Source organism: Ochotona curzoniae, unplaced genomic scaffold, assembly GCF_017591425.1.
Source record: "Ochotona curzoniae isolate NIBS_2020 unplaced genomic scaffold, NIBS_Ocur_1.0 contig_1328, whole genome shotgun sequence".
Classification (NCBI taxonomy): domain Eukaryota; kingdom Metazoa; phylum Chordata; class Mammalia; order Lagomorpha; family Ochotonidae; genus Ochotona; species Ochotona curzoniae.
In genome coordinates this window covers 287,539-351,346 of record NW_024465041.1, presented here as the reverse complement: position 1 = coordinate 351,346, position 63,808 = coordinate 287,539, and the positions used below count along the sequence as shown (strand labels likewise).

The 63,808-nt window shown below is 42.1% G+C and overlaps 3 protein-coding genes and 4 pseudogenes across 3 annotated transcripts in view; 4 read left to right on the top strand and 3 right to left on the bottom strand.

The window, feature by feature from the left end:
* Nucleotides 1-3,608: 3,608 nt before the first annotated feature.
* On the top strand, nt 3,609-6,749 carry LOC121146519 (annotated as a pseudogene).
* An 8,883-nt stretch (nt 6,750-15,632) lies between these two features.
* Nucleotides 15,633-16,556, top strand: LOC121146512 (putative gustatory receptor clone PTE01). Its single transcript, XM_040965975.1, has one exon. It carries the CDS (start codon nt 15,645-15,647, stop codon nt 16,554-16,556), a length of 912 nt encoding a protein of 303 aa, XP_040821909.1. The 5' UTR covers nt 15,633-15,644.
* Nucleotides 16,557-25,686: 9,130 nt separating this feature from the next.
* On the bottom strand, nt 25,687-28,745 carry LOC121146505 (annotated as a pseudogene).
* A 7,926-nt stretch (nt 28,746-36,671) lies between these two features.
* On the bottom strand, nt 36,672-37,607 carry LOC121146500 (olfactory receptor 7A10-like). Its single transcript, XM_040965950.1, has one exon. It carries the CDS (start codon nt 37,605-37,607, stop codon nt 36,672-36,674), a length of 936 nt encoding a protein of 311 aa, XP_040821884.1.
* A 422-nt stretch (nt 37,608-38,029) lies between these two features.
* Nucleotides 38,030-54,104, bottom strand: LOC121146493 (annotated as a pseudogene).
* A 326-nt stretch (nt 54,105-54,430) lies between these two features.
* LOC121146488 lies at nt 54,431-55,360 on the top strand (annotated as a pseudogene).
* Nucleotides 55,361-62,949: 7,589 nt separating this feature from the next.
* The window catches only part of LOC121146482 (olfactory receptor-like protein OLF4), a 1,053-nt gene continuing 194 nt past the window's right edge, over nt 62,950-63,808 (top strand). Inside the window, exon 1 of the mRNA XM_040965911.1 lies at nt 62,950-63,808. This exon is cut by the window's right edge and continues 194 nt beyond it. Coding sequence (XP_040821845.1) covers nt 62,950-63,808 — 859 coding nt within the window.

Genomic DNA, 63,808 nt, shown 5'->3' with positions numbered 1-63,808 from the left:
CACACTGGTCTTATGGGATCTGCTGCTTCGTCTCTGTTCTTGGTCATATCACAAGGACCAACAGGACAGACAGTTCTTTTTCTGGGTTCATCTTCCAAGCTCCCAGTGAAAGTTCCTTCCAACTTGGTTACTGGTGGAGTTCCAGCTACTGGTGGAGTTGAGATTGCCAATAGCTGAATGCCACTGGCATATCAGTCACTGTAACACCACACTGTGTCTACTACTTTCCTGTGTCTGTCGGTCTTCAGGTACAACCCTTGGTTGTTCTGTCCTCTCCTATTTCCTGGAATGTCTCCTCTCTGCTTCATCTTGATGAAATGTTTCTCAATCTGTGTCCTTACCCTATTTCACCATCTTGATTCTCCTCCATGTTGGAGTGCCTAGCTTTGACTTCTGACTCTGCAACTGGTTACTACCTCTTGCTAAGTTCCACCTGATATGAGGCAGTTAATGTCCGTTCTTGAGTTTATCCCTGTAATCTATATGAGCGTTCCTAGCTTTGGCTGGCTCAGCACTGGCTCCTGTGGCCAGCTGCAGAATGAGGTAGTGGACAGAAGACCACTCCCCTTGTCTTTCTGACCTTGTCTCTTCTGTGTTGAAATAAAAATACAAGACTCTATATAAAAATACTGATTCCATGACAGTGAACATTGTGTCTGCTTCTCTCAGTGTCTTCTTATTAGGAGTCCCAGGCTTGACTGTATTTCTAACAGTGCATCAGAGAGAAGCTCTGCTCTCATTGCTAAGTGGGCAGGAAGGGACAATGCTCCCTCACATTATCATCATGCTAGAAGCAAGGGATTCCATCTGGTGACACAGTGGGTTGATTTTCTCCTTTTCCTCCTCCATGAGTATTATCCAGTCCTTAGAGACTGATACAACATAGGTCTACTGGCTAATTAGGAGCACTGGGCCTTGAGGCCCTACAATCCTCTGAGGAAAATGAGTGAGCCAGTGAGTTCAGATCTTGACTTTCTGCAGAAGTACAGTGTTTCCATTCTAACATCCACTCCTTTGTGAACACCTGCATCAGGATGCCGCAGCCCAGTGCTGTCTTTTTCCCAGGGCTGAGTCCAGATTCTGATGCTACTTCACATACCAGGCAGCAGAAGAGACTTGGACGCCCATATATTTTGGCCATGCTTGAGCTGGGACTCAGAACTGCTGAGTAAGTGCTGAGGGTTTATTGGAAGAAGGTGGGAATGGCAGGGCCCTTATTTCTAAATCATTTGGACAAAGGTAGTAATTGGGGTAGACAGGTGTGAAAAAACCAGTAGGCAGAGCAACAGCTCAGGGGCCTTTGATGCTTTCCTATGCCCTTGACTTCCACAGGACTTAATTCACAAGTTTTCTTTCTCCGTGTGCAATGATTCTTCTTCTCACCAAAAACTCCTTCATGACGGGAGCAAATGAGTCTCTTAACTATCCTGAGCACTCACACGTGTCAGGCAGGTGGGGGTCAGAAGGAGAGGACAGTGACCATCACATCACATGTCTTTCCTGACGGCTTCCCCTGTGCCAGGGTCTGAAGTGCATGTTCTGTTCTGTTTGCTCTCCTGCATTTCCATCACCTCCCACATTACACTGCATTTATGGTTTTGATTTTCTGGAAGTGGAGAGGGAAAGGAGCCCAATACGTTTGTGGACCTTGCAGCAGGATGGGTGGTGGAGATGTGTGAAGCCACATCTGAATCAGGAGATCTACTGTGTCGACTCAAGTAGCATGCCCGTCTCCCTGGCTGACAGCCCAATCATTCATTTCATTCTCCTATCATTCCAGGCAGACACTCTGCCGATGGTTTGGCCTGCCCATCGCCACATGACCGATCACAGTGGGCAACAGTCAGTGTAGGTGTCTGAGTTCAAGGACATAGCTCACAGAATGATCCGGCACTGGGTGGATGCCAATCCAACATATCATCTCAGGCATTCCCTTTGTCTCCAGCCCCATGAAATCATTACACCCAGTCTGAAAAAGAGATGAAGCTGGGACACGGGGTCCAATTTCTAGTTTTGAAACTGAGAGAAATTTTAAAGGACCCTCAGGGTAAATGTGGTGCAGGTCTCTCATTCTGATGATTTAAAGAAACTGGAGCCCTTTGATAAATAAGATTCTGTCTGACAATGTCATTTTGCCTCCTGTCTGTTCTTCTGGCTCTTTCTATGATGCAGAGCAGTCAGTTCTCTGATAATCTGCATTGGCATCGGAGCTCATGCCTCACTGCTAGAATTGGACTGGGTACATTCTGAACTCCTAATGGATACGCCTAATTGGAATCTCCATGTGATAGATAAAACTAAGAATAACCAAATAAATTTTAGCTAGTATTCAGTATGATTTTCATAGTTAATCTTCATGGAATTCAAATGAAACACTCTATCCTTATTAATGTTTTCCTGTTGCTGTAACATGACTGTTGCTCTTGCCTTTTGACAAGTCTTGAAAAGGTACTTGGAAAAACAGAATTAAATGCATTTATTTTGGTTTAAACATTTTTGAAATCCATGCAGATTTTTTGCACATATTATGAGACCCATGCACATTTCCACAAATATTGAAAAAAAATGAAACCAAAAGCTCTTTTTGTACTAAAATAGACACATACTTTGAATTCCAATTTCCAGAAACATTTTAGAATATAAATACATCATCACAAATGTGTGTGATATGTTTGTGAAGATAAATGAGTGTTCTATTTCTGTTTTTCTACATTGAATGGTTTCTTTGCACAAAGAGGTATCAAGATCTTTTTTCTGTTAACCAACAAATAGTACTTTACTTGGCTGTGATCAGGGTGGCTTTGAGGCAACTTGGTGCTTTCATGTCTTGGGGATGTCCCACAAAACTAAAACAACGGAACAGCATTTGCTTGTGTTTTACGAAAGACACATGTGTCCTGCATTGTCATTAGTACCATCTACACAGCCACAATTATTTATAGTAACCAAGGCAGAGGTTCTTACACATGCAACTGAACACAAGTAAAGAAGGGGACAGGAAAACATCTTACCTAGAGAGAAGCACATTATCCAGTTGGACCTCAGTTTAGCCTCCAGTGATTTGACCATGGTATTCATGCACAAACTTGCTCTTCCATAATGATGGGCATGTATATTTGAAAACTTCACAATATCCAAACTGTTAGAATCTAGATTCTACTTAGTCACTATTCCTGCAATAGATACAGGTGTTGTCATCCTAAATCCTGTAGGCAACACATGCACAGAGAAGTACCAAGATGCACACACATTATATCTGCAGTGCACAAATTATAGGGGATTAAAACCCTGATTTCCACATTTCCTTCTCAGTGAAAGTGTCTGCTCAACTGGAGCCCAAAGGAAATATTCATCCCCCTTCAAGATGAGTTGTTATGAAAGAATTACTAATAGATGTAATTCAGGGATACATTCTCAATGTTACATCTTAAAAAGGAGAGGGTGTAATTGGTAATAACTGATGTCTTATTGGTCAGCCCACGTCAATAATAGTAAAACTGCACATGCACTAAATTACAGCCAGTTGTGTGTCTCTGCAATTTTCATTTTTAAGAGATGGAAGCAGAAGAGTTTAGATAGATTGTCAAGATGATAAATACACAAGTTCAATGATATTCTTCTTACGGGCACGAGGAGAATCAGATGTAGTGCTTGAAGAAGATGTATATACTTCACAGAGACACATAAAATCAAACATCAGTGTATGCCTGTGCATCTCAAGTGAAGTAGGTGTGGAATACCACTCCATAGAATACTATCTTGATGAGCTCCAAGCCCTCTGTAGGTAAGTTTTTACAGAAAGCTATTTACAGATGGAGAAATTAATAGGGACACAGAGGGGCAGGCATTGTGGTGGCTCCTGGTTTCTGGCTCTTGCTAGGTGCAGACCCCATTGTTATGGACATTTGGGGTGATGAATATGCCATCCCCTCCTAACTCACTTTTAATCCAAGTCTCTCTGTTTTTCAAGTAAAATGAAAAATGAATTAGTAGCTCTTGTATTTTGATTTTGTTGTTACAATATCCTTATAAGGTAAATAATGACATTGTTATTTTATAGTAAGTGTGCTTACATTATTTTCTGGAATTCTCTTTTTGCGTGTTTATTCACCATTGTAACACAGTATAACCTGGCAAAATTACAAACTAGCATGGCCTTTAGTCAGCTGAAGTTAGAAAATTGCAATCCATGTGCCAGGAAGTAGTGACGCAAAAATCCTTAAATTGTGTGCAGGAAGTTTGGACCTTCTGTGGTCATTGATTCAATATACTATGTGCACTTGAGAATGATTTTTATGAAAATGTAAAGTCCACCCGTGCTAACAATAGGAGTTATATATTTCTGCGAGATGACCCCTGGATCTCTGCCTATTTGGACTACATGGCAGGTCATAATGACGTAGCACACCACATCCCTGGTGGGAGCCCTTGGAAATGGTTTTGGCAAACCTAGACTTCAGCTTCACTTGATTGCTGGCCATACAGGCAAGAGCAGTGGGCTCTTGCACCCCGGTCTTCCATCTCTGTCCTTGTACAATCTATACTTAGACTTTCTTGACAAGAAACTCAGAGAAGTTGATGCAGCCCCATGTTACCTGCCAGCCATGCATGACCTGCAGAATACCTGCCAGTCATATGTGATGTATGCAACCTGTGGCCTGACTGGAGTTTCCAGAGAAACAGAGATGCCTTCTAGCCATACGCAGTGTCATTGTTGGGTAATAGGACTGTCAGAAGACGCCCTCTACCTTCCCTTTTTTTGGGCCATATATGAGTATGCTTGCTTTACAATAAATAGATATGTTCAACCTAACTGCCTCTGGTAGTTCTTGCAGAGGAACACCATCACCTCATCCCCTCAGTAGTCATGTGGGGATCTCCTGGTTAGGCCATCCAAGATACATTAAATGATTTCAAGAAGGAAAAAGGAGTTAGCATATATAGCATAGTGGTTAAGATGTTCAACTTACATGCAGGACCTCGTTTTGATTGTCCTGGCTCCTGACTCTTAACTTCCTTCCAAAGCAGATTCTGGCAGGCATTGGTCCTAGAGTTGAGTCCGTAACACCTAGGGAGAAATCTGCGGTAAGATCTCAACACAGTTACTGTGTTGTTTCAGTCACAGCCATTGCAGGAGTCCTCACCTCTGATTTTCTGCCCTCAAGAAAAGGAGCTAAATAATGTTTAGGTGAGCACACACATCTACAAAGAAAGGAAACAGAAAATCCAGGAATGTCCCAACCCCTCGTAGACCACTTGCATACTATGGTGTTTTCTGATTGGGAACTAGCAGCTTTAATGTAGATTTCAGGCAATACTTCAATGGCTTTTATAGAGCATAAGTATTTTGAATGAAGGGAACTTGAATCATTTTCTTGGCATACAATAAGGCCTTTTGTGTCTTAATTTCTTTTTGTATATTTTTCTTAAATGCTAGATTGTATTTTGATATGATCATGGGCTTGTTAAGTGTAGCTTTCACTGTCTTCTACCATTTTTTTATTTGAGGGGCTCTAAGGCAGGTGTATAGAGAGAGGCAAATGTAATATAGAAATTAATCATAAAAGAACTCTAAGAAAACTGAGAGTGTTCAAGCTGTGTGGTCATGAAGTGTGAATACAAGAGGCATTACCAAAATCTTCAGGGAGATTCAAAGCTGAAAAAATGTATGAAAACAATTTTCTTTAAATTGCATAAATCCTAACATTAGGGATATACTATTACTACATCCTTGTGTACTTGAATTGAAGATAGACAATTTAACAGGCATCTGTTTCATTTTCCTTTTACCTACTTTATTTTCCTCTTCTGAAGGAGTTCCGGTTATTGTGAGACACAAAACGTCACATGTGTCCTAGAATTTCATCTCACTGACTTCTCTGAGGATCCAGAGCTGCAGCCCCTCATCTTAGGGCTATTCCTCTCCATGTACCTGCTCTCAGTCCTCGGGAACCTGCTCACCATCCTGGCCATCCTCTCACACTCCCATCTGCACTCCCCCATGTACTTCTTCCTCTGCAACCTGTCCTTGACTGACATGGGTCTCACTTCCACCACAGTTCCCAAGATGATCGTGGACATCCTCAACCACAGGACAGACATCTCCTATGCCAGTTGCCTGACTCAGATGTCTGTGTTTGTCATCTTTGCCTGTATGGATGATTTGCTTCTGACAGTGATGGCCTATGACCGGTTTGTTGCCATCTGTCACCCTCTGTATTACCAGGTCATGATGAACTCTCACCGCTGTGGCTTCCTGGTTGCAGTCTCCTTTGTGGCCAGCCTGTTGGATTCCCTGGTGCACTGTCTGATGGTCTTACAAGCTTACTGCTTCAAAGATTTGGAGATTTCTAGCTTTTTCTGTGACCCTTCTCAACTTCTCAGACTCACCTGCCTTGACGCCTTCACACAGGACATGTTCATATATTTGGTTGGACTTGTTTATGTTTTTTTTCCCTATCTCAGGAATCCTGTACTCTTACTATAAAATAATTTCATCCATTCTGAGAGTCCCATCACCAAGCGGCAGATGTAAAGCCTTCTCCACCTGTGGCTCTCATCTGACAATGGTTTGCTTATTTTATGGAACAGCCCTTGGGATATATTTGACTTCTGTTTTCTCAGCATCTACCAGGAAGGGTGCAGTGGCCACTGCGGTGTATGCTGTGGTCACCCCTATGCTCAATCCCTTTATCTACAGCCTGAGGAACAGGGACATCAAGAGGGCCATGTGGAAAACTCTTGGCTAGCGATCTATTTGGAGTGTCGCTTGGAAAAGTCAGAAGAACTAAGCATCTAGTCCTGAAGATCTTACCTCTCATCAGAACCCACTTGAGGATCTCATGCATGGCTTTCATCTGTCTTCATTGATAACTGAGTATTTACTCTGTTGATCTTTCTTTGTGAGAAGAATCATAGATCCTTTGCATATGTTAACAGACACCTGACTCATGTTGTAGCTATGGTACTTACTCAAGTTCATTATTGATGATCTGGCTCTCCCAGAAAGGTGAAATGGGCTCTTTCGTTACTTATAATTCATATATTTCCCATTACTCATATGTACTCTCTATACACACACACACATACACATTCATCCAACTTGCTTGTCCTGGTTATCTGTAAGGATACAGAATCATTAGATCTTTATGTGAAATCCTCAAGGGAAATTGAAAACTCTGTCACCTGGTCTCCACCAACAGAGAGTCTAATGCCTTCCTTTGATGTATGGCCTGAGCAAGACAAGTCAAGACATCCTGGGCTTGAGAACTTTGCTGCCAGTTAATTAGCAGCTTAAGCGATGGGCATATGATGAGTCATGCTGCTCTTGCTGTTTTCATAAGTGGGTCTGTGACTTCTTACAGTCTAATCTGCATCTGTATTGGTGTGATCCCTTTGGACTTCATGGAGATTCTTAGATGTGTAGGTCCACACCCAACTTCAAATCTAGGACAATTGTCACTCATTATTCCTTCACATTCTCAATCTCCCTCATTTTTCCTTTCCCTCTCTCTTACCTTACTGGAATTTCCTCAAAATATCTGCTGTTGTGTTTATGGCATCCTGTTAGAACCTCTGGATCTCTTTGCTTCAGTCCCTGCTTTTTCGTTGGGTCATTTGACAAGATGGTCTCAAAAATTTTTTTAAAAAGATTTATTTATTTATTGGAAAGTCAGATATACAGAGAGGAGGAGAGACAGAGAGGAAGTTCTTCCGTTTGATGATTCACTCCCCAAGTGAGCGCAACGGCCGATGCTATGCCAATCCGAAGCCAGGATCCAGGAACTTCTTCTGGGTCTCCCACACAGGTGCAGGGTCCCAAGGCTTTGGGCTGTCCTCGACTGCTTTCCCAGGCCACAAGCAAGGAGCTGGATGGGAAGTGGAGATGCAGGGATTAGAACCAGCATCCATATGGGATCCAGGCGCATTCAAGGCAAGGACTTTAGCCGCTAGGCCATGTCACTGGGCCCAGATTGTTTCAAATTTAAAAAGAAAAGCTTGATTGGAAAGATGCTTTCGATTGCTAGACACTGGAAGGTATGAATGGGCCAAAAGCTTTTGCTTTGAAAATACGGAATGTGGCTGTTGCATAGCCAATAATATAAGAGGTGAGGGTATATGGGGACTCCTTGTATCTCTGCCTTACAATTTTTTTCAATGTAGACTTACTGAGAAAAATAAATACTAAGATATAAGTACAACAGTCAGTAAAAAACTGATTTGAAAAGTTAATGGAAAGTTGAATGATTCTCCAAAATTCATTCAATGGCATTTCTGTTGTTCATGATGTGTGTGTGTGTGTATGTTAAACAAAGGTATAATAAATTCAAGAGCACTTTGCTTTTCATCTCTTGGTAGTCTCCATTGCCCTTAGCAATGTTTTATCACTATACTGTTTCCATCATGACTGAATGCAGTATTATTTTAAAAATCACTATGACAAATATCTCATTTCTAAACCACACGTGGATGCTGCATTCATCTTAGATACAGGATTTGCTCATCCTCCCTACAAAACACAGTACAAGCAGAGAAGCAGAGACATTTACAAGTGTGGCATCTCCAGTGAGCAAATAATTCCAAAGAAAATGATGATATCCTAACTCCCTTCTTGTTACAGTGTCTTGTCTCCCAGAATAAAATGGAAATATTATCCTAAACACAAGTGGTATCCAGTCACATGATGGAAGAATGAATCTCAGGTATAATTCCAGGGGGCATATGAATTATTGAAGTTGGGACAGGAAATGGAAATGATGAATTGTCAAACCATGCAGATAGAAAATTTTGTAACCTAAAAACTACATTTGAAGCTCATATCATGCAGAAATGTAGGGAGTCAGAATGTTAAATGATTGTCACAAATAAACATGGGTAACTTGAATAATGTTTCTTTCTTAGGGTGTGATGTGCAATTCATGGAGAGGCTAAAATGAAACATCATTGTCCACAATTACATATCAGGGACATAGGTGCAGTACGTTGCTAATGTGAAAGTCAAGAACTTTGCAGTTACATTTCAACAAGACTATTCACTGGTACATAAAACCCTACTGACATGAATAGGGGCAAAACAGGTTCAGCCACAGCCTGAAATACAATAAATGGCACATTCATTGTTACAGAATGGTCAGGGATGTAACTTGATCGAATCACTAGAGATGGCAAACAGGAAATGGCCCAGGCCAACCTGGATTTGTTTTTGTCTTGAAGGAATTCCAGCGGAGTCTACAACTCAGAAATACACCAAACACATGACCAATATGGAGGCACTCGGTCACAAAATATGTCTACTGTCCTTATATCTGAGAATTCCAAGGTTCTGTCATTATTTACTTAGTGCAACCCTCTGTCACACATTCCAGAATAGATCTTGGTTGCTTTATGTCACTCACCAGATCCTTCAGCTTTCTGGACCTATCCATTTTCTCACTCTTTTTAAAATTATTCCTTTGATACGGTCAATTTAAATGAAAAAAAAAAACGAACAATCTTAAAGCAGAATTTAGATTATCAGAGGCTGGCTGAGATAAAATTGGTTTGTATAAAAGATAGGGGAAGCTGAGTGTGGTTCATTAATTGTGACAAAAATATTATTATGTGAATAGGAGATAGGGGATAATGAGTGTGTGTGAGAATTACTTGGTGATTTTTAAAAAGACTGAATTATTAATATTTTTGTTGTACAAATTTTAAAATAATATGGGAATAAAATATTAGAGTGTGAAATCCTAAATGATTTGAACAGTCAATAAAATATTAGATGACACCAGAGTTTGCCATTGAGCACTGCACTGAATATCTGACATAGTTATGGTATTCCTCATTTGCCATATGGGTATTTACTTCTTCTGATCTAATTCTTCTGATCTAATACACAAATGGATTATATCCATGCCCACACATGCCAGAGTCATGCTCTGGCTAACTTGAGAGCTTGCAAAGGATGCGTGGATCAGTGAGATGATATGAAGAAGAGATAAGACGTGGACCACTATGGCATAATGCTCATAATGAGCAACTCAGAAAAGTTGCCCCCTTTATTTATACAGAAATCTTCACAAGCTTTTGCACATCTAATTGTTTCATTTTGACTTCATTACAAAAGAATGATTACAAAATCAATCCTCAAATACATTATTATTATTTTACTTTAGAGAAAATATTTTCAGTGAGCTATTACTCATTGAAACCTGCAGTGACCTGGCAGAAACCAGAAACTCCACGGTTGTGAGCACATGAGGTTACATAGTGACAAGTGGTTTACTTTTACTCAAAATCAATTTTTACTAAATGCAAAATAATATTGCTTAAAATATTAAGAGTACAAAGTTAAAAGAAGATTATAAATGAAAGGAATTTATAAAATCATATAACATAGATTATTTGCTAAATCTTATGATCAAATCATGCATTAATTACCATCACCTTCACCTAATGCTGATTCAATTATTTTTGTTCTTAATGTTGATTTAATTTTTTTTTCTTTTGTTACAGGACAGTGAAAGGGACAAAGGCAACTCAGCCAATCTACAGAGGGCCAGTACAAGAAATTTCGTTTTATCTTTATAAACTGTTTTCTTTCCCTAAATACAAGTGCCAGTATAAGGTTGAGATTTTAAGCCATTTTGGGGGGGCTTACATTTGTTTCCCTTTAGAAGATGCCCTATATACTTTTTGCTTTCTGTGGTGAGAAACTAGAATGCGTCATATCATGTGTTGTAGTAGTTCGAGGTGCATGGTAAACAAACTCTTTGTACTTCCACGTTTGCCATCTATTCCAAATATTATCAAGCCGTTTCTTAAGAAAAACATTACTTATTCTAGGGCAAACTTCAGGACAAAGGTGGGCACATAAACAGGATGTTTGGAGACATTGTGGGCTCAATTGTATACATTATGGGCTCAATTGTATACTTTTAGCTGTGTGTCATAGCCTTATGTCACTAAAGATGTTTTTATTATAGATGTTTTTATTAAAGATGTTTTTATTATAACATCAGTATAAGGTGTTATATCAGTTACAGGTATCACTTCACATTAGCAGAAAAACAACAACAACATCCTCAGGAGAATTCTATGAAACATCATCAGAGAGGTGATTGAGTGTACATACAATGGGATGAGGCAGCAATGAGGTGACCAGAGACATTCTGCCTGGCCTTGCCACACAGCCAGAAACTCCTCGCAGCCTTGCTAACCGAGGAGCGGTGCTCATCACACACCCACGCCATCTGACCCAACTGCATGATTCCACCACACCCACCCACCGCACACGCCTCCCCCAAACACACATGCATGTAAGCATGTACATAAATTCAACATCTTGGTATTATGTCACTATTATTTAAGAAAGGATACCATGTATAAACAATATTTTAACCAGTAAAATTTCCCCAAAAATCCAATGAACAAGCTGCCAACTAAAGAAAGAGCATAGGCAATGAAAATATGAGCCTATCATTAGATTGTAAATACTACAAATAAAAAATTAAAATAGTATATGATCTGTGACATATGAAATTGAATTCTCTCTGGATGTCTGATCACTAAGAATTATTGACAGGCTAAGAAACCTATGATGATGTGTGAAAATGAAAACCAATAGCTGAGTTTGATACACAACCTGGCATGTTGGAAATCAACAGCAAGAAAGAGAAGGGAATTTCTTTGGAAACATTCCATGTGCATTTATTTTTCTCTTGTTTCGATTAGTATAAACACGCCAGCAGAGATGGGGACATCATGGACCAATTGGCTAATTGGGAGCTCTGGGCATTGAACTCCCAAGTACTTCCCAGTGTTGGTAACTAGCCAGTCTTTTCAGGCTCTGACTTCACAGCGTAAATAGCCCCACATGAATGTCCACTGCCCTTGTGAGCATCTGCATCAGGAGGATGCAGCCTGAGCATGTCTCCTCTCTATTCCTAAGTGTAGAGCCAAAGACTCTTCATACCACAGGCAGAAGAGGATCAGTGGAGCCATCATCACTTGCCATGTTCCTGCCCAGAATCAGCCGAGACCAGTAAGTGCAGAGGGTGATAGAGGAAGTGGGTGGAACCATGCAGGGGCATTGTTTCCTTATCATCTGGACAAACAGGGAACTTAGGGAAGATAGCTGAGAGAGAATCAAGAAGCAAAGTTTTAGGTCAGAGGACTGTGATGTTCATGTTCTGAGTGCCATACTCTGAGCCCTAGGCTGTAAGTAGCTCATTTCATTTCCTCTATAGGATTGCTCACATGGTGTTCCACACATTATTTTGATTATATAGAAATCAAACTTCATGAGGTAAGAATGGGTGATGTCATGTGAGTCAGGTGGTCCACAGGCAGACACAGGCAACATGTCCAGTCCTCCCTCTCCACCCTTTCCCATTACTGCAGGAAGAGACTCCTGTTTGCTCTGACCTTTCTGTGGGGTTTCAGGGTAAACCACAGCAGGTAGCAGCAGGTAAAGTGGCTGGGTGTCAAGACCAAGATCTCAGCAAGGGCAGGTGCAGGGTCATTGAGGGAGGAGCCCCGTCTCTCTGAAGAGCCCACTCCTTCAAGATTGACTCCAATCATTCTGTCTCCCAACTCTTGCAGTCATCCTGCTTAATTCCAAAAGAGACATACAACTGCAATCTTGGCTTCTGTTTTTTACTGCACAAACATGAACGATTTGAACAATGGACCTCAGAGGTACCTCGGCTAACATTAAATCTCTGATGATGAGGGAGGCAAAGAAGAACTTTGTTTGTTTGGCTTCAGAGATGGTGCAATTAGGAATTCTGTCCAAGGCATTGATTGTTTCTGAGCTGTTGAGTGGGTTGTCAGTATCTGAGATACTGCCTTGTCATCTGAATTGATTGCTAGTTTAAAGAATTGCCTTGATAAGGACCAGACAATGAATGATCACAACGTAGATTATTAAAAGAACAGAATGCAGCTTAGTTTTTTACTATTATTGATAATTTATCATTGGCAGTTGCCCTTGTTAAAAAGTATTTATGTTATACAAAGTGAACACCTTTCACATATTTTAGAATACTGATTTAGGTGCAACATAGTTAGAGTTCCCACATACACTTTCTCCTGCCTGCAATCCCAACCCATCTCACATTTTCCTGAATGATTTTTGAATATTTTTTTTATATATTCAGTAATTCATTTGTTTCTTCTTTCAATTAAAATATCTTCTGGCCTGGTGTACTAATTTCCTATTTCTATAACAAGACCTTTGGCTTCTGTCCTTATATAAGACTCCCAATGTTCATAAAAATGGTGCAAACAACGTTTGAAATGCATACATAACCATTTCAAAATATACACTTTTCACATAGAATAGGAAGAAAACAACTTTGCATTAAAGAATGTTTATACTGAAAGGAGTGGAGAATATGACAAAAATACATCAAAATTTCTTTGATGTATAATATCCCCTTGTATAAGAATATGGTACCTGTTTGGAAACTGACTCGTAGACCCTGTACCTTGCAGGACACTTGCACATCCCTCTCTCCAGGTTGTTAATTATAGAAGGGAAGCCTCATTGAACCCCAATATTTGTCCAATAAGATGTGATGTTCCCACACTTGGTGGTTTCCTGTCTGCACTGTAGGTTCTCTCAGCAGTGCCACATGGGCCTAGAGAACAGCATTTGTGTGTGTGTGAAGGACAAGTGCGTTCTGTCATTTCCTTTAAGGGTCTGTACATTATTGCTATTGTTTGTGACTGCTCCAACATGATGAATTCTATATTTAAAAAAAATTAACAAATATTTCTGATCTGAACCTCATCTCGATGCTTCATTTGTCTTATACTTGTCTTAGATTATTAAACAAATGATGCTGCATATCATAGCTTTATCTTTATTCATTCTTCATCCAGTAGAGAATACAACCACAAAGAGGTGTAGTGACCCTTATATGCTGTGTCAATAGTGAGTGAATGACGTCAACAAAAATACCAATATCCTTACTCCCTTCTCAGGCACTTCCTTGTCTGAAAGAGACAAATAGAAATATCCAACATAGATGATATATTTACTCAGTTAACATATGTGAATGATTTCTAGAGATTATTCGATGTTATATTTGAATGTACATGTATTTTTAAAGGTTTATTTATTTTATTGCAAATTCAAATACATAGAGAAGAGGAGAGACAGAGAGGAATATTTTTCATATATTGATCACTCCCCAAGTGCCACAATGGCCAGAATTAAGCTGATACAAAGCCAGGAGCCAGGATCCAGGAGCCTCTTCCGGGTCTCCCACATGGGTGTAGGGTTCCAAGGTTTTGTACCATCCTCGACTGCTTTCTCAGGCCACAGGCAGGGAGCTGTATGGGAAGTGGGGCTGGTTGGATTACAACTGGTGCCATGAGGGATTCTGGTGCATGCAAGGCAAGGGTTTTAGCCCTTTTGCTGCCACAACAGGCTCTGAATATATATTTTAAAAGCATGTGGCTGATAATGATTTTTTCTTTTAAATTGGGACAGAAAATGCTAATGCCTTAATAAATTGGTGCAAGTATCAAATTCTATAACTCAACTGTACTCCATTCACATATCTTATAGAATATTCTTATTGTCAAGGAAAAGTCATCCTGGACTCTCATGTACCTCACTAAGTAAGATACAAACATCAGTTACTGCTCACTGACTAAGATATTGAAGATTTCTCTGCGCACTCCTCCTAAAACTGTTCTGCTCCTCAATCATTAATATATGGCTTTTTTGAGTTATAAGCCTGTTTGGAATATCCTAAATTTCACAAAGATCCGTAAAATCTTGCTTGAATACTATAAACAGCTAAATGTAAATATGGAAATAAAAGGGGACGTGAGGCAGCTGAATAATACCATACAGCTATTTTAAGGTTTATAACAGTTGGTTATAAATAAACTAAAATTGAGATGTCAACAAAGTAGTTACAGAACTTGCATTTTCTACACATTCATCATTCGGTAGCATGTTAGTTAACTTTATGATGTTGTAAATTCCATTTTATTTCCTGTTGTTGATTTTGTATTGTGGCTTTTAATTTGAGGGGATGATATTCTGTCATCTCTACTTTCAGATCATGGACACCCAAGGAAACTGTTAAATTTATCTTTCCAATAAGATACTGGACTTTCTGCATGGTACATGCCCACAATGATGGAATTAGGACTCTATCAACTTTACCACTGTAATACTATACAGGAAATCAATGTGTTAGAGAGGGATTAAGGGAAATCCAAGAGCCTATAGAAGTATGTCATAAAATGAAATAATAAAATTTAAAAATATAAGAGTATTTTTATTGTGACAGGAAAGAAGGCAGAATGCCAAACTATCATAAAAGTCCTGAACAAATTAAATGATGCTTCTCTCAGGTGAACCAAATTAGGGGCAAAATACGTATCACATAACAGTTGTGAATTTCAAAATTCCATCCCCACCAAAAAAACAGCCTCTACCCTTCTTTTTCCATTTTATAGCATTCTTATCATGAGGCTTAGTGATATCTTTGTGTTATGTCCATGACTAGATGAGCTAACTACACATGCTAGTGCTAAGCAATTGTTTATCATATTTAACCAACATTGCTTTCTTTCCAAAAAGTAATTCAGGTTATATTGAATTCCAAAATCGCACACGTATCTCAGAATTCCAACTCATGGTCTTCTCCAAGAATCCAGATCTGCATCCTGTGCTGCTGGGACTGTTCCTTTCCATGTACCTGCTCTCAGTGCTCGGGAACCTGCTCATCATCCTGGCTGTCACCTCAGACTGCCACCTGCACACACCCATGTACTTCTTCCTCTGCAGCCTGTCCTTTGCTGACGTGGGTCTCACCTCCACCACGGTTCCCAGGTTGATTGTTGCCATCCTCACCCACAGGACAGACATCTCCTATGCTGGTTGCCTAACTCAGATGTCTTTCTCCATCATCTTTGGGTGCATGGATGATTTGCTGCTTACAGTGATGGCCTATGATCGATTTGTTGCCATCTGTCACTCCCTACATTACCAAGTCATCATGAACCCTCACTGCTGTGGCTTCCTAGTTGCAATGACATTTGTGGCCAGCCTGCTGGATACCCTACTGCACAATGTGATGGTTTTAGAAGTTACCTGCTTCAAAACATTGGAAATTTCTAGCTTCTTCTGTGACCCTTCTCAGCTTCTCAACCTCACCTGCACAAACACCTTGACCCATGACATATTTATATATTTTGTTGGGCTTCTATTTGTCTTTTTCCCTATCTCAGGGATCTTTTACTCTTACTATAAAATCATTTCCTGCATTCTGAGGGTCCCATCTCCAGAGGGGAGGCATAAAACCTTCTCCACCTGTGGTTCTCACCTCACAGTTGTTGGCTTATTTTATGGAACAGCCTTTGGGGTGTATTTGACCTCAGCTTTCTCAATATCTACTAGGAAGAGTGCAGTGGCCTCAGTGACATATGCAGTGGTCACCCCCATGCTCAACCCATTCATCTACAGCCTGAGGAATGGGGACATCAAGAGGGCCATGTGCAGGGTCTTCAAAAAACAGTCTCATCTAGTTTCTGTGTCCTCCATCTGATCCGTGGGTTTGACAAGACGGCAACATAAAGTATGTAGACATGAGAATCTCACTCCGTTCACCCATCCAGTTATGAGACTCTCATGGTTTTCTTTCTTCTCCATATTTTCTGACTGACTATTGCTTCCTTTTGTCTTTTCTGTAACAGAGACTATTAAATAAGTGTGTATATATGGTTCTATTTATTACTCTAGGTTCTTTTTCTTTTTCCTTCCTACTTCAAGAATTCAAGTGACCAATTTCAATATGAATGTTGGAAAATAGATTTTTTGATTAAAATTAAGGAATTTGTATATAATATAATAATATATTATGTATATTATATATATATACATATATATATAATGATAACAAAGATGTCAACATGAGATGTAACCCAGAAAATGGGTTTTGGAGTAAAATGGGGATTCTTTTTACTACCTCTCAGTTTTAAATTTGAAATTAGTCTGAGGTGTTAAAAAAGATGCATAATAAATAAAATCATTATATGAAAAGCCCAAAATAATTAATTTATTTTTTGACAGTCTGCTATTGAATACTCCAGTAAAAGTTTTAACTTTAATATTGTATTCCTTTTCTTGTGGCAAGATGTGTTTGAGAGGGGTTCAGGCCTTGAGATTGGGGGCAGCTTGTTGCTCCCTGCAGTGTGGTGACTGTGGGGGTTGCCACTGCTGGGTTGGAAACAATTCTGGGGACTCAGGCCTAAGCCACTGTTGGAAGGCAGTAACTGAATCCTTGGATTTGGGCGACCAGTGCACCAAGTGCTGCCAGGCTCTGCTCCTGGCCCCCCTGGCAGCTAACTCTGGGGTTTTGGGGATATGTAGGGACACCCATGGATAAAGCCAGTTTTAGTGTAGGTGAGAGATGAATTCTGCCTGATTCCTAGTAACATGGTCATGAAACTTTCTGGCAAGCGTGGGGACTGAAATCTGGTGGTTTGGAGGGGAGAGTCCATAAGATCCATTCGGGCCAGATTGATCCTGAGATGGACTGTTAGCACAGCACATCACTAACTTCCACACAACAGTCCACACCAAAGCTCCATGGATTGAAGCCTGTATTGCAGGGTTAGGTACAATTACCTGATTGGGTGGTGGGAGAGTGGACTGGTCACATTTGGCAGGGTCAAGACACTAACCAGCATGTGAGAGAATGTGGTCCATGGGTAGATTCTGTGAGGGAAGTGTGGACACAATCCTGTGGAAATATAAGTCCTGCAAATTAGCTCGCGAGCTGGGGTGGCAATGAGCTAAGTTAGGAGTGACCATGGCACCTGCCATCACTTCTGGGTAAAGGAACCATTGGCAAACTGGGCAGGTCAGGGCAGCAACATCTGAACGTGCATCTTAAATTAGGATGTGGGTTGGGCCTAGAAGCAACTGGAAGGAGGAGGACCGCATAGGGCCAAGCAAACCTCAACTCAGAACAAGAACAGAAATCTGGATGGAGCACATGTCATTCTGATCTAGGTTCTGACACTAAGTGGTCTGCATGAGGCAGGGATATTACAGAACAGCATTGAAGGTTGAGACAGGTGAGGGGCTAAGCCAACTGGGTCAGAACACCCACTGGCATGCCCGCAATCTAGGGCTGGGAATAGACTTGGTTGGGGAGTTGTGAGAGTACACCATTTCTGGGATGGGATTCCCATGCTAGGGTATGGGGGCTGCGTTCTGGTCTGGGTACGGCTGCAATATCCCTTGGCACAAGTTTGGACTGTGGCTGGACACACCAAACTGAGCTAGGCGCCAGCACCACCTGGTGCTCTGGAGAATCTGGGTAGATGTAGAATGGACTAGGCTGTGTCTCCACTGCTACTGAGCCATATGTGAGCAGTGTCTGGGTATGGACAAGCCTTGGATGGGATGAAACATCCAACATTAAGAACTGGAGTTGATTGAAGTCCAGCAATGAGGGCTGGCCCATGGAACCACCAGTATGCACAAGATCTGGCATAAGGAGAGGTTCTGAAAGAGCAGCTTGTGAAACTTTTCTGTCAGTAAACAGTCCCTACAGTTGAGTGCAAGAACCACAATATGGAGCAACCCAGAACAGGCCAGAGGAATATACCCAACATTATACATATGGCACAGGTGGGGGACAGACCAGGCTGAACCCTTTACATCAACTGTTGGCAAATCCAAACACCAGAATAGAGTGTTGATTGGGCCAACTTCAGTCACAACACATACCAGGGCAGAATAAGGAATGCCAAGGTGTTGTGAGCCATACCAGACGTGGTTGCAATGCCCAAACAGCACACGTGAAAATTGGGGGGAGGCAAAGCTGGCAGGGGAATTTGGGCTGCCCTGCTGGACAACCACTCCCACTGGAGAGCATGAGTTGGAAAGGGGTCAGACCAGACCAGGCAGGGCTACAACACCTGTGGGCCTCATGTGGGTTAGATTGGGGAAGGGCCAGATTGGGCTGACTGTTCTGACTGGTGCAAGCAAAAATTAGAGTGGGTGAAGGTTGGCCTTTGCCACATCACCAACTGGCAGAGGCTGGCACTGGGAGATAATTCTGTTAAGTTAAATGCCAGAACCACCTGGAGAGTGCATAACCAGAAATTGGAGGGTCCTAGTAGGGAGATAGTGGACACCTCCCTCTGCGTAACCACTCCCACTGGAGAGCACAGTATGTGTGTGGGCTGAATAGTAGGTTGGTTGGATTGAACTAGGTTTCAATGCCCACTGGCAAGCACAAGAGCTAAATGGAATGTGGGACAGACTGAACAAGTCTGCGGTACATACTGGCATGCATGGGAACCAGGGTAGGGAACAGGCCTAGTTGGGTTATGGGGAGTTGCCCCAACTAGGCTGCAGCTCCCAATTTGTTTGCATGCAGACCAAGTTTGAGGTGGGTAGGATCGAGCTGGACTACATCACTCATTGGTTCAAGTGGATGACAGGGCTGGAAACAGAACTGACCCAGCAATTGCTTCGACCAGCATGTGCATAAGCTGATTGGGGCAACGGACTGTGCCCGACCCTGTCCTGGCAAATTCACACAAGAATCAGGTTTGGAATCATCTTAGATGAAGTTTCTTTGGAGATCCCTCCAACTGAACTGCTGATCTCAGAACCCTAATCATGAAGACACTATGTCAGCCTGTGAATTCTGAATAGGTTTCATCATGTTTGGAATGGCAAAATTGGAACAAATCAGACATGTTGAACTATCAAAACTGCTTGAGCAGGACCCTCACAGCATGCCTCATATCAGGGACCTGCGATGGGTGGGAGGCTGGGTGGGGCTTTTCCCTTTGTTTCTCCTGAGCCCAGATACAGGGGAAAAAATGATATTAGTGTGGAAACAAAGGCATTACCCACTTCCCTGTAGCCCTTGACCCTTTGTACCCTAACGAACTAAGTAAAATTGTTTAAAAAGAGAAATTTAAAAATATTTTTAAATCTTTTATGGATATAATTTGAATAGGTTTAATGTATTTCTTAAATAAAATTTTAAGATATTAGTCATATTTCAATGGCTGTCATCTCCTTTAGTTTTTCTACAATGTTCTTTACATTTTTAAATTAATCTACCAGATAACAGGAAATGCAATATAGTTGGTCATTCATCTGCTGTTTACTCAGAGGGATTAAGCATTAAAAAAAAAACAATGTGAACCTATTTAGGATGTTCTGCTTCCTCCTCTGATAAATTCATCACATTGTCTGAGGCATGACATAACTGACACTGCTTATACCCCAACACCGTGGGTTCCACTATCATTGATGGAACAACAGTCTTTTCATAGCCTTCTTCATATCTGTGTTCCTCAGGCTGCAGAAGAAGGGGTTCAGCATGGGGGTGACCACTGTGTACATCACCGAGGCTGCTGCAGTTGAAGCTGAACTTGGGGCAGCATTGGCACTGAGGTACACACCTATGCAGATACCATAAAATAGGAAGATGGTGGAGATGAGAGGCACAGGTGGAAAAGGCTTTACGCTTGCCCTGTTTTGATGAGATGGCACGGATGGAGGAGGTGATATTGAGTAAGAGTACAGGATCCCAGCCAGGGTACCATCCTCTAAAAGCACAGCTGAAAAGTGCATTATGAGGTCATTGAGAAAGGTGTCAGAACAGGCTCTGTAGATTACTTGATTTAACTCACAGATAAATGAAGGATTTCCAGGGGCATCTGCAGAAGCTCAGTCTCAGCATCAACAAGCTGTTTAACAAGCCACACGGTATAGGGATGGTCCAGCACAATAGAACGAGCTGCACACAGACATGGGGGATTAATGATGACCCTGTCATGCAGGCGGTTACAGACAGCAACAAACTGGTCATAGGCCATCACAGCCAGAAGATAGTCATCTAGTGCTGAAAAGATTATGAAGAAGAACAACTGTGTGATGCAGCCTGCAGAGCCAATGGCTCTGCTGTGTGTCTGAATGTTCACCAGCTTCTTGGGGACGGTGGTGGAGTTGAAGCAGATGCCAGAGAAGGACAGGTTGGCAAAGAAGAAATACATGGGTGTGTAGAGGTGTGGGTCTGAGAGGATGGCCAGGATAATTAACAGGTTCTCGATGACAGAGATCACATACATAGAGATGAACAGCCTAAATTTAATAGATTGTAGTTCCAGCTCTTCTGAGAATACCAGGAGAAGGAGTTCTGAAAGCTGAGTTTCATTTCTCAGTTTCATGTGGTGTAGATCACTGTCAGGAAGAAGTAGTTGAACCTGAAACATATTCATAAAAACAGATGTAACCAACGCAGCAGAAATTCCAAATTTTTGTTGTCTCATTCAGAATTCGAATTCTCAGCACACTCACATAGCTTACAGCCGACATTGGGATATCACTCTATCAAACTTTGTTCATATTCAGCTCCTTCTTTACACTCTCTCTTTTGTCACCTGACAGTGTTGTCAGGCACAATTTGCTGACCAACTGCACGTGTGAAATGTTGTGTGCAATGGACCTCGTATTTTCGCAGATAGATTCCTTATGACTGAAGAGTCAGAGATGACCTTACTCACAACAAAGCAATATGTTCTGCCTTGCGTTGAATCACTGGAGAATGTTAGGTTTTATTCATTTGAGTGGCAGAGAGAAAGGATGATAGGTAGCTCTCACCAACTGGGTCACTCCTCGGGTAGTGGGGTCTGTGCAGTGGGTGTGGAGGACATAAAGGTGTGTGGAGAACTGTTCCATTGCAGGAAGGGCTGCAAGGATTTTCCCTCTGCATGGCAGGGCCCGGGTGGATATCTCTACAAGCCACTTGAAGGCAGTTCCACCTTCCTTTGCATGGACACCAGACCATCCCGCTGAATAATTCTGTAATCTATCCAGGCATTGTTTATTGCTGTGCAGTTGGTTTTTTACTATCAATGTGAGCTTGGAGGTTAATGTAGCTGATAACTGCAAAAGGGCCTTTTATTATTTATTATTTTATTATTCATGCTGTCTATCTCTGCTGTCTCCATTTGACCATCCTTGATCTTTAGGTTCCCCCTTTTTGTGATGCATTTTTTCCCTTAACTGATTCAAGATTAATCTGTAGAATGGGGATTGTAGTAGGAATATGTTACTGATTGATATTGAGAATTTCTATTGAGATCTTTAAGGTGAAACAAAGGGCAAAATTATCCTTGGAAACACCCACTTGACTATGAGGTGAAAAGTCTGTGCCATGGCGTGTGGCTGTTTCTGTATAAATATAAGGGTGGCAACTTCCTTGCATTGTCCATTATGATTCTGAAATCATACTGGTCCATTTATTTTCTCTTATGCCTACTCAAGCACCCTTCGCGAGTTCCGAACTCAGTTGGAGCTGGACTCTGGCACTTGGTGACTGCAGCTGCTGATCCTTGGCCATGAGCTGATGTTGGGAGCTGGGAACTGAATCTGGGTCTCCCACTGGCAAACACAAGAGACTGAATGGGTGCAGGCCAGCTGAGCTAGGCCACAGCCCAGCTGACAAGTTCCAGGACTAGATGTGACTCATGCTGGGGAAAATTGCAACAGCTCCTGGCAGGTACAAAATCTGGTGTTAGGAACATGCCTTACAGAGGAACTGTGGGCACTTTCCTGCCAGGCTGTACCTATTGCTGGGTCACAGAAACCATCAGTTCATGTGAGAATTGGGTCTAGGCAACAATGTGTCCATCTGCTGGTATAGGTGATAGACTGAATCTGACCCTGCCCTGGCCAGTGCACAGACGAGTCAAGTCTGAGGTCACCCCAAGTAAGATCTCTTGCGGGTTCCCCAACTACCTCATTAAACTCTAACCCTGGAGTACAGGTGTTAGGAGTGTGTCTCCTCTGTTGCTGATGCCTGAGTAGTAGTGGACATCATGGAAGACATGAAACTCAGCTCTTCTGGGTCAGTAGGGGATGCTGATTCTTTCTTCAGAGGATTGTTCTTGAAAGCATCAGTGGGTTCTGGGACCTTTATCAGACTGGCCTGAACCCACACCAGTTCACAAACCTGCTGACAGATACTGTGGCCTTGTCCAGCCTGGTCCAGCCTGAACTCTGCCTTCCACTCACCAATGGGAGCTCTAGCCCAGCAAGTTTCCTTAATAGGCCTGTTATCATTCCTGGGTCTTGTGTGTGTTGGTAGGTGTTTCAATTTAACCTGTCTTGGTACATCCACAGTCTCAGCTCTTGCAGGTAAGTGTTATAGCCTAGCCCAGCAGGGCACAGCACACTTCCTTTCCAGGCTCTCTTATGTGAGAGCAATTTCTCAGGTTTGGTCCCACCTAGCCTGCCTTCAGACCTGGCCTGCATAAATGCTGATGTGTACTACAGATGTGTCCGGCCAAGCCCCCACCCCAAAGCCAACTCTCATGCTCCCCAGGGGGAACTGCACACTTGTGAGCTCCCCAAGTTCTGTCACTGTGCCTGTTCCCAGCTCTGGATCTCACACATGCCAGTGGGGGCAGTGGCCCAACCTGATATGATCTGCCCTCAGTCCTGAGCCTTGCATGTACTGTCCCTACTTGGTTTCCTCACAGCCTCCGCTCCCATGAGTGTCAAGTGGGTTCTGGTCAGATGATTTTGTGGTCCAGCCTGGCGTGGTCTGTCACCACCCCTAGTTCTCCCCATTGCCAGCTAGTGTGGTTGTCTCAGGGAAGTGAGACCACAAATATCCTGGAGAATCTACTCCCAAATCCAGTTCTTATACATTCTGGTGGGTGCTGTTGGCAATCTTGATGTAGTCTATCATTGCGCTAATACAAACCAGCAAGGTATGCCCACTAGCACACATCTTTTGCATGCACCGATGGGAAGCAGGTAATCCTTTTTATCCTAGCCTATGCCTCCCAGGTGGGGAAGGGCCTTGGCCTGTCCCAGACATACCCTCCGTTTTCCCTGTCTAATTCATTCCATCATACCTGTCTTCCTGCAAGTTCAGTGGCCAGGTCATTGGAAGAACACAGAAATCATTCTTCTCAGGTCAAACATGCTCCCAGCCACTCCCATTCCAATATGTTCCCAAGCCTCCTTCCCCAGGCAAGCTGCAGCCACTGCTGCCTGGAACCATGGTAGCATGTCCCAGCCTGGAGTCCCCCTGCTTCTCCACTTAGCATTTAAACAAGAAAGAAAGCAAAAAGGAATAAACAACCCTGAATGCATAGGGAGATAGTTAACACAGATTTGGCATTAAGCAGGCCCAGAATTCATACGAGCTACTAGCTGCTTTTCTCCCAGCACTATACTTTTACCTAGGCACAAGGCAGACTGGGTAGCTGTGCTCCAATTTTGATCCACTGTCCTTGAATTGTGCCTGAGAATGTGGTGGAAGATGACCTGTGTGTTTGGGCCTCTGCCATCTTTGTGCTTTAACCTGTTCTAGTTTCAGTTGTTATGACCACTTCAGAAATAGGAAATCAATCTCTCTCTCTCTCTCTCTCTCTCTCTCTCCCTCCCTATTTTTACCTCTTTTTCTCTCACTTTTTTACACAAAAATAAATACATATTAAACACAGGCAAGTTAACCATAGTAAAAAATATTTTGTTATTATTTAGTTAATATACTATTATTTAGTTACGTGCAGTTGTGTTTATTTTTATTTTCTACATGTACATACTTTCCTCAGTCTGACCACCTATATTTTAAACCTTTTGAGCTTGAAAAAGAAAGTGGAGATTAAAAATGTTGAACTGGGCCCGGTGTAGTGGCCTATCAGCTAAAGTCCTCACATTGAATGCACCGGGATTCCATATGGGCACCGATTCTAATCCTGGCAGCTCCACTTCCCATCCAGCTTCCTGCTTGTGGCCTGGGAAAGCTGTTGAGCCCAGATCCTCTTCCAGGTCTCCCACGTTTGTGCCTGGTCCCAAGATTTTGGACCATCCTTCATAGCTTTCCCAGGTCACAAGCAGGGAGCTGGATGGGAAGTGGGGTTCTTGGGATTAAATGGCGCCCATATAAAATGCTGGCATGTTCAAGGGGAGGACTTTAGCTACTTGGCCATGGCGCTGGGCTCTCACACGATGTCTTTTTAACAAGAAATCATATCATGAGAGATGTGGACATTTCAATTCTGCACACTTAGCCTCATGCAGTTCAAGGAGCATGTGTAATTGTTATGCTAATTAAGGTTTCATCAACAGGCATCTGTTACATATAAACAAAGGAATATCATTCAGGTAATAAAATCTTATCTTTCTGGAACCAATTCTGTGCAACTGGAGAACAGTATGTATACTCAAACAGGCCAATTCTTAAAAAAGACAAATTTATGTACTAAAGAGAATACTGAATTGTTACAGGAATGAAAGGTAGGAAGCAGTTTATACACTGTAAAAAATACACATGGAATTAAAAGTTGTTTAGCACATAGATTAACTCCTCATGCATTTCTATTTCTCCATAAAATTTCAGATCCCTTTTATTTCTGGAACAATGATTTCAGTAAATGTGGGAAAAAAAAATGAAAAATCAGAAAAAAACTGTGTGCCACTAGAGAAAACACACAATGCAATGCAGTTAGCTTTCATTTGCAGTGAAAACAGAGGAATTAAGCATTAAAAAAATATAAAACTAGACAGTGAACAGACCAAGCAAGCTCTGCTTCCTCTATTGGTAAATTCATCACAGTATTTGACCCTGAGTATGAGACATGAGTCATGGACACTGCTCAGCCCCAAAACTGTGGGTTCCACTATCATTTATGGAACAACAGTCTTTTCAGAGCCCTCTTCATGTCTGTGTTCCTCAGGCTGTAGATGAAGGGGTTCAGCATGGGGGTGACCACGGTGTACATCACTGAGGCTGCTGCAGTTGAGGCTGAACTTGGGGCAGCACTGGCACTGAGGTACACACCAATGACTGTGCCATAAAATAGGGAGATAGTCAAGAGATGAGAGGCACAGGTGGAAAAGGCTTTATGCTTGCCCTGTTTTGATGAGATGGCTCGGATGGAGGAGATGATCTTAGAGTAGGAGTACAGGATCCCAGCCAGGGGACCTCCTGCCAGCAGCACAGTTGCAAAATTCATCATGAGATCATTGAGAAAGGTGTCAGAACAGGCTCTGTGGATCACCTGATTCAATTTACAGTAAAAGTGAGGGATATCCAGGTGTGTGCAGAAGCTCAGTCTCAGCACCCGTAAGCACCAGTGAATCCAAAGCACCTATGACCCAGCGCACCAGCACTAGCTGCACACAGTGCCAGGGGGTCATGTTAGCTATGTAGTGCAGAGGGTGACAGATGGCGACAAGCCAGTCATAGGCCATTACAGGCAGGAGAAAGTCATCCCATCCAGCAAATAATATGAAGAAGAACATCTGTGTGATGAAGCCTGCGTAGGTGATGGCTCTGCTCTGCATCTGAATATTCACCAGCATCTTTGGGATGGTAGTGGAGGTGAAGCAGACATCCACCAAGGAGACATTGGTGAGGAAGAAGTACATGGGTGTTTGGAGGTGTGCGTCTGAGAGGATGGCTAGGACAATGAGTAGGTTCTCACTGACAGTGACTAGATATATGGAGAGGAACAGCCCAAAAATGGGAGGTTGCAGTGCTGTGTCCTCTGAGAATCCCAGGAGAAGGAATTCTGAAAGCTGAGATTGGTTTCTTATTTTTGTGTCATACATTTCACTACCAGGAGGAAGTATTTGAAGCTGAGTCATATTCATACAAAGCAGATGTAACCAGCAGAGCAGAGATCCAAAATTCATGTTTTTCCATTCAGAATGTAGCTCCCAAATTTGCAGATGACTCAGTCACATTCTGATCCTTTCCAGGGAAATTAACTTCCACTCTCAGTTCTTCACTAAAACATCAAATATTTCTGACATTTAATGAGATATTCTTTGGCCACTTGAGAAATATCAATTCATCACTGGTCACAAACTCACTATTGATTTTCCAATTAAATGAATGACCAAGAATGGAGGGGAAGATGCAGTATATTATATGTTGTTCCAAATGACAATGGGGTTCATTTTGCTTTTGAATGATAAGTGATCTTCAGTTAAATGGTGCAACCAAAATCAGAACAGCTATGACTTATGGTAAATGATTCAATCAAGCAAAGCAAAGAGGAATCACATAGGATGTTGAATGATAAGAGCAAGTCAACATGCAGCTTGGTTGCAAACATGCATAAAGGTGACTTATTAAGATCATTTTAGAGAATCAACTTTTTAGGCTTACTAACAGTGGTGTGGGTCTTAGGATGAGTTAATGAATTTGAAAATTGCAAAACAAGTCCTTTTACAAGTCCTCTTAAACTTAGCAGCATGCATCATGATGTCTATGAAATGCAGCTAATAGATGCACTTATTTTTGTTCATATGGTTTGGAAAATATAGAGTTCCTTGATTTTTTATAACCTCCCCTAACTACAGATTAAGTCATATTTTTGCACGAGATATTTTGGACCATAGCAACCTACCATCTAAGTACATTTTGCATTGCCCTGACCTACAATTGAGTGCACACCAAAGGTCTGCATGGCAGAAAAACTGTTGAAAATGGTCAATCTTTGTAGGTAAAAAGACAACGAAGGTAGGAATAAAACTCTCTCTCCTGACATTACAAAAGGAAAACAATGAAATTGCAGGAGAAAATGCAAGTGGCTGGAAACACCAGCTTTTATCCAATTCACAGATGATGCAGTAACTGTCATGCAGGTATCATGGATAGAACTCTTACTGGATCCTGAAGATAACATGGAGTCATGCGAGAATGCAGTGTCAGCAGAGAGAAGACTGTTAACTCTCAGGATTCTCATGCAAGCATTTTCCCTCACCTGTCACTTTATTGGTAATATGGGAAAGTCAGTTACATTTCAATTTCACAAACTGAATTGACAGAGTGATGACTCAGTCTGCAGAGGCTAGTAAATGCCTAGGGATTAAACTTTCCCCCCTCTACTCAGTCTCATGTGATGAACAATCAAACTCCTTGACACTGCAAAACTCATATGACCTCTCACTACATGACATTTACCTTCACATGGAAAATTTCAGACCATATCTCTCCCAAACCCCCAAATGCTACAAATTTGGCTGTATGTACTCTAGGCAGCTTACACCTCTCTCTGTCTACTAAAATTGATCTTTTCTTGGGCCTGGCGCGGTGGCGCAAGTGGTTAAAGGTCCTCGCCTTGCACGCCCGGGATCCCATATGGCCGCCGGTTCTAATCCCGGCAGCCCCGCTTCCCTTCCACCTCCCTGCCTGTGGCCTGGGAAAGCAGTCGAGGATGGCCCAAAGCTTTGGGAACCTGCACCCGCGTGGGAGACCCGGAAGAGGCTCCTGGCTTCGGATCGGCGTAGTATCGACCCCTTGCGCTCACTTGGGGAGTGAATCATCGGATGGAAGATCTTCTCTCTGTCTCTCCTCTCTGTACATCCGCCTTTCCAACAACAAAATAATAAAAATAAATATTTGAAATTGATCTTTTCTTACCCCCAATTCCTCACTAAAATTACAATTGCCAAGGAGATCCAAAAAATTTGCTACCCTTTGATAATCATGAAAAATGCACTCATTAGTGAAACATAGCAGTCACTAACCCCAATTTATTTCAGATGTTAGCTAGGTTAGTTAAGTACTCGTTTTAGCCAAATAAAAGTTCTCTGTCCACAGCCTGGGACACCTCTTGCAATGTCCGCTTGGCATACCTACGTGTGAACTGCGGGAAGAAGGTGTCAGTATGGAATCCCGAATTCCTCCCAAGGTGATGGATGCTGGAGACTGATGCTCCGTAGCAGACATGGCAGAGGGAAGGAGGGAGGCACTGGTCCCTGAGCCAGATTCTGGCAGAAATGCAACAACCAGGCTGCTTCTAGCCCAAGGTTGCACACTCTGAGGCACCACAGCAGAGGAGTTACTTATAGCTCCAGGCACCTGCTCATTAAGCAGCTCTCTGACTTCTAAGCACCAGCTGGCCCCTGGGCACTCTGACCATGACAGAAAGCAGGTGTTTCCCAAGAGATCATGATGGACTCAGGTGAATCCTCTTTCTGTTTCTGCTACTCTGCAGCAAATGCAAATAGCTGCCCTTCAGTATATCACTTCAAAATGTTTTGTTTAGTAACACAGGGCAGTTCCCAAAGACAATTATTATGTGTTTACCCTAGTATGTTGTGATTAATGCTGAATGCAAAATAATGTAGAAGTGGAAAGAGCGTTTTGAGATTTGATGGTTGTTTCTACTCCCATGATTGTGTGATTTCTCTAATTTTTCACTTGTTGACTATGATGGTTAGTGCTGTGCTAAGTCTGTGACTGCTATGTTGCCGTTAATATTTTTTAATCCTAACTTACAATAATTTGTGATATAGTTCAAAATCATTAGAGACATAATGATTAGATTAGATTAGATATGATTATAATGATATAATGTTTTCTCAGTACTTATTTCTGACAGCTCTTTATGGAGATGCAAATGCCTGGTAGGGAAACTTACCTTGCTGGCTATTGCATCCACTGGTAAGCACAATAGCTGGGACTAGGAGTTGGGCAGTCATGAGTGGGACTGGCCAGGCTGGCAAATGCGAGAGCCTTAATGGGTGCAGACCAGCTGAGCTAAGCCACAGCCCAGTTAACAACTGCCAGAACAAGATGTTAGCCATGTCAGGACAAATTGCAGCAGCCCTTGGCAGGTACAAGATCTGGTGCAGGGAAACGCCTGGCAGGGGAACTGTAGACACTTCCCTATTAGGTGATACTTAAAAAGGGCCATACCATCTATCAGTCTATGTGAGAATTAGGATTGGGGTACCAGAATCTCCATTACCTAGTACAAGTAATGGATTTATGCTATCTCTGACTTGGCCAGTGCACACAAGAGTCAAGTCTGAGGTCACCACAGGTGAAATATTTTGGAGCCTCTCCAAGTGGATCACTGGAGTCAAAACCTAGAGTGCATGTGTTGGGACTGTTTCTCCTCAGTTGTTTATGCTTGAGTAGGGGACATCATAGGAGTCATGACAGGCAGCTCATCTGGGTCAACACGGGATCCTGAGTGTGTCATCAGAGGTTGGCTCCTTCAAGCACCAGTGGTAGCTGGGCCTAATCCAGACTGGCCTGTGTCCAGACCAGCCCACATGGATGCTGACAGGTGCTGTAGCTTGCCCAACCTATCCACACATAACCCTGCATCAAACACTAACTAGTGGGAGTTACAACCCGGGAAGAGAGTCCAAGAGTTTCAATAGTGGGTATACAGCAAGCCCCAGGTCTTGTGCATGTTGACAGTGTTTTAACACCACCTGCCTGTGCACACAGTCTCTGTTCTTGCTTGTGGGTAATTTAGCCCAGCCCAGCTGGGCACAGCGTACATCTTGTCCATGCTCTCTTGTGCGTCAGCATGTGCTCAGACTTGGACGAAACAAACGCTGTTTTGTTAGGCAGACTTCCCTGGCCTAACCCACAACCAGCCATGACTTTTCTAATCCCCAGGAGCAACTGAATCCTTATATGGGAATTCCCCAAGTTCTGTTGCCAGGCCTGATCACAGCCCCAGATCTCACACATGGCGTTTGGGGCAGTGGCCCTGTTTGGCATCATCTGCCCTCAGTCCTGGCCTTTTCATGTGCTGGTCCCACTTGTTCTCCTCATAGCCCGAGATCACTTGAGTGTCAGGTGGATTCTGGAAAGATAAGTTTCTGGTCCAGCCTGGCCTGACTTATCACCACCTGCAGTTCTCCATGTAATCCAGCAGGTGCTGTGATCCTACAAGGGTGAGCCCATAATCTTCTAGAGAATCTACCTCTAAATCCAGTTCTTTTGCATCCTGGTGGTTGCTGTGCTCCCTCCAAATGTGGCCCATCCCTGCTCATGGAGATCTACTGTGGTCTAACCCAGCCAGGTATGCCCACTATCACCAGTCTTTTTACACACCAGCATGTAGCAGCTGTTGCTACTTTAGTCCACTACAGGTATTGCACCTGGGCTGGTTCTTTGGTCTGACTCAGATATGCCCTCTGTTTTTTTGTTTTGTTTTGTTTTGTTTTTGATTAAACCATTTCTCCTTACCTGTCTTCTTGATGGTAGAGTGGCCCAGTCATTGGAAGACCCCAGAAGTCATTCTTTCCCTGTCCAACATGCCCTCAGCCACTCCCTCTCCAATATGTCCCACAGGCTTTCTTCCCCAGGCAAACTGCAACCAAACTGCCTGGGGACCACAGTGACATGTCCTGCTGGGGTCTGTGCAGTAGGTGTGGATGGCACGAAGGTGTGAAGAAAACAGCTCCCCTGCTTGGCAGGGCCCAGGGGAGGTTCCAGCTGTTTGGCAGGGCCCACTGGATTTCTCTTTGACCACCTTGTCGCAGTCTCACCCCCTGGTTGCATGGACACTCAAGCACCCCACTAAGAATTCTGTAATCTATTGAGGCATTGTTTGCCCCTATGGGATGGCTTTTGCCACCAACGTGAGCTTGAGAGTTAATGTTATTGATAATGTCTTGGTGAGTGGCCTTTAACTGCGCACAGAAATACAATTAAACCCATGCCATTTCTGGACACCTTATTCTGTATCTACCCATTGCCCTGAAATTGGGCCCAGATATATAACATGCCTTCTGGGAAATGGCTTAATAAGAATTTTACAAAGTAATGGAAGTGATGGGAATGAGAGCTGAAACTGCTATGGCAATAAATATATTTATTGTTATCTCAAAGGCTAGCCTGTCTTTGCAATTTTTTGGAGCATAGAAAATGCAACTGTTTTAGCCGCTTTTATAATTTTTAGCTAGAGGAATTAAGGATGCTTTTATTAAAGAAAATGCTTTTGATTATTGCTTTATTTTTATGGGGTTGTAGGAGTCTATAGTTGTAGGGAGATTTAACATTTGAAGTTTCTGTTTTAGATTTTAGGTTTTTCCCTTGTAACTTATCTTCCCATTAAATGATGAGTAAAATGTGGAAGTAGAAATGTGGTGGGAATGTACTACTGATTAGCAGGTAATCACATGTGCCTTGGCCTTGGAGTCCTGGCTGTTGCTCCATGGCTACTGTTGAAGAATAAACAATAGCTTCCTTTGAAGAATATGAATACAGTATTTTGTAGAATTATCTTTAGGGGCACCTGCTTAGCCTTGAAGTGCAGACGTCTGTACATGCCCCTCTAGTCTTGAAGTAAAAAAAATAGAACAATCAGTTGCTTGTATAGAAGCTTGAGAGGGGTTTTGAGAAAATAAAAAAGGACAGCTTTTTCTTGAGCTGTTGTGAGAATGCATCAAGTGTCTGTGTCTGTGTCTTTCTTTACCGCAGGCTCCATGCACCCTTCCCGAGCTCCAAACTCGGCTGGAGCTGGACTTCGGCCATGTCCCATCCTGGAGTTCTCCAGCTTCTCTACTTATCATTTTAAAAAGAGAAAAAAATGAATAAAAATGAATAATCAACTCTGCTAACATAGTGTTCTAGTTAACACAGATTTCGCATAACCAGGCCCAGAATGCCCACCAGCTACTAGCTGCTTTTCTCTAAGCATCGTAATAATTGCTTGGGACCAGGTAGCCTAGGCAGTTGAGCTCCACATCTGACCCATTGTCCCTGTAATGAGCCTGAGAAAGTGGTGGGAGATGGCTTGTATGTTTGGGCATCTGCTATCCATGTGCTTTGACCTGCTCTCATTTCAGCTGTTATGAAGATTAGGGAACATCAAATCTGTCTCTTTCATTCACTCTAACTCTTTTCTACCTTAATCTAAATAAAAAACAGAAAAACATTTAATGCAGGAAAGTTAACCCTGGTAAAAAAATATTTTGAAAATCTATGTGGACTTGTGTGTGTCTGTGTGTATGCTTCTTTTTTAGGCACACAAATTATTTTTAAAGAGTGGCCACCTATATTTTAAAACTTTTAACATTTTTGATAAAGAAAACTAATATATTTTTTAAAGATTTATTTATTTTATATTGCAAGGTCAGATATACAGATAGGAGGAGAGACAGATATTCTGCCTGTTGATTCATCCCAAAGCGGCCACAATGGCTGGAGCTGTGATGATCCGAAGCCAGGAGCCAGAATGCTCTTCCAGGTCTCCCAGATGGGTACAGGGTCCCAAAGGTTTTGGATGTCCTCTATGGCTTTCCCAGGTCACAAGCAGGGAACTGGATGGGAAGCAGGGCCCATATGGGATCCTGGTGCGATCAATTTGAAGACTTCAGCTGCAAAGCTATAGTGCTGGGCCCAAGGACAGGTTTCTAGTAATGTATGGCCCTACTATGAGTAGGAAGATTACTTAAAGCTCCAAGGAAGAAACAGAGCTTTACCCAAAATTTCTATCCCAGTACCAAGGAGAACAATATTGAATTACATGAGTGGCGGGTGCTGGGCAAAAGCCAGGTTGGGGGATCAGGTGGGGTTCAGGTCACCTGGCTCAGTTTCTTTACCTAACTGTGCAGTACTTGCCAAATCTGTGAAAAGTGGGAATAGGGTTCCAAGCAGAACTGGGTCACCTGGCTCAGGTTCTTGGCCTACTGTGTGGCTGGTGCGGGTCCATCAGCCTTGGGTGTGTTGGATATGGTAGTGTTTGTTTTGCCTGTTCTGGGTCCTTGGCCCAGCTCTGTGGTGGATGTTGTATCTGTGAGCTCCAGGAGCAGGGAATCCAGTGAAACCTGGGTCTCCAAGTCTGATGCTTTGTCCTTCCTGCATGGTAGGTGCCTCGTCCATGGGGTACCAGTGGATCTGGGTCATCTGCTCCAGGTTTACCCTGTCTGCACAGTGGGTGCTGGTTCCATGAATCCTGGGAGTTTGGGATCTGGCAGGGGTTCTAGGTCTGCCTGCATAATGGCTATCAGATCCTTGATCTCTGACGTGTGTGTTGTGGCAGGGGGTTCCAGAAGGGTTTGGGTCACCTGGCCTGAGTTCTTTGCCTGCCTACCTGGTGGATATTTTTCTCTAGGTTTAGCGGTGGGGAAGCCAGTGGGGTTCTTGTCACCTGGCCTGGGTTCTTGGCCTGCCTACAAGGTGGTTGCTGGGTCTCTAGGCAGTGGGTTTGTGGGGGCCAAGTGGTTCAACTCACCTTGCATGGGTTCTTGGCCCACCTGCATTCTGGTTGCCAGTTCTCTGAGCTATGTGGGTGTTGGTGTGGTGTGTCTTGGACCAACTGGCTTGGGCCTTTGGCCTATCTGTAAGAACTCATCCTCCATAGCAAAAAAGACAGAGTAGCGGACATTGGCCCAGATCCACATGGAAGATATTACAGCTCACTGAGCACTGCAGGGAGCATCTGTACTAAGCCAGGGGAAGGAAAACAGAACAAATTGGATAACTGATGCAGCCAAATGATGCCAGTATATATCTGAGCGAATGGAGACTCTGAGGTGACTATGCCAGCTAAAGGACACTGAAAAACCTCCATCGTACTTGGATTGGTGAGATGGTCAACATCTCAGAACGGTCAATACCACCTGCTCAAGACTCAGAGTGTGTTTCACAATGGGACCTGTGTTGGTACTGGGTGGTGTTTGCCCAACCCTGGGTACAGGGGTGGTTGGGAGCCTGGGTATGGCTTGTTCCATTATATCCCCACCCTCTGAAACAGAAAGAGAAATAGAAAATTCAAAAGCAAAGGTCACACCCACTTTTCCCTAATGCTTGTCCTACCCCCCTTTTATCAACCAGGTTTACATCAAGTAAAATAAAATTAATTATTAAAAATTAGGGCTATAAACAGAACAGGTGTCATGTATTTCATAAATAAAAATCTAAGAAATCTGCTATATATTCCTGCCTCAATACCCCCTTCCTTTTTTCTTTAATTTTTATCAGTAATGTAATTTCAACTATATAATCATAGCCACAATGACAAGAAAAATGCAGAAAGACTACTGCTCTACAGCAATATATACAAATATAACCAAGCAGGATAATTTCCTGATTAAAAAAATCAGCAGGGCCCGGCGCGGTGGCGCAAGTGGTTAAGGTCCTCGCCTTGCACGCCCGGGATCCCATATGGGCGCCGGTTCTAATCCCTGCAGCCCCGCTTCCCTTCCAGCTCCCTGCCTGTGGCCCGGGAAAGCAGTCGAGGACAGCCCAAAGCTTTGGGACCCTGCACCCGCGTGGGAGACCCGGAAGAGGCTCCTGGCTTCGGATCAGCATAGTATCGGCCGTTGCGGCTCACTTGGGGAGTGAATCATCGGACGGAAGATCTTCCTCTCTGTCTCTCCTCTCTGTATATCCGCCTTTCCAATAAAAAAATAATAAAAATAAATCTTTAAAAAAAAATCAGCAAATCACCAAATGCCAGTTTCAATTTTTTTTTATTTTATTATTGATGTGTTTATAGTTGATCAGGGTGAGAAGAGTTGAAGATTAGAGTAGTGGATGCAACCCTTGTTTAGACCGTTTCTTCTTCCTCTCCCTGTAGATGGAGGAGATGGATATGAGGAGACACCACGCCCAGCCTCCCAGCTGCCACATTACCCTGAGAATTGTGGAACTGTCAATCAGTGTCATCCCAGGGTCCCCATTGTGGAGCATTTTCTGAGGGTTCTGTTCATTTGTGTTTGATACTTCTGAGATGCTGCTTGCATTTCCTCTCCAAGAATGAGGAAATCTTTCTGAGCTTGATTGCCTCTGAGTCTCCTTTGGCCCAGAAATTTGCTGTTAAGTTTCGCTGGGATAGTTGATCAATTTGTTCTGCCCTCTATGGTGGGCAAACCAGTGGGAGCTGTGGCCATGTCTAGTCCTGCTCAAGAGAAGCTCAGCCCTCATGTACCACAGAGGGAAGAGTGATCCAGAAAAATGACCCCCCAAAAACTGCCATTGGATCAGCCATACAGCTGTGGTTCCCTTGTCTGACAGCATGTGCAGTGAACTGGTCGTAATTTCATTCTTACACATTGTGGCTTTTTGTGGGTGTTGTATATTACCATCACATATAAAAAAGTGCAAAATGTACATTTTTTAGCTGGACTGATTAGAACATGCAAGCACAATACTAGAATCATTCTAATCTAAAAACTAAACTGACAGCTAAGAAGGAGAGCAAGGAATAGTGTCACATCATGTTATTCCACAAGAAATCATATCATGAGAAATGTGGACATTTCAGTTCTGCATACTTCATGTTGAACAATTCAGGAGCATGTGTAATTGTTTTGCTAATTAACATTCCATCGACAGATATCTGCTACACATATAAAATAGATTACCAACCAGCAACTAAAATAATGAAATCTTACCTTTTTGCAAAAAATCTAGTGCAACTGAAAACATTCGAAAAACTGAAATAGGCCAGTTGTACAAAAGGCAACTTTAAATGGTAGTTAAAAAATAATAATAAACAATAAAATAATGAAATGTAAAAGCAGTATATGCACTGTAAAAAATACACATGGGATTCAATGTTTAGCACATACACCTGCCTCCTAAATCACCTCCATTTCTCCATGAAATTTATGTATCCTTTTGCATTTCTGAAACATCGTTGACATGAAAGATGGGAAAATAAGAAATATCAGAAAGAAATTATGTGCTAGCAGAGATAACACACAATGAATGAAGTGATCATTCATTTGCCTTGTGCACAGAACAGTTAATGATTAAAAAGTAATAAAAAAAAATACAGTGAACAGACTAAGCAAGCTCTGCTTCCTCCTCTGATAAATTCATCATGATGTCTAACATTGAGGCTTGAGGCATGAAATCACTGTCAGGACACCAACACCAACACCGTGGGTTCCACTATCATTTATGGAACAACAGTCTTTTCAGAGCCCTCTTCATCTCTGTGTTCCTCAGGCTGTAGATGAAGGGGTTGAGCATGGGGGTCACCACTGTGTACATCACTGAGGCTGTTGCAGTTGAGGCTGAACTTGGGGCAGCATTGGCACTGAGGTACACACCTATGCTTGTTCCATAAAATAGAGAGATGCTCAAGAGGTGAGAGCTACAGGTGGAAAAGGCTTTATACTTGCCTTGAGTTGACGACATGGCTCGGATGGAGGAGACTATCATAGAGTAGGAGTACAGAATCAGAGCCAGGGGACCTCCTGCCAGCAGCACAGCTGCAAAATACATCATGATGTCATTGAGAAAGGTGTCAGAGCAAGCAGAATGGACCACCTGATTTATCTCACAGAAAAAGTGAGGGATTTCCAGGTGTGTGCAGAAGCTCAGTCTCAGCACCAGTAAGCTGTTAAACAAGGCATGCAGGACACCAATGACCCAGCACAACAGAACCAGCTGCACACAGAGCCAGGGGGTCATGATGACTATATAGTGCAGGGGGTGACAGATGGCCACAAACCGGTCATAAGCCATCACGCCCAGAAGAAAGTCATCCAGAACTGCAAAAATGATGAAGAAGAACATCTGTGTGATGCAGCCTGCATAGCTGATGGCTTGGCTTTGCATCTGGATGTTCACCAGCATCTTGGGGACAGTGGTAGAGGTGAAGCAGATGTCCACCAAGGACAGGTTGGATAGGAAGAAGTACATGGGTGTGTGCAGGTGGGTGTCTGAGAGGATGGCCAGGACGATGAGCAGGTTCCCACTTACAGTGACCAGGTACATGGAGAGGAACAGTCCAAAGATGAAAGGATGGAGGGTTGGGTCCTCTGAGAATCCCAGGAGAAGGAATTCTGCAAATGGAGTTTGATTTCTCAGCTCCATGTAGTGCATGTCACTATCAGGAAGAAGTAGTTTAACTAGACTCATATTCATTCACAATAGACTTAACCAACAGAGCTGAAATTCAAAATGTCAGACTATACCTCATACATTTCGAGATGGCTCAGGTCTGTTTTGTTCCTTCACAGTGGGATCACTGAATTAGAATTCAGACTCACACTCAATCCTTCCCCAAAACCTCAAATACTTCTCACATATAATGTGATATTTTTTAACCAGTGGAGAAACATCTTTTCCTCAGTGGTTATCAACTCACCATTGAATTTCCAATTACATATATGAACTAGACCATAGGAAGATGTGGGGTTCCAAGGATCTTAACTGAATGGGTTTCAACTCTGCTTATGAAAGATGAAATGATCTTCAACCACATGGTGCAACTGAAATCAGAGGTTACGAATTGAGTAAATGACTCAATCACGCTAAACAAAAAGGAATCACAAAGCACGCTAAATGATAAGAAGAGCTTAACTTGAAGCAGGTTGTAATACATATATTTATATAAGTTTTATACCTGTGTATATACATAAAAATATATATAACTGACTAATTAAGACTCAGCTTGCAGCACCAAATTTTTGTAGAATTAATAATAGTTTGGTTTGAAACCAGGATGTGTTTATGATTTTTGACAAGAGAAAAAAATATAAGCTTTTACATGTCCTCTTAACTTACGAAAAAGGTCCATCAAAATAAATGGGGAAATGCATCTAACAGATGTATTCTTTTTATGCATGGCTTTGCAAAAGGGAGAGTTCTCCAAATTTTGATCACCTCTCCTAAGTATGGATTAGGATATTTTTGTGTCATTTTGCAACATGACAACTTACTTTCATAATATATTTTTCATAGCGCTGAAGTATACTTAAGTAGGCATCAAAGGACTCTATGGCAGAAAATAAAGTGTTGACAATGGCCAAATTTGTAGGTTAAGAAGACAATAAAGAGAGAAATAAAACTCTCTCACCTGGTAGCACACCAAGAAAGCACTGAAAGTGAGGAGAAAAAACCAGTGGCTGGAAACAATTGTGTATATCCAACAAACACGTGATGTAATAACTCTGATGCAGGTGTCTTTGAAAGAGTTCTTCTTACTGTACATTAACATTAAATCATGTGAGAGCAGTCTGTGAGAGAAGACAGAAGACCCTGCCAATATGAGTGTTCAAGTAACTGCTACCATCAGGTTTTCCATACAAGCTTTTACTTTCTGCTGGACCTTTCCTGTCAATATTAGGATAGTCTGTTAAACCCCCTCTTAATTCACAACCCAAATGTGTAAGATGATGTTCCAGTCTACAGAAGTTATTCCAGGGCCAGGAGTTTCGATAACCTTGTATTTAATCAGTTTCAAGTGGTAAATCACCAAGGTCCCTTGCCCTGGAAAAGTGATACGACTTCACACGTGTCCCTCCACATGGAAAACTCCTTCTCTACTGCCCCAGATCTCCAAATGCTGCAAAGTTGGCTATAGGTACCCTAGGTAACTAATGCCTCCCATTGTCTATTATAATTAATCTTTCCATAATTTCTTTTCAGTACCTTTAATGACTATTGTCCTAGGAAAGGCAAATTTTCCTGCATTTCGAAAATCACAAACAAATGCATTCATTAGTTAAATACAAAAGAACTCCATATCTTCCGGGAGGTGTTAGTTAGGTTAGTTCAGTTCTTGCTTAATCCCAAGGAAGGCTGTCTGTGCCCACAACCTGGGACCCCTCTTGTCATGACTGCCAAGCTCACCTGCATGAGAACTGCGGGAAGAAGGTGGCTGTATAGACGCCCAAATTCCTCCCTGGATGGTGGATGCTGCAGACTGAAGCTCCGTCCCAGACACAGCAGAGGAGAGGAGGGAAGCACTGGTCCCTGAGCCAGTTTCAGGAACCCAAATGCCATAGACGGGCTGCTTCTAGCCCAAGGTTGCACAGTCTGAGGGAACACAGCAGAGGAGCTACTTACAGCTCCTGGTACCTGCGTATTGGACAGCTCTCTGACCTCTAAGCACCTGCTGGCCCTGAGGGACTCTGGCCATGACAGAACGCTGTTTCCTTGCAGGTGTTTCCCAAGAGACCATGATGGACTCAGGTGAATCCTCTCTATCTTCATCCCGCCCTGCGACAATCACAAATAGCTGACATTTAGTTTCTCACCTTAAAATATTTTGCTTAGTGAGACAAGCCAGTTCCCCTAAAACAATCATCATGCCTTTTTCCTAGTAAGATGTAATTAATGCTGAATACAAAAATAATGTAGAAATGGAAAGCGAATCCTGAGATTTGATTGTTGTTTCTACTCCTGGGAAACTGTGACTTCTCGAATTTTTACTTGTTGAATATGGTGGTTAGTTGTTTGCTAAGCCTGTGAGTAATATATTGTAGTTAATATTTTATGACCTAGCTTACAATAATTTATTAAATATTTCAGAAACAATTAGTTATGTTTCTCAATACTTGCATATGACAATACTTAAGGAAATGCAAATACAATGTTCACACATATTAGTTCTCATAAACGCAAATAAATGAAAATATTTTTCAAATCTCTGTTTAGAATAATTAATTTAAAGAGACAAATATATGTTAAAAATAAAAGTAAATAAAAGTAAATAACACTATTCAATTGGACCATCTCAGACAGGGTTAGATCACCTGCTGACACAATTAGACATGAGCTTAAGAGTACCCATGGCAGGGTAACTTTGGAGACTTCCTGGCTGGCTGTTGTTTCCATGGATGAGTGAAAGCTGGGACTGGAGGTTGGGCAGCTAGGGTGTGAGACTGGCTGGGCTGGCTACCATACTCACTGGCAAACACAATAGCCTTCAAGGGTGCAGACCAGCTGAGCTAGGCCACAGCCGAGGTGGCGAGTGCCAGGATTAGGTGTGAGTCATGTCAGACAGGATTGTAGAAGACCCTGGTAGGTGCAGGATCTGGTGCTGGGAACATGCCTGGTAAGGGAAACTGTGGACACTTCCCTGCCAGGATGTACCTCTCGCTTGGGTCACAGTAACTATTAGGTGACATGGAATTGTGGTTGGGCACCACTGTGTCCATTGGTTGCTACAGGTGATAGACTAAATTGACCCTGTCCTGGCTAATGTACATAAGACTTAAACCTCACCCTGGGTGAGGTTTCTTGGAGGGCTCCCCAACTAGATTACAGGACTCTAACCCTGGAGTACAAGGTGATGGGACTGTGTGTACTCAGTGGCTGATGCCTGAGTAGTGGATGTCATAGGAGTCATGGTAGCCAGCTCTTGTGTGCCAGCGTGGGATGTTGAATATGTCCTCAGAGGATGGCTCCTGCAAGCATTAGTGGGTGCTGGATCCTATCCCAGACAGACCTTCCCCAGACCAGCCCAGGTGCATGCTTGTGGGTGCTGTGGCCTTGCCCAGCATGTTCTTCACACAATCCTGACCCTCACACTCACTAGTGTGAGCTTTAGCCCAGCAAAGATGTCCCCAGAGTTTTGCTACTAGGGCCATTACAATTTCCTGGGTCTTGTGTACGTTGGCAGGTGCTTCATCCGAACTGAACCTGGCACATCCATGGACTCCATTCAGCTTGGCAGAGTACACATCTCTCCAGGCTCTCCTGTGTGCCGGCATGTGATTAGGAATAACCCAAACAAATGCTGATGTGTGCTGCAGATTGGCCTATCCTGACCTGCCTCTAGCTCCAATTCCAATGCTCCAATTCTGATGCAGACTTATAGGGGAGCTCCCTATGATGTGCTACCAGGCCTGTTCCAAGCCCTGGATTTCACATGTGCCAGTGGTGGCTGTGGCCCTGCTTGACATGATCTGTTCTTAGTCCTGTCCCTTGCATGTGCTGGTCCCAATTTGTCTCCTCATACCCCAGCTCCCGTGAGTGTCAGGTGGGTTTTTGTCAGATGAGCTTGTGGTCCATCCTGTCTTGGCCTTTTCCATCCCCAGCTCTCCATGTAAAGCAGCAGGTGCTGTGCTCCCAAAGAGGTGAGCCCATAATCACCTAGTGATTCCACACCCAAATCCAGTTCTTCTGCGTTCTGGTGGTTTCTGTGGTCCCTCCACATGTGGCCCATACCTGTTCTGACACTCACAAAGATCTACTGTGGCCTAGGCCATCCAGGTATGTCCACTGTCACTAGACTTTTATGCACCAGCAAGCAGCAGTTGTTGCTATGAAGTCCAGTGCAGCTCTCCCATGTGGGCAGATGCCTTGGCCTGAGTTGGATATACCCTCTGGTTTTTCCTGTTGAAACCATTCCATTTTAATAGTCTTCCTGCTGGTACAGTGGCCAAGTTGTTTTACAACCCCAGAAGTCATTCTTCCCTGTCCAACATGCCCTCAATCACTCATGCTCCAATGTGTATGTAACTCTCTTCCCCAGGCAAACTGCAACTAACTTTCTGGGGACTAAGAACATGTCCCAAGTGGAGTTCCCCAGCTTCTCCATTTATCATTTAAACAAAAAAGGAATAAATACATATGCTGGCATGGTAGTATAGTTAGCACAGATTTGGCATCAACCAGGCCCAGAATGCCCACCAGCTACTAGTTGCTTTTCTCCCAGCACTGTAATATTTACGTAGGGACATTACAGCCCAGGCAGTTGTGCTCATTGTCATGCCCATTGTCGTTGTCATGTGCCTGAGAATGTGGTGGAAGATGGCTCCCAAGTTTGGTCCTCTGCCATCCATGAGCTTTGACCTGGTGTCGTTTCAGCTATTATGACCACATAGAGAATAAGAGATCTCTCTTTTCCTCTCTCTCTCGTTCACTCTGTCTGTCCAACTTTTTTTCTGTCTCACTGTTAAAATAAAAAAAAAAAATAGCACAGGCAAGGTAACTGTGGTAAAAAAAAAATTTTTTTTTTAAATCTATGGGTAGTTGTGTGTCTTTTTTTCTATGTGTTTTTATGCTTCTTTTTTAAGGTATACGCATTTTCCTCAAAGTTTGGCCACCTGTATTTTAAACCTTTTGACATTTTTTGATAAAGGAAACTAATATATTTTTTAGCATTTATTCATTATCTTATTGCAAAGTCAAATTTTTAGAGAGGAGGAGAAACAGAGAAAAAGATCTTCTTTCTATTGATTCACTTCCAAAGTAGCCATAACTGCTGGAGCTGTGACAATCTGAAGCCAGGAGCTAAGATACCATTCATTGTATCCACACAGGTGCAGGGTCCCAAAGCTTTGGACCATCCTCAACTGCTTACCCAGGCCACAATCAGGGACCTGGATGGCAACTAGGGCCTGCCATGTATAGAACCGGCACTCACATGGGATGTAAGTTGAGGAATTTAGCCACTAAGCTGCCATGCAGGGCCCAGGTAATTTACAAAAATATTGAATTGAGGGCCCAGTGCAGTGGTGCAAGTGGTTAAGTCCTCGCCTTGCACGCCCAGGATCCCATATGGGCGCCGGTTCTATCCCGGCAGCCCCGTTTCCCTTCCAGCTCCCTGCCTGTGGCTCGAGAAAGCAGTCGAGGACGGCCCAGGACCCTGCATCCGCGTGGGAGACCCGGAAGAGGCTCCTGGCTTCGGATCGGCATGGCACCAGCCGTTGCGCTCACTTGGGGAGTGAATCATCAGACTGAAGATCTTGCTCTGTGTCTCTCCTTTCTGTATATCTGCCTTTCCAATAAAAAATAATAAAAATAAATCTTTAATAAAAATATTGAATTGATATTAAGGTGCACAAAAGTGCTTCTGAAATGAATCTAAAAATGAAAGATGAGTACTAATTTCATTTAGCTGTCAATGTAAAAGAAAAGCACTGTCAAAGAAGCAATGCTTTACTTTCTTTGTATCATATTTTTAAAGATTGTTTAAAAGACAAAGAGAGTGAACGGGATGGAGAGATCTTCCTTCAGCTGGCTCCCTCCCATGGTTCATAATAGCCAGGGCTGGGTCTTGAAGCCAGGAGCTTAATCCTGGTCAACAAGATGGGTGACAGGAATCCACACACATCTGCAGCATACCCAGATGAATTATCCAGGAGTCGATCAGAAGTGGAACATCTGGGATTAGACAGTTTTTTCTATATGGGATTATGCCATTGCAAACATAAGCTGAATCTGTTGAGTCACATTTTCATGACGGTTCTTATACGGGTCTCAGAAACAGCATGGACTTTCTGGAAATCTGATATATCACAACATTATCTTGGTTATTTGGAAATGTATGTCACTGATATAATTAAATTTCCTTGTCCCATGGAACTTGCATTATCATGAACATTCATTGGATCTTATGTATGGATATTTTAAGTGTTATTAAATACTGCTGAGTGTCTTATGAAAGCTTTTCAAATGCCATAATCTGACAGTATCTCACATTCCAGCAGCCTCAGGGGAAGAAGTACAACAAGGACAGGTTTCTGATAACATATGTCCTTCCATGAGCAGAAAGAATTCTCAAAACTCCAATGAGGAACAGGGCCTTTCCCCAAATTCCTTTCCCAGCACCAAAGAGAGCAACATTGAATTACATGAGTTTAACAGCGGATGAGATGTTATTGTGAATTCTTTAAAATTTATTCTAAAATTTTGGAGGGTTGTGTGTTCAAGTCCCCTGGCCTGCATCCTTGTTCTGCCAATGTGGTGGGTGCTGGGTCCATGAAACCCGGGTTGGGGGATCAGGCACGTTCAAGTCATCTGTCCCAGGTTCTTGGACTACCTGTGTGGCTGTTGCCAGGTCTAGGAAATCCAGGATTGTAGTATCAAGCATACCTGGGTCACCTGGCTAGGGTTCTTGGTCTACCTGTGTGGTGGATACCAGGTCTATCAGCCCTGGGTGTGGGATATGGTAGGGTTTGGGTTGCCGGGTCTGGGTCATTGATCCATATGCGTGGTAGGTGTCGGATCCGTGAGCTTCAGGAACAGGGTATCTAGTGGGTTCTGGGTCTCCTAGTCTGACGCTTTGTCCTTCCTGCATGGTGGGTGCCAGGGTCCTGTGCCCTGGGGGTGGGGAGGTGCCAATAGGTCTGGGTCATCTGTTTGGGTCCTTGGCTTGCTTGCATAGTGGGTGTTGGTTCCATGAGCCCCAGGAGTAGGTTATCTGGTGGTTATTTCTAAGAAATAAGACATCTTCCTTGCATCCTCTCCCCTTCCTTCATTTTTAATATAATTTCTTACAATAATGTAATTCCAAGTTTTTAACCACAATCTTAATGATTAGAAAAAAGCAGAAAGACTACTGTGGTAAAGGCATATTGGCAAGGGTTAATAAAATAATCAAGTCACAAGATACCAGTTTCATTCCTATATGTCGTGGTTTATTTGTGTGTATTCTATATTAGCTATCACATATAAGGAAAAGCAAGAAATATGTGACTTTTCGATGTGGCAATGTTATGGAGTGCAGCCACTGATTGCTCCTTCACTTCTCCTTGTATTCTCTTTCCCCCACATCCTAATTTGGATGTTGTATGCAGATGAGTCCAATTAGTCTTTTTTAGCTACAAGCCCAGTTCCTGTTCCTGCCCATCCCAATGAGCGCCAATTAACTCCTTAACTCACAACACTTAAGTGAGTCACAGGTGGGCAGGAGCGAATACCTATCAATTGAGAGTGGATGGTATTGCATTGTTGTGTAACCACTCCCCTCACCAGCCCATTTAAAAGGCCCATGAAGTCGGGGCTCACTCTCTCTTTCTGGTCAGGTGTTTATTACTCTGGCACCTTGACTCTTGGCTGATCCAAGACAGGTAATCCCCTGAGCATGGTCCCTGTATAGTGCTTTGATTGGATTTGTGATCTGTTATTTTAGCATCTTCTGTTATCACCAAGCTTGCTTAACAAAGCCCCCTTAATCTCGCTTCCACCCCATAACAGCTGGAATAGAATATCTAAAGCTTTTACAGTAATGCTTCTTAAGCGTATGTTATCTAAAAAATAAACTAGTGAGATAAGAAAGAAAACATTAAATAGTATCATATGATGTCCTATGATAAGAAATTGTACCATGAGATACGTGAAATTTTCAGTTCTACACAGTTAACCTCATGCAGCTCAACCAGCATGTGTAAGAGTTATGCTAATTAAGATTACCACTGACAATGCATGTGGCATACATATGCAATGGAATACCACCCAGACACCCAAAGAATGAAATCCTATCTTTTTACAATAAATTTGGTGAATTGGAGCTCGTTATTCATACTGAAAAAGGCCAGCTCACAAAAAAAAAAAAAAATTGTGTGGTCGTTAAAATAGGATTTAAAAAAAGTAAAGGAATTAATTGCAAAAGGTAGTATAGGCACCGTAAAAACACACATGAATTTAAAGTTTTTAGCACATAGACTATCATCTCATGAACATAGATTTCTCCATGAAATTTCTGAGTTCCTTTTATTTTTGGAAAAATAAAGGTGGGAAAAAGAAGAAATCAGAAAATTTGTTGAACTACCAGACATAACACACAGTGCAATGTATTTGCAGTGTACACAGATGAATTAATAATAATATTATTATTATTTTAATAATAATAATAATAATAAAAGCAAGACATTGAACAGAACAAGCAAACACTGCTTCTTCCTCTTATAAACGAATCACAGTATTTTACCCTGAGGCTTGAGACATGAAGTAACCAACACTGGCCAGCCCCAATGCCAGGGTTCCAATAGAGTTTATGGAGCGAAAGTCTTTTCAGAGCCTTCTTCTTGTCTCCATTTCTCAGGCTGTAGATGAAGGGGTTCAGCATGGGAGTGACCACCATGTACATCACTGAGGCCATGGCAGTGGAATGTGAATTATGGATAAGAGAAGAACTAGTGTACACACCTAAACCTGTGCCATAAAAATAAGGAAACAACAGAGAGGTGAGAGGCACAGGTGGAAAGGGTTTTATACTTGCGCTGAGCTGACGAGACGGCATGGATGGAGGAGACGATCTTGGAGTAGGAGTACAGGTTCTCTGCCAGGGGAACTCCTCCCAGCAGCACAGCTGCAAAGTACATTACAAGGTCATTGAGAAAGGTGTCAGAGCAGGCATTGTGGATTACCTGACTCAGTTAACAGAAAAAGTGAGGGATTTCCAGGTATGTGCAGAAGCTCAGCCTCAGCATCAGTAGGCTGTGTAATAAGGCTTAAAGGACACTGATGACACAGAACAACAGAGCAAGTTGCATGCAGAGCCAGAGATTCATGATGACTGTGTAGTTCAGGCAATCAAAGATGGACACAAACTGGTCATGTCCATTACAGTCAGAAGAAAGTTGTCTGGCAATACAACAATTATGAAGAAGAATATCTATAGGATGCAGCCTGCATAGCTGAAGGATCTGCTCTGCATCTGGAGGTTCACCAGCATCTTGGGGATGGTGGTGGCAGGAAAGCAGATGTCCACCAAGGAAAGGTTGGCGAGGAAGGAGTACATGGGAATGTGGAAGTGGGTGCCAGAAAGGATGGCCAGGACAATGAGCAGGTTCCCACTTACAGTGACCATGTACATGGAGAGGAAAAGTCCAAAGATGAGAAGCTGCAGTGCTGGATCCTCTGAACATCCCAGGAGAATGAATTCTGCAACCCATGTATGGTTCATTGGTTCAATGTTGACAATGTGATTACCTATTGGAGAAAAACAGGACAGAGGTGAGTGCTGGGTGCCCTGCAGAAACATCATCATTTTTATAAATGGGTCTCTACAGAATTCCTCTACTCCTTCTGATGAAGAATTTCTCTCTGATGAGTCTCACTTCCTTGTTTTTTAAGGTTTATTTATTTTTATTACAAAGTCAGATACACAAAGAGGAGGAGAGACAGAGAGGAAGATCTTCCGTCCGATGATTCATTCCCAAACTGACCGCAACAGCCGGTGCTGCACTGATCCGAAGCCAGGAACCAGAAACCTGTTCCACGTCTCCCATGCAGGTGCAGGGTCCTAAAGCATTGGGCTGTACCTGACTGCTTTCCCAGGCCACAAGCAGGGAGCTGGATGGGAAGTGGGGCTGCTTGGATTACACCGATGCCCATATGGGATCCCGGAGCGTTCAAGGTGAGGACTTTAGCCATTATGCCATGCCGCCGGGCTGAAGTCTCACTTCCTTGTGAGACTGTGCACTTGCAGCTATGAGATTCACTCATGCACTTGAGAATGAATATTGACCACTCATCATGTTCCCGGCACCATTTCAACAATGTGTGAGCGAACCTGTGACCCAAACAAACATCCTTAATCCTGAAGACAGAATGTAAGCAAAGAGAAATCATGCAATACATCACATCAAGCTGATGTATCCTTGGAGGAAAGCAACAACTTTTAAGGCATGGGAGATTGATAAGATTGTACTACTCATGTCTCAGATGAGAAAAACCCAGCAAAAAATGTGTCATTTGAACAAAGGTTAAGATCTCAAGGAACATAAAGCAGGTGCACAATATTGTCTTGAAAATGGTGTGTCTGGCAAGAGACACAGGCCAGACAGCTGACCTGTGAAGGAGCTCATTTCAGGTGATTAAGACAACTGTGGAAGACTTTCACAGCAGGAATAAGTATTAGGGAAACGATGGCATGGATCAGAGAATATTAAGGCAGGAGGTAGGCTCATCCCCCTGACACTTCAAGATGGAGGAAGTCCTTCTATCCAGTGTCACTGCATTTGATCTTTTTCTGATAAGTTACAAAGACCTTTGTTGAAGTGGAAAGGACACTGCTCTATGTCCACCTCTGCTTCTGTGTTCTGGCTACTGTATTATGTGTGACTTTTGAGGACACAGGTGCTCTTGATTTACAATATGCCCATCTGAACCTAAAAGTATCATGATGTCAACAATATGCTGAAAAGGCAGAAGATCTGAAAACTGTGTTTTAGCAGCTTGTATTGGTAGCTGGGGATTGCACAGCCCCATGGGATCCATGGCTCAGTGCAAACTGCCCACAAGCAAGAAAAATCACAACCTTGTGAAACAGTTAGCATTCAAAGCACAGTTTAGGTTTTTCAGTATGAGAAAGTCAATAATAATGACCTTGAACTGGTGCAAGCTGGAGATGGTATGATGTGCCTAGGTGCCCATTTTCTGTTACTGTCACCACTAACCACCTCCATAGATGTACACATACACACAATAATATGAATGCACACACTGGGCATGTGGGAATGTCAGAAAGTTAGCAGAAATTGGCACTATCTCTTCCTTCTGTATTTCTACCATCTCCTTCAAGCCCCAGTGACGCACATGGTGAACACCAAGGTCCCCTTCTTCATGTGGCCCGAATGCTCTATCCATTCCATCACATCACTGGAGAGGAGCTCTGTGAGGCTGTCACAGTCACACTAACCGTCCCTATGGAGTGGGGATGTTACCCATAACTTCAGCTTGTGACTCCCCTGCTGGCTACATTTCTATATGTCCATTAGCTTACCTAGCATGGAAGAAATTTTTTAAAATCCCTAATAAATAGAAGTGCTCCCAAGGGGGATCTGACAAGATCAGGGAGCTCCTCAGGGAGATCATTAGAACTTTCACTGATCTTGGCAACTTGCCTGGTCCAATTATATCTTCTTGATATCCAGCTTGAAAAAAATAAAGAGAAATAGTCTAATAGAGTCTAATAGAACAAAGTGATGATATCCTCAAGGCATTGAGAAACATGCAGATTGAATGCTACTGCATGAACAAATGAACAAAGAGAATAAACCAGCCATTCACCAAAGTCAGCACACGAAGAACACCACAATTTGGCTTGGGTTTTTGTGTCAACCAGGATTATTTTCCCATGTCTGTTGCATATTATTTGACAGTTGGTTTCTATGAGGTCTGACGGCTGCTGAGGGAAGGCCCTCATTTTCTCTTTGAAGTACTTCATATTTATTATTCCATTATTCCTAGTCTCTTTCTTGTCTCATAACCTCATTGAGCACTCTATTATCCTAGTTCTCCTCTTTGCCCAATCTACACACAGTCTGTCATGCACACATATTTACAGAAGTAGCCATTTCTTGGTGTTATTTCATGAAACAACATTCTCCATGGGATGTCCCTCGAGACATTACGTCACAGGCATTTCTTTTTTTTTTTAATTTCATTTTATTTATTTTTTGTTACACTGCATTATGTGACACAGGTTTTTAGGCACTGGGATTCCCTCTCCTCCTCTCCCATTCCTCCCGCCATGTTGGATTCCTCCACCTTGCTACATTGCCACAGTTCTAAGTTCAGTTGAGGTTCTTTCATTGCAAGCATATACCAAGCATAGAGTCTGGCATCTTATTGTGTGGGATGTCTTTCCTTTTTTCATGCAAGGTCTAAATGAGTAGTTGCCTTACTTGTTTTATTTCTCTATCAATTATGACATGGTTCAGGGAACAGAACTATATGACGTAGAAACAGATTTGAAGTAAGGAAATGGCGAAAATGAGAAGAAATTAAATCATTATGATTCTCCAAAAATGTTTTAAACAAAAGAAAGTCTCCTACATGAATTGCATAGAAACAGTTAAACACAGAATTATAAATCAGTGATTTATCTGATCACAAAATATATGACATGGAATATTCTGGCATAGAGCTGATTCAATGTCATAATTGATTGTCTTGAATAATAAGTATCATTTAGATAGTATGTGCATTTATTAATTCCTTAAATTTTGTTTATTTAAAATTATTAATTTAAAAATATTTTGAGATTTAACAAATTTTCAAATATATATTTTCTTCATAAGTAAAAATACCATGCATATATAATATTCTTTCTTTACATCAGGGATATTATCTCACGTCATGTGGGGTTCATAACAATGAACATAAAATTAGGAGACTAAGGTAGAGTATTCAAGACAATATTATTTCCATAGCAAAAGAGTGTTACAATTTAGATAGCAAAGTTTGAAATGTGTCATAAGTTCTGGCACAGGTGTCTCTCCATCTGCAGAAACATAGAGTGGGTCCACACTGCACATACCATGAAAGAGGATAACAAGAGTCAGAGACCTGAACGGTGGTGTTTGTAATAAGCTAAACACCTCTGACAAGGCTAGCATCCCTTACGACAGCTGCAGTTTATGTCCCAGCTGCTCTGCTGCAGATGCAGCTCTGGGGATGCACCTGTGAAAGTAGCAGAAGCTGACCCCACAGCTTGCCTCCATAGGAGACGCAGATGGAATTCCTGACTCCAGGGACAGCAGCAGAAGGTAACCCCAGTACTCAGATCTCTGCCCTCCACAAAGGAGACCCAAATGGATTTTCCTGGCTCTTGGAAAAGTAACAGAAGCTGACCTTGGTGCTTAGATCCCTGCTCTTCACATGGGAAACCCAGTTGGAGTCCCATTCTCCTGGTTTCAGCCTGGCCAGACATGGGTATCGGAGTGAATGGAGGCACTCACTCTCTCCTTGTGTCTGTCATGCTTTCAAATGTTTAAAATGGTTACAGGGTACTATTCAACTGTCTTGTATCTATTTTCATTTTTATATTTAGCACCAGCATCTTATTTTCAAGACACATTTAACAGTTCCATTGGGAGTCCATCTTTCATTTGGAAGTAAAGATGAATGTTGCATTGCAGCTTCATATCTCAGTATGATAGTCTCTAATACACAGCTATTGTGATTTCCCTTAAATGAAAAGTCACAAAATAAAACCAACACAGGAACAAAAATAGAAAACTTACGGTAACAAATATAAAACAGAAGGCAAAGATTTCTACAACATTGGAATTTGAACACTGTTGGGTGTGTACCAATATTCTTTGATTTCTGTTTGACCTTCTGCATGGTATGAGTTACATTAGGGACCAAAATAAATTTAACTTTTCTGAGAGTCAAGTTTTTATATGCCATTTGTTTAGTTAAAAACAAAAAAGAAAAAAGGAAATCCAGCAATGTAATACTTAATTGAGGAAATCCAGGAGGAATGGTTACACTTTTTGAAACTAGTTGATCAAATGTTCAAAATGACATTTTATTTAATCACTGATCCATTTATATTCTCCCTCTCATATTTCAGTGCAAGCTACTTGTTAAGCAGTAACACAAATAAGCCCATCAAGTAAGCATATGTGGAATTCATGTGGTTAGATATCTGAGGTAATACACTTCTCAGGGGATAATAAGAGCATCACGTAATTTTTCATAAAATGATTTAAAATAAAAATAAATTTAATATTTTAAAATAAGGTAATTGGAGAGTATCAGAATTTACCAGTAGCCACAGGTTTAGCATACAACTAACCATCATATTCAACAAGTAAAAAGAGAAATCACAATTCCCCAGGGGTAGAAACAATAACCAAATCTCAAGATGCTCTTTCCATTCCTACATAATTTTTGTGTTCAGTGTTAACTATGACATATTATGGGACACACGTGATAATTGTCTTAGGGGAACTGGCTTGTCTCACTGAGCAAAGCAGTTTAAAGTGAGGAACTATAAATGGCAGCTATTTGCGATTGTCCCAGAACAGGAGAAACAGAAAGAGGATTCATCTGAGTCCATCATGATACCTTGGGAAACACCTGCAAGAAAACAACGTTCTGTTACAGAAAAAGACCCTCGGAGCCAGCAGGTGCTTAGAGGTCAGGGAGCTGCCTAATGAGCAGGTGCCAGGAGCTGTAAGTAGCTCCTCTACTGTGACCCGCCCGACTGTGCAACCTTGGGCTAGAAGCAGTCTGCTTGTTGCCTTGGGAGAAGCAGCATGGTTTTTGTGTTTGGAGTCTCGAGACTTTCTCAGGGACCAGAGCTTCCCTCCTTCTGCTGTATCTGGGACCAAGCTTCAGTCTCCAGCATCCAACATCTACTGCTCCCATGCAGGTGACCCTGGCAGACACTGCAGGAGTGGTCCCAGGCTATGGACACAAAGTGGGCCCGGCGCGGTGGCGCAAGTGGTTAAAGGTCCTCGCCTTGCACGCCCGGGATCCCATATGGGCGCCGGTTCTAATCCCGGCAGCCCCGCCTCCCTTCCAGCTCCCTGCCTGTGGCCTGGGAAGGCAGTCAAGGACTGCCCAAAGCTTTGGGAACCTGCACCCGCTTGGGAGACCCGGAAGAGGCTCCTGGCTTCGGATCGGCATAGTATCGGCCCGTTGTGCTCTCTTGGGGAGTGAATCATCGGACGGAAGATCTTCCTCTCTGTCTCTCCTCTCTGTATATCTGCCTTTCCAATGAAAAAATAATAAAAATAAATCTTTAAAAAAAAAAGTGCATTCTCAAGAGTCACCCAGGAGAAGAGCTAACACACCAGACAGTTCTGTGTTGTTGACTCGTGTACTTAACTACTGAGTACAAATATCAGTAATTATCAAGGGGCAAAAAATATTGGATCTCCTAAGGCAATGGTCAGTGCTAATGAAGAAATGAGGGCAAAAAAAGATCATCTCTGAGAGATAATGACAAGTTTAAATTGCCTAGAGTACATGGAGCTAACTGCATCATTTGGAGTTCTGGGGGAACAGAGAAGCAAGTTTCTTTGTGTAGGGACATGTGCTGCAGTGAGGTCTATTTAGTTATCCAGTATGAGAGAGATTGGTTGTTTCTCATTCAAAATTAACTAGAGGAGGGGAAATAACAACCCCATAGCCCTGGAACAGCCTCTAAACACTGAGTCACAACCCTCCTCGTTTGCTTTATCACTGACTGTTCCTGCACTGAAAGGAAAGCACCAGGCAGGGGGAAATGTCTGCATGGAAATCCTGATAGGAGCAGCTGCTGGAATGCACACATCTAACAGCCTTCTTTCTGCTCTCACACTGCATTCTCAGATGACTCAGTGTTAATGAAGAATGAATGGCAGAAAGAATGGCTCTATCAAAGACACCTGCCTGATAGATATTGCATCATCTGTGAGTTGGATACACGCAAGGCTTTCCAGTCTCTTGCATTTCTCCTGCAGTTTCATACTTTCCTGGTGCTGTCAGGTGAGAAAGATTTATTCCTGTCTTTATTGTCTTTTTATGTACAAAGATTGGCCATTTTTTTGACAGCTTATTTATTCTGCCATGAAGTTCTTTGATATGTACTTGGAGTGTTCTTTAGTGCAGAAGAAAATTGTATTTAAAAGGTAAGTTTGTTATGGTCCAAAATATTTGGTGCAAAAGTATTTTAATCCATACTTGTAAGAGGTAATCAAAAATTTGAGAACTCTCTATTTTGCAAAATGCATACATAAAAATGAGTGAATCTGTTAGCTGCATTTTAAGACATTTTGATGTACCTTCTTAGTAAAATTTAAGAGAACTCGTGAAAGCTTGTATTTTTCTGTTGTCAAATCACAAACTCATCCTGAGTTGCAAATCCACTGCAATTAGAATCTACAAAAATTTGGTTCTGCACACTGAGTCTTAATAAGTCACTTTTACATGTATTTCTAACCTGCTCCAGATTGAATTGTTCTTATTTGGCATGTTTTCTGAGTCCTCTTATATAGCTGATTGAACCATTTACTCACAGTGACGCACTTCTGCCTCCAGTGGTATGATCAGATTAAAGATCATTTTATCTGTAATAAGCAGAATTGCATCCCAGTATCTCTTAACATACACAAAGCCACATATTATACTTCGCTTCATCTCCTGCTTACCTGTCCATGCATTTCCTTGGAAAATCTATAGTGAGTTGGTAAACACTGATGAATCAAAATTTCTAAGATCTCAAAGAATATCTCATTAAATTTGAAAAGTATTTGATGCTTTAGGAAAGGCCTGAGAGTGGGAAGGAATTCTTGGTAAGTGATCCCACTGGGAAGGAGCAAAATGGGATCTGAACCATCTCCAAATGTGGGAGCTACTTTCTGAACATTAATTTTGGATTTGCACTGTGTTGTTTACATTCTCTTTGTATATGTATATGTATGCTTCAGGTTCAAGTACATCTTCCTGAAAATGTTCTGCACCACATGAAACTGAATAACCAAACTCAGCTTTCACAATTCCTTCTCCTGGGATTCTCAGAGGACACAGCACTGCGGCATCTCATTTTTGGGCTGTTCCTCTCCATGTACCTCATCATTGCAAGTGAGAACTTGCTCATTGTCCTGGCCATCCTCTCTGACACCAACCTCCATATGCTCATGTACTTCTTCCTCACCAACCTGTCATTAGCAGATGTCGGCTTCACTGTCACCACCATCCTCAACATGCTGGTGAACATCCAGATGCAAAGCCAAGCCATCAGCTATGCAGGCTGCATCACACAGATGTTCTTCTTTATGATATTTGGAGGCCTGGATGACTTTCTCCTGACCGTGATGGCCTATGACCGGTTTGTGGCCATCAGTCACCCCCTGCACTGCACAGTCATCATGAACCCCCTGGCTCAGTGTGAAGCTGGATCTGGTGTCCTGGGTCATTGGTGTCCTGAATGGCCTTCTGCTGAGCTTGGTGGTGCTGAGACTGAGCTTCTGCACACACCTAGAAATCCCTCACTTTTTCTGTGAGTTGATTCAGGTGGTCCACAAAGACTGTTCAGACACCTTTGTCAAAGACCTCATAATGTATCTGTAACTGTGCTGGTGGCAGGGTGTCCACTGTCTGGGATCCTATACTCTTACTCTAAGATTGTCTCTTCTGTCTGTGCCATCTCATCAGCTCAGGGAAAACATAAAGCCTTTTCCACCTGTGCCTCTCACCTCTTGACTATCTCCCTGTTTTATGGCACCTGCCTAGGAGTGTACTTCAGTACCAGCGCTGCTCCACATTCAGCATCAACTGCAGCAGCCTCAGTGATGTACACTGTGGTCACCCCCATGCTGAACCCCTTCATCTACACCCTGAGGAACACAGACATGAAGAGGGCTCTGAAAAGACTGTTGTTCCATAAAATATAGTTAAACCAACTGCGTTGGGATGAGCAGTGTCAATGACTTCATGCCTCAAGCCTCAATGTTAGACATCATGCTGAATTTATCAGAGGAGGAAGCAGAGCTTGCTTAGTCTTCTCACTGCTTTGTTTCTATTATTATTATTATTATTATTATTATTAATTCCTCTGGATATACTGCAAATGACTTCCCCATTGCTTTGCAATGTTTGTTATCTAATATGTCAACACGTTCTTTCTGATTTTTCCTTTTTCCCATCTTTATTGTTAACATTGTTTCACAAATCCAAAGGTACTCAAAAATTTTGTAGAAAATGAGAGTCAATCAGGTCAGCTTAGATGCTATAAGACCTTTAATTCCATCTGTATTTTTTAGAGTGCCTATACATTTTTATAATGAATTCATATATGTTTAAATTCTATTCAACTACCACTTATATTTGCTTTTGGAGTGGCCTTTTTCAGTATGCCTACTGATATCCAATTGCACCAAACTTAATGCAGAAAGGTAAGATTCAATCTTTTCACGGCTGTGTTATTCCATGATATGTGTGTACCACATGCTCTGTTGATGGGAATCTGTATTAGCATAGTCTTATGCATATACTTTGAAGTGCATGAGGGTAAGTGTGTGGAATTGGAATGCCCACATTTTTCATGATATAATTCTTAACAAATAATATCTTATGTGCCTATTCAACATTCTCCTTTTTAGCTTAGGAGTTTATTTTTTAGGTAACATACATTTGAGAAACACCATAGTTGCCGGACACCAGCTCCAGCTGCCTGGAGAGCTTGCAAAGGATGCATGGATCAGCAAGACAATATGTAGAAGAGATAAGATGCGGGCCACTATGGCATGGTGCTCATAATGGACAACTCAGAAAACTTGCCTTCTTCATTTATACACAAATCATCACAAGCTTTTGCACAATATCAAATTTTTTTCCTTTTTACTTCATGGTTAAGAGAGTTTTACAAAAAACAATCCTAAAGAAAACATTTGCAACAAACCATTACTGATTGAAACCTGCAGTCACCTGGCTGAAGCCAGAAACTCCACGATTGGCAGTATGCAGTTACATAGCGACAAGTGGTTTACTTATACTCAAAAGCAATTTTTACTAAACACAAACTAACTAATATTGCTTAAAATATTAAGAGTACAGAATTAAAAGATCATAAATGAAAAGATTTTTAAGTGCATATAACATGATTCTTTGCTAAATCTTATGATCAAATCATGCATTAATTACGGTCACCTTCACCTAGTGCTGATTCAGTTGTTTTTTGTTTATTTGTTAAAGGGCAGTGAAAGGGATCAAGGCAACTCAGCCAATCTACAAACAGAGGGCCTTTACAAGAAACTTCCTTTTATCTTTATACACTCTTTTCTTTCCCTAAAATAAGTGCCACTATAATATAGAGATTTTAAGCCATTTTGAGGGGATTCACATTTGTTTCCCTTTAAAAGATGCCCCATATACTTTTTGCTTTCTGTGGTGAGAAACTAAAATGTGTCGTATCACATGTTGTTACAGTTCGAGGTGCATGGTAAACAAACTCTTTGTACCTCCATGATTGCCATCTGTTCCAAGATATTATTAAGCCATTTCTTAAGGAAAACATTACTTATTCTAGGGCAAGCTTCAGGACAAAAGTGGACACATAGCATGATGTTTGGAGACATTGTGGGCTCAATTGTACTATTGCATACTTTTAGCTGTGTGTCATGACCTTACGTCACTAAAGATGTTTTTATTATAACATGATTGATCAATTTGAGGTGTCATTCCAGTTACAGGTATCACTTCTCATTGGCAGAAAAACAACAACATCCACAGGAGAATTCTATGAAACATCAGAGAGGTGATTTAGTGTCCATACAATGGGGTGAGGCTGCAATGAGGTGTCCAGATACATTCTGCCTGGCCTTGCCTCACAGCCAGAAACTCCTTGTAGCCTTGCTAACCGAGGAGCGGTGCTCATCACACACCCATGCCATCTGACCAACTGCATGGCTCCCCACACATAGGAAAAGGTTTTGATGTTTTATTCCAACCAGAACAGAAAAACACATATTTCATGCTTTTTCTTATATAGAATAGCTCATATATAACATACATACATAAGAACAAGATATGTAAGAATGGAACTGGCATCTTGTGACCTGTTTTTTGTATTAACCCCTGTCAATACTCCTGCACAGCAGTAGTCATTCTGATTTTTACTTCACATTAATACTATGATTAAAATATTTAAACTACCTTACTGCATAAACTTTTAGAAGAAAAGGAAGAAAGGGAATATTGAGGCAGGGAAATATGACTAATTTCTTTGAATTTTATTTATGAAAATCCTGAAACCTGTTCAATCCTGAAACCCCATCCATTTGTTCAACTCATTTGATGCCATGTTGCTCTCCTCAGTGCTGGGATAGAAATTGTGTGAAAATTCCTATTTCTTCATTGGGGTTCTGAGAATTCTTCCTACTCCTGGTAGGATAATATGTTATCATAAACCTGTTCTTGTTGTAATTCATTCCATGAGATTCCTGGAAGGTGAGACACTTGAAGGTGATGGTATTTTGCAAAAACGTTTAGAAGACCCTGTACTTAATAAGATTTAAAATATCCATGTATAACACCTTGACAGACAGCCATGGTGGCTCAAGTAGCTGTTTTTGCCATGCCCATGGGAGAACAGGGCTGAATCCTGGCTCCTGGCTCAGGCCTACACTCATCCATTGTGAATGTCTCTCTCTGCCTCTGAAAAAGAATTTCCATGTGATTACTTTTTCAAAGTTTGACAAAAAATATTTGTGAAACCTCTGATCTGCAGAGTTGTTGGCTGTGGGAGCTGGTGTGGCCTGGGATGGTTGTCTGCTTTGAGTTGACTCAAAGCAGTCTTAACAATGCCTGGGTCCCCAGAGGGCCTTGTACACTCAGGTTTAGCAGTGATATCTGGTTAGGAATAGGGCTCTTGAGCCCCATTGTATATAGGACCAGGAGTGCCAGGAAAAGAAGCAAAGCTTCGGAAGGTTGTGGTCCTGCTCATGGCCATCACTAGCCAGCTGTGCTCCGAGTGACCATGGGAAGACATGAGTGCCCACTTGTGACCAATGCTCTATTGGGTGGAAGCTTATTGCTACTCTCTGGAGCACCATTTACACTGCAGCATGAGTAATCTGTTAGCTGCACCACAAAACCAAAAAACCAAAATCCAACCAAATCAACCAAACACCCCTCTGTATTGCAGCCTCTAGAAACTCTATCATCTACCCATCTGTATCTAGTGAAATGATGATGGAAGCATTTTGTGTACCTATTACATATACATTTTTGTTTCATTCTTAGAAAATATTTATGGTACATGAATTTGCTCCCAACTTTTCAAACAGGTATTTAGCAAGAATGAGAAAGTGCAATTGTGACGCAGATTTATAAATCATGAGTTTAACATCATGAATGAAGAGTTAGGGAAAGATGAAGCCTTCTCTCTACTAGGGAGGAATCTTGTCTGTGTTTCTCCCATAGAGCGTTGACTGATGTGGGCGATGCTGATTAAAACAGCATAGAAAAAGAATATGCAAATAAGGCAAAAGGTTCAGTATTGTTCAATAAATACGCAAGATTTCAGAGGAATGTGATGTTTTTCTAGGTTGTTTTGGTTTATATGGCTGTAGGTTGACACAATGCTTCCGCCATCACATCAGGAGATATGGATGGGTAGATGGACTGTAGCGGCATGGAGGCTACTTGTGAGCCACTTTACTTTGTTTTCTCATTCATCAGTCAAATATAATTTTTCCTCCATACATCGCTCCTTTCTCTGTGTTTTATATTTTGGGGAGTTTATGAGTTTGACTCTGGGGACCTGAAAGATTTTTGCGATGGTGTGGGATGTGGGAACAGTTATGACAGGCTCCAGATCTGGCAAAACCTTTTCTTTTTCACAGTCACCTGCACTCAGACCTCCTCAGCTAAATCATACTCACAAGTAGACTCCTCAGCTTTCTCTCTCACTTTAGATGGAGACCACACCGGTTCATTATCCTGAACCATTCTGACAGCCACTCTGATCAGAGAAACAGTCCAAAATCTACAGGCACCTTTATTCCCTTTCTCAATGCCTCATCCACATTCTGCTTAACTCTGAACCAAAGTTCCAAGTCCAAAGAGCCTTCCTCCAGGAACCAAGGATTAAACTCAACAACAGCCTTAAGAAAACAAGCTATCTGAACTTGGGAGATTTGCACCCCATTTTTCTTAAGACCATGATGCACAAGGATAGCAAACAGAGTAGACTGAGTTTATGCCATTAAACTGTAATAACATACCTCAACAGTCTTTTGGTGTCACCCGTGGCATCCAATGGGCTTATATTCAGATCCCTGTTAAGAAAAAAAAAATCCCTGTTAAGGCACCAATTGTTGATGATCCTCTGAGGACATCAGGACCTGAGGTGTCGCGACCAGATGGAGAATGATCGGGACACAGGAGATGCAAGGCGAGTGAAGGAATGCACACTTTATTGAACTCAACACGATATATATGTACTAGACAGGTTACCTAGGCAACCACGGAAAGCCCCTCTAAAGGTAGCAAACAAGGAAATGAAGTTACAATCAGAATAGAGGGAGAGGAGTAAACATGTTTTTCAGGAAAGGATTCTGTCAATCAAACAAATTAACGGAGGAAGGCGGTAAGATCGGCTATAGGGAACTAATGAGAAAGGAGGCACAGGGAGGCACTGCTCATTACCAGCCATGCTTGGCCAGCAAAGCAGCCACAGTCCCACAAGGAAGTCTGCTTTCTTCTAGCACTTTGAGTAAGCTGAGAGTGTATGAGCTGTGTGGTCCTAGGGCATCTAAAGGAATGGTTCAGAGAAGCACTTCCACACCACTGCTAACTCTTAGACTACCAAATTGAATTCTATGATTTTACTTTTATTTTCAAATATATACATTTTACTTTTAAAATTAATTATTTTTGAAGATTTTTTTAAAGATTTATTTATTTTCTATCAGAAAGGCAGATACACAGAGAGGAGGAGAAACAGGGGAAGATCTTCCTCTCACTCCCCAAGTGGTTGCAAAGGCTGAAGCTGAACCAATCCAAAGCCAGGAACCAGGAAATTCTTTGGGGTCTCCCACATGGGTGCAAGGTCCCAAAGCTTTGGGCCATCCCTGACTGCTTTCCTAGCCTACAGGCAATGAGCTGGATGGGAAGCGGGGCTGCCAGGATTGGAACTGGCACCCATATGGGATCCCGGGTGCATTCAGGCGAGGACTTTAACCATTGAGCTATTGCACCGGGTCCTTAAAAGATATTTTAAAGTAAATATTTTCATTTATTTAGGGTATGTTATTATAACAATTAATGTTGGGTTAAAATATTAACATATTTTTTTAAAATAACATATTAGTTACAGACTTGGTGCACAACTAAACATCATATTCAAAAAGTAAAATTATAGAAACCAGTTTCCCAGGAGTAGAAACCACAATCAAATCTCAAGATGCTTTTTCCATTTCTACATAATTCTTGTGTTCAGAATTCACTACAACTATTAAGGGAAGCACATGATAATTATTTTTGGGGACTGGCTTGTCAACTAAACAAAATATTTTAAAATGAGAAACCAAATGGCAGTTGTTTGCGTTTCGTGTAGAGCACCAAAAAGAGAAAGAGGATTCACCTGAGTCCATCATGGTCTCTTGGGAAGCACCTGCAAGAAAACAGCGTTCTGTTATGGCCAGAGTCCCTCAGGGCCAGTAGGTGCTTAGAGGTCAGGGAGCTGCCTAATGAGCAGCTACCAGGAGTTGTAAGTAGCTCTTCTGCTGTGGATCCTCAGACGGTGCAACCTTGGAGTAGAAGCAGCCTGGTTGTGGCATTTGGGTTCCTGAGTCTGACTCAGGGATCAGAGCTTCCCTCTTTTCCTCTGCTGCGCCTGGGACGGAGCTTCAGTCTGCAGCATCCACCATCCAGGGGGGAATTTGGGCGTCTATACAGCCACCTTCTTCCTGCAGTTCTCATGCAGGTGAGCTTGGCAGACACTGCAAGAGGGTTCCCAGACTGTGGACACAGACAGATTTCCCTTAGGATAACCTAAAACTGAACTATCCTAGCTAACAGCTGGGATTGGCGGTGACTGCTATGCTTAACTATTGAATATATTTGTCAGTGATTATCAAAGGGGAGGAACATGTTGGATCTCCTAGGACAATAGTCAATGCTGATGAAGAAATGAGGGCAAGAAAATTCTAATAGACAATTCTAATAGACAATGCGATGCATATACTGCCTAGAGTACATACTGCCACTCAAAACCAATTAGAGCAGAGATAATGACCACTCCTCTCCCTGGAACCACCTCTGCAGACTGAGTCACAACCCTACCCATTCAGGCAGTGAACAGCTGATGTAACTTTTCTCATATTAACAGGAAAGGACCAGGAAGGGGGAATTATCTGCATGGAAATCCTGATAGCAGCAGGTGCTGGAATACACAGGTCTCAGGGTCTTCTCTCACTGCATTCTCACATGACTCAATGTTAAATTAATAATGAAGTAAGAACAGCTCTCTCAAAGACACCTGCTCGACAGTTACTGCATTTTGTTTGAGTTGGATACACTCTAGGGATTGTAGCCACACATTTTCTCCTGCATTTCACACTTTCCTGGTATGATGTCAGGTGAAATACTTTTATTTTTCTCTTTACTGTCTTCTTACCTACAAAGACTGGCCATTGTTGACAGCTTTCTTTTTTTCTGCCATAGAGTCCTTTGATATATATTTCTATTGTTCTTAAGTGAAAAAGAAAGTGTATTTAAAAGGTAAGTTTGTCATGTTCCAAAATGTCTGGTGCAGAAAATTTCTTATTCCATATTAGAACAAATCACCAAGATTTATCTCTGTTTTTCAAAATGCATGCACAAAAATTAGTGTATCATTTAGCTGTATTTTCCAAGACATTTTGATGGATCATCTTGATAAAATTTAAGAAGATTTGGGAATGCTTGTATTTTTCTGTTGTGGAAATCAATAACTCTCCCTGGGCTGCAACTGTACGGTTACTAAATTTACAACTATGTGCTGTTGCAAATTGAGTTTTAATAGTTCAGTTTCATGTTTATATATATGAATATATATATATACATATATATATTCATTATATATATGAATATATATATATATACATATATATATTCACAACCTGCTCAAGCAGAGTTGTTCTTATCATTTGACATATCTTGTGATTCCTCGTTATTCTACATGAGTGAATCACTTATTCAAATTCATACTACTTCTAACTTCAGTTACACCATTTGAGTGAGGATCACTTTAGCTTTCATAAGAATAATTAAATCCCAATATTTCTTGTGATATGTGGAACCACACATTGCACACTGCTTTTTCATCTGCTTCCTTGTTCTTTAACTGGAAAATCAACAGTGAGTTTTTAACCACTGATGAACAAAAATTTATCATGTTGTCAAAGAGCATCTGATTAACTGAGAGCATTGATGCTTTAAGGAAGATGGAGGATTGCAAAGAACCAGAAGGACTAAATCAGACCTGAGGCATTTTGAAATGTGGGAGTTCAATCTTGATTTTGAAAACACAGTTTTGGATTTCTACTCTGTTGGTTACATCTTATTTTGTATGCATATGATTCAGGTTCAACTACATCTTCTTGGTTGTGACCTGCAACATATAAAACTGGAAAACCAAACTCAGCTTTCAGAATTTCTTCTTCTGGGATTCTCAGAAGACCCAGCACTGCAGCCGATTATATTTGGGGTGTTCCTCTCCATGTATGTGATCACTGTAAGTGGGAACCTGCTCATCATAATGGCCATCCTCTCTAACCCACAACTCCACACACCCATGTACTTCTTCCTCGCCAACCTGTCTTTCTCTGACATCTGCTTCACCTCCACCACCATCCCCAAGATGCTGGTGAACATCCAGATGCAAAGCCAAGCCATCAGCTATTCAGACTGCATCACACAGATGTACTTTTTTATATTCTTCATAGGATTAGAAATTTTACTCCTGACAGTGATGGCCTATGACCGGTTTGTGGCCATCTGTTACCCCCTGCACTACATGGTCATCATGAACTTCCAGGTCTGTGTGAAACTGATTCTGCTGTCCTGGGTCATTGGTGTCCTGAATGCTCTTATGCAGAGCTTGTTGGTGCTGAGACTGAGCTTCTGCACACACCTGGAAATCCCTCACTTTTTCTGTGAGTTAAATCAGGTGATCCACAGAGCCTGTTCTGACACCTTTCTTAATGACCTCATGGTCTATGTTGCAGCAGTGCTGCTGTTGGTTGTTCCCCTGGCTGGGATCCTGTACTCCTACTCCAAGATCATATCTTCCATCTGTGCCATCTCGTCAGCTCAGGGCAAGTATAAAGCCTTTTCCACCTGTGCTTCTCATCTCT

Coding starts and splice junctions, on each gene's coding strand:
- LOC121146500 (XM_040965950.1), bottom strand. CDS start 37,607: ATGCACTACATGGAGCTGAGAAATCAAACTCCATTTGCAGAATTCCTT.
- LOC121146512 (XM_040965975.1), top strand. CDS start 15,645: ATGGTCTTCTCCAAGAATCCAGATCTGCATCCTGTGCTGCTGGGACTG.